The sequence below is a fragment of the Mustelus asterias genome (assembly GCF_964213995.1).
Source record: "Mustelus asterias chromosome 26 unlocalized genomic scaffold, sMusAst1.hap1.1 SUPER_26_unloc_16, whole genome shotgun sequence".
Lineage (NCBI taxonomy): Eukaryota > Metazoa > Chordata > Chondrichthyes > Carcharhiniformes > Triakidae > Mustelus > Mustelus asterias.
The window spans coordinates 202,756-274,844 of NW_027590083.1; the positions used below are offsets into that span (position 1 = coordinate 202,756).

At 44.5% G+C, this 72,089-nt stretch overlaps 1 pseudogene; it reads left to right on the plus strand.

The window, feature by feature from the left end:
* Window positions 1-29,128: 29,128 nt before the first annotated feature.
* Window positions 29,129-56,249, plus strand: LOC144482105 (iron-sulfur cluster assembly factor IBA57, mitochondrial-like; annotated as a pseudogene).
* The last annotated feature ends 15,840 nt before the right edge of the window (window positions 56,250-72,089 follow it).

Genomic DNA, 72,089 nt, shown 5'->3' on the forward strand with positions numbered 1-72,089 from the left:
ATCAGTTGATAAGCGGGCCAGGGTCCAATCCCGTCCGGCGTGGTCCGGTTCGTGGTGGAGTCGGAGTAAATCAGCCTTTATGAATGAAGGGGCAACTACCTGTTGCCCTCTGCGCCATACCCCATTCTGATCAAGGGACGCCCCTGCCTGCTCCCACCTCGTCTGGGTCAGCGCTGCCCTGGAGTTTACAAATGTCCACCTCTTCCATGGGTGGAGTGTTGATGGCGGTTACCTGCGGGAGGGCTTCCCCAGCTGCAGCTTTGGCAGCAGCGTCTGCGAGTTGGTTTCCCTTTTGCTCCGCAGTCCTCGCCTTCTGGAGGGCTTTTATTTTAATTACGGCTGCTTCCGAGGGTAACCTGGATGCCGTTGCCAAGTCTCGGACTATGTTTTCCTGTTTTGCGTGCCCCCCACCGCCTGCGGTGATGAATCCGCGCCTTTTCCATGCCATCATATAGTCATGGACCACCCCGAACGCATATTGGCTGCCTGTATATACATTTATCCGTTTGTCCCTTCCCGCTTTAAGGCCTCTGTGAGGGCTACAAGTTCAGCCACCTGACCGGAGGTATCCCCACTCAGGGTGTCCCTTGCTATCAGTGTCCCTTCCTGATCTATGACTGCCCAGCCTGTGCGGTACTACCCCTCCACTTGTCTTCGGGACCGATCCACATATAAGGTTAAATCGGGGTTGTCCAAGGGCTGATCATTAATCCCATCCTCTGCGTCTGTGTCTGGATTAATTGGACAGTGGTGCGGGCTGCCCTCTGGAAGGAACCCCTCTGCAGGGTTTCTTCTGGTATCTCGTACAATTTTAATGGACTGATCCCGGGGAAGCCTCCCACTTGGCCCTCCGAGCGTCCGAGACAGTTCAGAGTCGACCGGTATTCAGTAGCTCAACTATAGTGTGTTTTGTGTGCAAAATGGTCTGCCCAACATAGTGATGGTTCACGCACCCTGACTGCCCTTGCGGCACAGTCCAGGGCTGCCACACATTTGTGCAGTCCTTTGGCTACCGGGGACAGTCGGGCAGAGTAGTATGCTACGGATCGCATGGTGCCCACCACATTCTTGGGTCACCACGGAGCTGTAATATCCGTCCTCCGAATTGTAAAAGTGGTGGAAGGGCTTCGTTATGTTGGGCAGGCACAAGGCTGGGACTGCTAGTAGTTCTGATTTTAGATGGGTGTCTGCTGCCTCCTGCTCAGGTCCCCATTCAATTGTTTCTGCCCCTGGTCTCCCCCCTTTTACCAGTCGCTGGATTGGTTCCGCCAGGGATGCAAATTGGTCAGTAAAATCTCGACAATAGTTAAAGAGTCCCATAACCCTACATACCCCTCTAACTGTATTAGGACGGGGCATATTGACAATTGTTGTTTTTCAGTCAGTGGGGAGAGTCTTATTTCCCTGGCTTATGTCGTGTCCCAGGTCCCGGACTTCAGATTTGGCGAGTTGCGCCTTGGTTGGGTTGATTTTAAATTCTGCTGTCTGTAAAGCACGCAGGATTAACGACGGGGCTCCGAGATGTCCCGTGGGGTTGATGGAAGCGATCAGAATGTCGTCCACATATTGAAGGTGCTCTTATAGGGAGACAGGTCACAATTTTCGAGGGCTCTGCTAATAACCCGGTGGAATATGTTGGGGCTGCTGTGGAATCCCTGGGGGAGACGAGTCCATGTGTATTGCTTACCTCCACAGGTAAAGGCAAACCTCTCCTGGGAGTCTGGGTGAAGTGGGATTGACCAGAATCCGTTTGCTTTATCTAGCACGGATAATATACAATGTTCAGGTCGCAATCCGTTAAAGATGGTGGCCGGGCTCGGAACAATCGGGTGTTCCTATGCGGTGACCCTATTCAGAGCGGTATAATCTATGGTCAGCCGGTAGCTTCCATCTGGATTACGGACGGGCCACATTGGGGAATTGGTGTCTGATGTCCTGGGTCTCAGGATGCCCTGGGCAACCAAAGCCTGGACGATTGTCTTGGTCGCCTGCAACACTTCGGGTTTATGGGGTATTGGATGTGGGGAGTGTGAACCGGTCCTTGTATCTGTAGGGGAGGGATCCTTACGAGACCGCAGTCCTGCTTGCCCGCCGCCCAGACTCGGGGTAATCATTGGCACAGGAGCCCCACTAGTCCTTCCTTTGCCCAGTCTCGGGTCGTGTGAGTAAGTGCTCCCATACTTATGTCTGCTAAGTTTTTATTGGGGACCCAGTATCCCTGAATCCCGCTTTTATGTTCCTTTCTTCCAGTCCACAGCAGACACCTATTAAAAGCGTCCATCACTGCTCCTAACTCTCCTCGGAGATCCTCCAAGATTGTGCCCTCTTGGTTTGGGCCCACCCAGAAGTGTACAGGGAGTAGGATTCCTTCTATCTCAAGTAGGACTGCTTCACTTTGGTATACGGTCGTCCTATCTCCCCCGACTCCTACCACTACGATGGAACGTGAGTGGTGGGTAGTGCCATGTTAGTGAGGGATATCGAAGCCCCCGTATCTATTAATACTTTGCATCGCCGTCCCCCTAACGATGCATTAACCCAAATACGGGGGTCCGTTCCCAGGGTGGGGGCCGATGCCACTCATTTGGACTTCTGTGCCGCGAGAGTTTGTGTAATGTCCAGCAACTGCTGGTGGCTGAGGTGTGCGGTATTGGAGACGACTTCGTTTTCCCTTCTATCCGGGGCGCTTGCCAGGGGTTGATCATATTTCGGGGGCGCTCCCTCTCTGCTCAGGAACCTTCTGCTTTTGCAGGCTGATTCATTATGTCCAAATTTACCGCAATTGCGGCATGTATGGGAGGGATGGGGCGCCTGAGCTCGGGAATCTATTTTATAATGGCCAGGTGCCCAACACCTGTAGCAGCTCCCACTGTCAGTTCCCAGGTCGGATACCCCTACCCTGGCGCTTTGAATCTTCCTTTGTTGGTTATCCACAGTATTGGCCCAGTTCTCTAGTTCATCAACGGTGTTGAAAGTTACCAACCCGGTTTTCTGAACTGCTTGGTGCGCCGGGCTCAGTCCATCACTTTCTAACAGGAGGAACGCGGGGTTCTGCCTATCTGCATCGGGCATTCCCCCATGGGCCATAAAAGCATCAAATTTCCGTCGTCCATATTCCTGGGCCCCTTCCTCCTTCCCCTGCGCTACCCCTACTATTGCGCCCCAGCTCACGGGGATCTGCCCCATGATCTGGACGATATCATTTTTAAAGTCTGCCAGAGCCTGATCCTGCTCTCGGCGACTCTCATCCAGGTTTGCACACCCGGACACATTCTGGAGCTTTGTCTGAAGCTGGGCCCAATAACTCTCGGGCATCTTGGCTGTCACCCGCGCTGCTATGTCCCGGTTATATAGGTTATGACACAGTTGCATTTCCTCAATCTTCTGCCAGAATATCGCATGACTGTGTCTGGACTGGAGGGTCGGGAGTTTCTCTAATAAGTTCATTGTGTCTCCCGGTGAGAGTGACACATAAATCATTTTAATCTGGTTCTGCCGCCCTCGCCCATTTCTCCCTTGTCCCCCAGGAACGCATTCAATCTTTAAGGGAGCCGCCATAGCGTCCTGGGGCGGGGGGTCGGTGGTCAACGGGAGTTTCCCCCCTTTTGGGCACAGTGAGCCCGTTTCATCCATTAAGCATTCCCAATCGGGACACTCCTCACTTGGAAATTCATGTGAGAAGTCGGACAGTGCTGTCAACACGGGGTTAGCAGCCATCACAGCGGCGCGCTTTCGCTGTGCGGACTGTTCTTGCTTGTTCTGAACATATTTATGAACTCGCCCTGCGAGAGTGATGTGGGATTTCAATATCAGGATCAAAGCCTTATCATCTTTATTCCTCTTTTCTTTCGCCCACCATTCCCGTTGGTTTTCAAGTGGGTCCTGGGGATTCCACCCTGCTTTGATCATGCTTTTAATTAGTGTCCTATTTTTGTCTGCTAGATAGCGGGTGAGGGATCCTTCTGGTCCCCATTCGAAGGTGGTATGATTGCTATCCATGTCGGGTCTCTAAACTAGGACCAGTGGTATACTAATCCTGGCTCTGGTGCTTCTCACGGATACTTGTGTGGGTATCTCTGAGGTTACAGGTTTGGTGTTCCCACTGTCAGTGTTTGGGAACTTTCAGCAGCAACACGCAGAACCCGCCCTGCGTGTATCGGGGGGATTACGGCGCACAGAGGCAGGTGAGCTCTGACTACGACTACAGGGGCCGGGGCCACCCTTTCCTTGCCAACTCCTATCGCTAAGTCAATCCTCAGAGGCTCGCCGTTTTCCCTATCTCCTCGGGATCACCCTGACCTGGATGCGGACAGGAGTGGAATTGACTGCAGATAGGAGTTCCCCCGGCATATAACCGATCTTTTGCGCTACCAGAGGTCTCCTGCTTGTAGTGGTCGAGGCACTCACAGAGGCTCCAGACTTAGTAGCGCCCGAACATGTACCAGACTCCACGCGGAAACTGCCCCCAGTGGCCCGAACCTTTCGCGCCTGCCGAGGTCATACCCGACATGCAGCGCCCGGACTTGTACCAAACTCCGAGAGCCCGATCACAGTGGCCCAAACCTTGACGTCCTCCTGTCTTCTACTATTCTCAAACTCTATCCTGTCAGGTACCTATCGGTCAGTTAGTTTATGTTCGGGTTCACCGTCAGGGGTACACGGAAGGTAATGGCAACACAATCAATCACAGTTCGCGACCCAACTCGACCGCCCAAAAAAAAACTTGAACACTATTTTACCGCTGTACAGCTATCCAACGGAATCTGTTCACAGGTTCAGATCGCGGCTGTCGTGAAACACCGCTCTGTCACTGGGAATGCCCGCGGATTTAAATGAGTAAAGATACTCACCCAATGCCCAGAGACGATGTTCCAGCGACTGTCACGATCCTGGACGAGCCCCCAATTGTTAGCGCGAGTGGGCGAACACGACCACTTCGGACTCAGTGTCAGGTTGAACAGCGGTACACCTTTATTAACGTCGACGGAGGTGCAATCAGGACATACAAACAACACTGTCCCGAAAGCACTCTGAAAGTCTGCCGCAATGGGCTACAGTTATACCCGAACTTTGACACTTTGTATGATTCAAATGTTAATATTTTGTTTACAGTATTTGACTCTGACCATTCTGTGGTTGATGTGTAAATGGTTTGTTTATGGTTTTCTGATATGGCCATCCTGTTTAATGGGTTTTTAGGTGCAGAGTTGATGTGTTAAGTCTGGTGATTGCCCAGTCTAGGGAGGTGATAATTGTCTGAGATCTCCGGAGTTTCTTATACAATAGCTTTTTTATCAGGAAGTCGTTCATGTCTCGAAGACCTTCTGTTTGATAAGGGCTTCCTGATATCATTGGAGCCAATTTAATTCAATGGAAGGTTATGCTAATGTGAGTTCCTGAGTCCCTTTGTCTGCCCTGTTTCTGCGTTTTAAAAGACCTACTTCTCTGTTCACACTTTTGTGCCTGGGTGCTGTTTTGTCCTGTTTCATTTGTTTGATATTATTCTCAGAAATATTTAATCTAAGGAATCACAGAAATTTGTGTCCGCTTACAATGCCTACATGTCGGCCTACTTCTGTGATGTCTAATGATACCTTCATACATATTCATCATAACCTGTACTAATATGCATTATACAACTACCTCCGAACGTATATAAACTGTTGTATGCCAATTAACTGGTTTGTGTGATGGATGGATGGATGGATGGACGGACGGAGGGACGGACGGACGGACGGACGGACGGACGGATTGATGGATGGATGGATGGATGATTGGATGGATGGATGGATGGCTGGCTGGCTGGATGGATGGATGGATGGATGGATGGATGGATGGATGGATGGATGGATGGATGGATGGATGGATGGATGGATGGATGGATGGATGGATGGATGGATGGATGGATGGATGGATGGATGGATGGATGGATGGATGGATGGATGGATGGATGGATGGATGGATGGATGGATGGACGGACGGACGGATGGATGGACGGATGGACGGATGGACGGATGGACGGATAGACGGATGGACGGATGGACGGACGGATGGATGGATGGATGGATGGATGGGATGTCGGGCACAAAATACTGCATCAGATAAAACGGTTTGAAGCGAAGGCACGGTTACCATGATCAATGGAGACTGAAATATGCAGATGGACTGAGGAAATCAGGTTGGCAGTGGAACTCAGGAAAAGGAATTCATGCAATGTCTATGTCATGGTTTTTTGAAACACCCTATGGTGGATCCCACTTGGGAAAAGGCAATTCTAGATTTAGTGATATGTTAGAGACAGGCTTGATCAGGAATGTTCTTGTGAAGGGAGCCTTCGGGAGCTGTGACCATAACATTGTAGAATGCACCCTGCTGTTTGAGCGCGATAAGATACAATGGTATTACGGTTGAATATAGGTATCTACAGAGGCATGATGGGAGAAATTTCCAGTGTTGGTAAGCATTTTAAATATGCTGTAAAAGCCATTCTGGTTCCCTAATAGCTTTTTGTTGTTTCCAGCATGTACTGTGGCCAACGTATATTTATATTTCCATAGCAACGTGGATTTCTGAAAGCGCCTCCCAATGATTCAGCAACAAATAATGTAGGCTCACATCTATTTAATGAATGCTTTTCTACATCACCGACATCTTACGCCCTTTTTGCCAGAAAAGAAAATATATTTATCTCACGGAGAATTGCAAGAGGAAGGTCATTTTCTGTTAGCCAGAATCCCATTCGTGTGGTGCCACAGTACAGTGCCACCTACAGTCATGACTTGGTTGCAAATATATTGATATCATAGACAAATTTGCATATGAAACCAGAACAGGTGGGATAGTAACTTTAAATAAATAGGCAAACATTTTACAAAGAGATGTGGAACGTTTAGGTGAGTGGATCACAGCTTGGTAGATGGAGTTTCAAGTGGATACGTATGATATAATCCAATTTCTAAAAAAATGTTCAAAAAGAAACGAAAGTGAGAGAAGCTTCAGAGTGTTTTGGTGGAGACCGATTTCAGTCTCCTCGTGCATGGATCGCAGATTGCTGTTACAATGGTTAATAAAGAAGACAAATGGATTTTTGGCATGCATTGCATGATGAATAGATAATTTCGGCACAGAAGCGTTGCTGCAACTGTACAGGCATCCTTGAAATTGTACCTGGGATGTAATGTACTTTCCCCCCCGCCCCTTCCTTGAGGAGGGATGTAATTGCATTGGGGGCAGCTCAGGCGAGGTTCACGAGATTGTTTATAGAGATCAAGTGTTTGTTTTCGAAGAAAAATTGTGCAGTTTGGGCATATATCCTCTCGAGGTCAGAAGAATGCTCAGGGAAATCGAATTGAGGTATGTAAGATGCGAAAGAGGATTAACAGTCCAGACTGAGAGACGATTTTTTAAATTTTGATTTGATTTGACTTATTATTGTTACATGGATTAACATACAGGGAAAAGTATTGTTTCTTGCGTGCTATACAGAAAAAGCATACCAGTCATAGACAAGGAAATGAGAGAGTGCAGAATGGAGTGTTACAGTCATAGCTCGGGTGTAGAGAAAGATCAACTTAATGCAAGGTAAGTCAACTCAAACGTCTGACACCAGCAGGGAAGAAGCTGTTCTTGTGTCGATTGGTACGTGACCTTAGACTTTTGCATCTTTTTCCCGACGGAAGAAGGTGGAAGAGAGAATGTCCTGGCTGCTTTGCCGAGGCAGTAGGAAGTGTAGACCGAGTCAATGGATGGGAAGCTCATTTGCTTGTAGGATTCGGCTACAGTTACGACCGTTTGTACCTCCTTGCGGTCTTGGGCAGAGCAGGAGCCATATCAAGCTGTGGTACAACCAGAAATAATGCTTTCTATGGGTTCATGAGTGCCGTAGCTGACATGCCAAATTTCCTGCCTCTTCTGGGAAAGTAGAAGTGATGGTGGAATTTCTTAACTATAGTGTCGGCATGGGGGGACCATGACATGTTGTTGGTGATCTGGACACCTAAGAACTTGAAGCTCTCGAACCTTTCTCCATCTTCCCCACTGATGTATACTGGGGCATGTTCTCCTTTACGCTTCCTGAAGTCGATGACAATCTCCTTCGTTTTGTTGAAATTGAGAGGGATGTTATTGTTGCCGCTTGCGGGGGAATATAGTGCGAGAGGCCATTGTTTAAGGATAAAGGAAAGCAGATTTACAACAGATTAAGTGAAATTATTTCTCCCTCCCGAATCTCAGGAATTTGCTACTTCACATTGCGGAGATGCTGGGATATTGAACGAAATTACGGAGGAGACAGATGCATTTTTAATTAGCAATGGTTTGAAAGATTACAAAAAAAGACAGGAAAGTGATGTTGAGTCTTGATTTCAACCATGATTGCATTGAATGGCGTACGGACGGGCCACATGGGGGAATTCGTGTGTGATGTCGTGGGTCTCAGGATGCCCTGGGCAACGAAAGTCTGGACGATTGTCTTGGTCGCCTGCAATGCTTCTGGTTTTATGGGGTATTGGGTGTGGGGAGTGTGAACCGGTCCTTGTATCTGTAGGGGAGGGATCCTGACGAGACCGCAGTCCTGCTTGCCCGCCGCACAGACTCGGGGTAATGATTGGCACAGGAGCCCCACTAGTCCTTCCTTCCCCTGCGTTACCTCAACTATTGCGCTCCAGCTCACGAGGACCTGCCCCATGGTCTGGACGGTATCATTTTTAAAGACTGCCAGAGCCTGATCCTGCTCTCGGCGACTCTCATCCAGGTTTGCACACCAGGACCCATTCTGGTGCTCTGCCTGAAGCCGGGCCCAATAACTCAGGGGAATCTTGGCTCTTACCAGCCCTGCTCAGTCCCGGTTATGTAGGTTATGACACAATTCCATTTCCTTAATCTTCTGCCAGAAGATCGCATTACTGTGCCTGGGCTGGAGCATCGGGAGTTTCTCTAATAATTTCCTTGTGCCTCCCGGTGAGAGTGACACATAGACCATCTTATTCTGGGTCTGCCGCCCTCGCCCATCTCTCCCTTGTCCCCCAGGAACGCATTCGATCTGTAAGGGAGCGGCCACAGCGTCCTGGGGTGGCACGGGGGTCGGTGGTCAACGGGAGGTTCCCCTCTGTCGGGCACAGTGAGCCCGTTTCATCCATTAAGCATTCACAATCGGGACATTCCTCACTTGGAAATTCATGTGAGAAGTCGGACAGTGTTGGCAGCACGGGGTTAGCAGCCATCACAGCGGTGCTCTTTCACTGTGCGGACTGTTCTTGCTTGTCCTGAACATATTTATGAACTCGCCCTGCTCGAGTGATGTGGGCTTTTAATATCAGGATCCAAGCCTTATCATCTTTTTTCCTCTTTTCTTTCGCCCACCATTCCCGTTGGTTTTCAAGTGGGTCTTGGGGTTTCCACCCTGCTTTGATCATGCTTTTAATTAGTGTCTTATTTTTGTCCGCTAGATACCGGGTGAGGGACCCTTCTGTTCCCCATTCGAAGGTGGTATCATTGCTATGCATGTCGTGTCTCTTAACGAGGACCAGTGGTATGCAAATCCTGGCTCTGGTGCTTCTCAGCGATACTTGTGTGGGTATCTCTGAGGTTACTGGTTTGGTGTTCCCACTGTCAGTGTGTTTAAACTTTCAGCAGCAACATGCAGAGCTCGTCCTGCGTGTAGCGGGAAGATTACCGCGCACAGAGGCAGGTGAGCTGTGATCACGACTACAGGGCCCGGGGCCACCCTTGCCTTGGCAACTCCTATCGCTAAGTCAATCCTCAGAGGCTCGCCGTTTTCCGTATCTCCTCGGGATCACCCTGACCTGGATGCGGACAGGCGTGGAATTGACCACGGATAGGAGTTCCCCCAGCTTATCGCCGTTCTTTTGCGCTACCAGAGGTCTCCTGCTTGTAGTGGTCGAGGCACTCACAGAGGCTCCAGACTTAGTAGCGCACGGACATGAAGCAGACTCCTCGCGGATTCTGCCCCCAGTGGCCCGAACCTTTCGCGCCTGCAGAGGTCCTACCCGACTTGCAGCACCCGGACTTGTACCGAACTCCGAGAGCCCGATCACAGTGGCCCAAACCTAGACGTCCTCCCGGCTTCTACTATTCTCAAACTCTGTCCTGTCAGGTACCTATAGGTCAGTTGGTTTGTGGTTGGGTTCATCGTCAGGGGTACACGGAATGTAATGGAAACACAATCAATCACAGTTCACGACCCCACTCGCCCTCCCATAAAGAACGTACCCTACTGTGCAGTTTCTTGAACAGACTCTCTTCACAAGTTCAGATCGCGGCAGCCGTGAAACACCACTCTGACAATGGGAATGCCCGCGGATTTAAATGAGTAAAGATACTCACCCAGTGCCCAGAGACGATGTTCCAGCGACGGTCACGATCAGGACGAGCCCCCAATTGTTAGCGCGAGTGGGCGACCATGACCACTTCGGACTCAGGCGCAGGTTCAACAGTGGTACAGCTTTATTAACGTCGACGGAGGCGCAATCAGGAAATACAAACAGCACTGTCCCGCAAGCACTCTGAAAGCCTGCCGCAATGGGCTACAGTTATCCTCGAAACTTGACACGTTGTATGATTCAAATGTGAATGTTTTGTTTACAGTATTTGACTCTGACCATTCCGTTTGATGTTTTAAGGACAGTATCAATGTTTAGGTGTGGTAATCGTTTCTGTCTGATGGGTTTATCAATGGACGAGAATCTCCCTGGGATTTCTTGAACAATGGGGGTTAGGCTGATCTCAGGAAGTCTTTTGAGGCTAAGAAGGCTTCCTGATATCACTTGATTAGGTCAGTGTTGCTGATTTGTTAAGATCAGTTCCCTTTGGTGCCAGCCTGTCTGGCCCCCTTTTGTGTGTTGGACCTTGTTTGCATTTTAAAGGCATGCCTTTGCCTATTTGTCTCAATCTGTCCCTTTTATTATGACTGCAGTTTTGCTGTTTCATATTATATACGTAACTTCATAAATTTGTTGTCCGCTAACAGCATCGGGCAAGAACATTCCATCCTCAGAAGGACATGCCGGTAAAGTTATTGAGAAATTCTGATTTTTCGTTTAAAGCTTGGACGCCTCTATGTCTAAAAATCTGTGCAATGAGGCAAACGCCAGTCATGGAAAGAGGTAAGTGCCTGAGCCACAGTGGGCATGGCATTGACCCAACTAGAAACATTTAAGTTGCCAACGAGCAGACATCAGAATTTCCACAGGGCCGCTGACTATGATCATTGACAATGTTCGGACAGAGCACTGAGGAACACCCCCCCCCCCCCCCGCCCCAACAGCCAGTACATTGAAAGGCTGACATCTTGAATAACTGGTTAGGGATCCTGAGAGGCCGCACTCCACCACTTCGGCAGGCAACGTTTTCAGGGCTTTGACCCGGATGATGATAATCATCCGAAACATTTGCTGCAAGGATCACGTCCGTTTGATTTGAAATGAGACAGAGAAAAATGTCCATGCAGGGGAAAATGCCCTATTAAAGGGCGTGTAATTCACCTGCATACCTGCCTTACCTTTCAAATGGGATCCTCCGACTGAATCTCCTTATTCGATGCCAAAAACTAAAATGTGCACAATTATCTGTTGTTCTAAATGCAATAATACCTCGCCCCACTCAGGATCCTGGGAGTCGATTATACAGGGTAGTTCTTGTCAGTCGTAGAGTCTGCAAACACATGTATCAGTGGGTTAGAGTTCCGAAGCTCCTATCATTGATTGGCTTCCAACGACTCACCGAATGTTTGGTGAAGGTGTGGATCTGTCTGATTAAGTGCAGGGAACTGAAGGCACGCTTACTTAAATGCTGGCCTCCGATTTCTGCCACACCGTAAGTTTGGGGAGCAGAAGCATTTGATGGCTCGATGTGTGGGGCAGCACTGTCTGCTGCTTCACTGCGCCAGGGGCCCCGGTCAATTCCGGCCTCGGGTGACTGGAGTTTACACGTTGCCGATGGAGTTTGCACGTTGCCCATGGGTTTCTTGTGGGTGCTCCGGTTTCCTCCCACAGTCCAAAGATGTACCGGTTAGGTTGATTGTCCATGCTGAATTGATCGTTAATATCGCGTGGACTCGCCACGTTAAATGCATGAGGGTATGCGGATAGAGCCTGGGTTGGATTTTGGTCGATGCAGATTCGATGGGATGAATAGTCTCCTTCTGTACTGTACAATGCTATGATACAATGATTACACCCCAATTTGATTTCTGCCCTTGCCAACAACCAGGCACCCAAGCAAGACAATGACAACCGCAGGAAACTGTAAGTTCCTCACAATTGACCGCACCGTGAAGTTGAGAATTGGCATGACTGTGGCAGGGATCTGTTCAGAACAGAGGTGCAGAGATGATGCTACTTTCTCTTCTGACAGTGATAAAAGGCATTAAATTCGTGAAGCTGAAGGTGTTAATTGGCTCTGGTAAGAGTGGCACAATGACCGCTCAAACTCCCATTATTCCTCGAGAGTGGGAAAAACCAAAATCAACTGCACTATGTGGACAAGCACTCTGCACATGCACAGTGTCACAATCCACTTTCTTGATTATTCTCCTTCTCAAAGCTCAGACTTTCAATTCCCTCTGGATTCTGACGAACAGGGTCTTGCATTCGAATCTCCGTTTAATATGATTGGGATGCAGGAATAATGAAGTAATGCCGCGAGGCATGATGGCACAGTGGTTAGCATTGCTGTCTCGCAGCACCACGGACCTGTGTTCGATTCCCGGCTTGGGTCACTGCCTGTGCGGAGCCTGCATGTTCTTCCTTTGCCCGTGTGTATTTCCTCCAGGTGCTCTGATTTTCTCCCACAGTCCCAAAATCATGCTGGTTAGGTGCATTGGCCAGGCTAAATTCTCCCTCCAGACACTCGAACAGGTGCCAGAGGTTGGTGACTCGGGGATTTTCACGGTAACTTCATTGCAGTATTAATGCCAACCTACTTGGTTGGTTAGACTTAAGACACGGCCATCGCCCATGTCCTGGAGGATCGAATACTCTAGGGCCAAAGAGAGTTGGGAGTCTGTGTGGACTCAAATCACCTCATTGCAGACTGAAGTGAGAACCGAACATGCATTGTGGCTTCAGAAGGCACAGCTCAGTTTTTGAAGGCACTGGGATAGTCTGCAAATTTAATCCTCATCTTACAAATTCATCAAGCGCATGAAACTTCAATCGACAGAGTGGTTTCCCTCTCCATCCAGACTCACTCTACTTCAACAATTTTGGAGGGCTCTTCGTCCATTGTCATATTGGCTGAAATGATCATAGGTCAGAAGTTGACTTTGCTATGGGGTCAGACAGCAGTCATATCTGCAATTTGGTGATGCAGGATGGGTGGAAATCTTATCATTACTGGACGAGAAATGCAGCGACCCATGTTGTAACTCAACAGGAAACTAGGTATTAAATCCCACCATGGCAGATGGTAGAAATCAAATTCAATAACAGCAGGGAAGAATGTTTTAATGATGCCCATGATGTTCATGCTAATCCTCGTGAAAACACATCTCGTTCAGTCGATCCTGTCCCAGAAGGGTTACGCCATCCTTCTATGGTCTGTTCCACATTTGACCTCAGATCCACATTAATCTGAATAACTTCTGAATGCCCACAGAAATGACATAGCAACAGAGTCAGATCAACGAAAATTCGGGCGGGAAAAATGAATACGAAATCCCCAATGAACTCCTGTGAAATATTGTTTGATATAATTTCTTGTGATATCATCCATCGATCATGACAATAAAATTAACATGATAAAGTAGCCACACTTCTCAGTTTTGAAACACGTGAATTGTAATCAGGTGTGGGCCATTTACGCTATCTTCGTCACTAGATGAGGTTATTGCTGATATGACTGTGGTCTTCGTTTGAAATCCCACCGACATCCAATAAACGTTCTCTCCAGTATCGTTCACTAACCTATCAAATACTGCACTAATAATATTAATTGACTCATGCTCCATCAGACTTTGGGCATATAAAAAACATGTTTGTATCTCCGTCTCAAAGGCGATACCTGTTATTTTTAAACTTTGCTCAAGATTCGAGTGTCTCCCACAAGTTGAAAAGCCCATTCACTGCCCAACCTATCAAGATATCTCTACATTTCAAACGTTTCAATATGATAACCTGTTATTAATTGATATTTTAATGGAAACTGGACCAAATATCCATTTCCCTTTTTGTTTTCCAGGGTCCAGAAAAATGCACAACTTACAGATGCCCAAACTGCCACCGTAAGAAAAATACTTCTGCAAAAAAAAAAATGCATGATCCCCTCGGAAAATTAATTCCACCCCCCGAAATAAAAAATCCAAATGCTTCTAAAATAATTCTAACTTCGCAACCCATGAACATGTTTGTATGTCCACAAAGTGAATAAAATGTCAGTGAACCCTCCAGTAAACTATGCGCCCTCTGATTTATTTTCAGTTCATCAAATCATACCACCTCCGCACCGCCTGCAGCTTGGTCTGTTGCTCCCCATTCCATGCGCTCGAAAGAGCTGCCTCTTCATAGAGCCCCAGACGTAGACAACAATCTTTCTGTACAAACCAGACCAAAACTGTATTTGTGGCTCTGCAGTCTGCCGCCATGATACAAACTTCATCTATCTGTCTCTGAATAACTCTGCGTTTGTCTCTGTCTTGCACCTTCCATCAACAGTGATACAGTGGTCAGCATTGTTGCTTCACAGCGTCAGGGATCCGGGTTCGATCGCCGGCTTGGGTCACTGTCTGTGCCTAGTTTGCATTTTCTCTCAATGTCTGCATGGGTTTCGCCAGGGAGCACCGGTTTCCTCCCACAGTCTGAAAGATGTGCTGCATTGTTGCATTGATTAGAACAGCCGCTGGAGTCTGGCGACTGGGGGAATTTCACAATAACTTCATTGCAGTGTTAATGTAAACCTGATTTGCGGTTCAAAAATAATATTTGTACCTTCGTGACCATCCCTGTAATTTAACACTCAGCATCCGGCAGCCACTTAACAATTTGCATTCAGGCAAGCGCCCTTCCCCAGACATTGTACTCCATAAAATTCCAACCTCAGAACAGAGCCACTCCTGCACAATTATATTTGCCCTGAATAGCCACATCTTATAATGATTTTCCATCTGTACAGGGCCCCTCTATACAACCCATCTCTCAATCCTGTATATATTTCCTCCATGTGATCAGTGGCCTCGCCCCGAGGACTCCTTACTTATCCTGCCCAAGTATTGTCCCCTCTGCAAAGGCTAAAACAGATGCAACACTGTCATATCCTAGAGGAATTGGAAGAGTATATTCATTTCATCCTCTATAGTTGCCATTCGTTCTACCAGCAAACTTTATTGAAGACTTCAGGCACTCTTCGTTATTGCGATGTGAAAAATACTGGATTGAAATGGGTTGAATCAACATGTTTGTTCAGTGACTGCAAATAATGACATTCTCCACGGACATCCAATACGTCACTGGAGGAGTTTTCTTTTTCTACTAATAATGGACTGCCTTCATGTATTGCTGCATAGTGTCAGTAGGAATTGTGGCACTGTCAGAAATCCGTGGTCACAGAAAGGCGGAGAGAAGCGAACGGAATCTTGGATCATAAGTATGAATGTTACAACAATGGATCAGAATCGGAGAACAATAAGTTAGAATGTACCAACAATTGATCCGAATCTCAGAACAATAGATCTGAACGTTACAACACGAGAGAGAGATTTAAATACCTGGTTGTACTGGTTGCCTCTTGGTTATACTTGGATGACATTAGTTCAGCGAATTCGATACACACTTCTCGTTATTCAACATTTTTACTATCCAATCCTAGCTGCTATCAGCGTCCCCAGTAAGTATTTGTGTCCGCTTTTTGATTCTGTGAAGCATCTTGTTCTGTATTAGTTAAACGCTGCCATTTTCTTATGATGATCTTTCGTTGTTGTGTTTGTTGAATCTTTCTATCAATTCATAAAGCTACGAGCCAATGCAAACTATTTGATTTTTTTAACGCAATGCACGATGAATTTCATTGATCTCTGCTTTGTAACGATGGCGTGTGATCTTCTGTCTTTAAAAACCCGTGAAAAGCATGTTTGTTATCGAAAAACACTCTTATGGTGTCTGAGGTTGGATCGGAGAGCTGATGATTTCAAATAAGTCTTTGCCTCTGATCAGATTACTATGTCCATATTTCTGCTTTTATTTGGTCGTGTGATGTTAACGTCGCTGTCCATACCAATATTTATTGTCCTTCCAAGTTACTCTTGAGATGGTGATGTTTATTTTTCTTTTCGAACTGCTGTTGCCCCTGAGGTGTAACGGACAACGATATATTCCAAGTCAGGATGATGGGTGACTTGGGAAGGAACTTCGCTGTTATGTTTTTGCCAAGAAATACTGCCGCTGCTCTTCCAGATGCTCATAGCTGGGAGTTTGGGAAGAGCTGCCAAAATAACTTTGGTGCATTCCTGCAGTGTATTCCGTGTGTTATTTACACTGCTGCTCCAGTTTGGCGGTGGTGGATAGGTTGGATGTCTGGGGAAGTGCAAATAATCAAATGGGCTGCTATATTCTGAAAGGTACCGAATTTCTTTAGGGTTGTTGAAGCAGCTTCAATCAGGCAAGGGCAGAGTATTCCATCACGCTCCTGATATGCGCTTGTAGATTACGGAATGTCTCTGGGGATGAGGAGGTGAGTCACTCTCCGCAAGCGAGTTTCTCGCAATTAACCGGCACAGCAAGCACAGTGTATATACGACTGGTCCAGTTCATTATTTTGTCAATGAAATCCCCTTGAATTCTGAGAGCGAAGTGACCTCCAGTGGATTGTTGAACGTCGATCACTATTCAAGGAGAGATGTGGCATGACTGCGGAGGAAAGATGCAAGGTTCGCCGTTTGTGGAATTGTTTAGCCTTGTCTCTCATTTCTGGTAATGCTACTTGGCAGATAAACAATCCTGTCTTCCAGCTTCACAAGGTTGTCTCCACATTTTTATGAATGTCGGTTTATGCTTCAGGCATGGTTTCCTGAACACCTCATTGACCAAGTGTTGATCCCCTGACGTGTTGGTCATATTAGAATGGCAGACACGACGGACCGTGAGGTTTCACATGGTTTTTGTGGACAATTCTGTTGCTGCTGATGGCCGCAATAGCTTGTGATTGCCTGGTCTAAAGCTGCGAGATCTGATTGATGTCTCTCCCATTTAGGACTTTGGGATTGACATATGAAAAATTCCGGTCATGTCAATATGCTGTCTCCACAAGGACAGTGCGGTGCTCACTGTTACCAATACTGACAAGTGCAGATGCCACTGAAGAAGACAGGTTTAAAAGTTTTAAAGTTTACGGTCACCAGTAGGCTTACATTAACACTGCAATGCAGTCATTGTGAAAATCCCCGAGTCGCCACACTCTGCCGCTTGTTCTGGTACACTGAGGGGCAATTCAGCACGGCCAATGCACATGAACCAGCACGTATTTCGGACTGTGGGATGAACCAGCGGCACCTGGAGGAAAACCACGCAGTTCTGGGGGAGAACGTGCAAACTCCATACAGACAGTGACACAGCCAGGAATCAATCCCTGGTCCCTGGCGCTGTGAGGCCACCGTAATAAGCATTGTTGGTTCGTGGTCTTAGGTTTGTGAGGATGAGGTGACATATTCGTTGCATCTTGTTGGGTCCCTCACCAACTGCCACAGACCCAGCTGAGCAGCTTTTTCATTTAAGATCCACCGCCACGCCACCAGCCAGCCCCAACCTAACCCCGCCCACTTCGGACTGTGCTGCTACTCTTGGTGATTGTCAATTAATTCCCTTAGCCCGAGTATAAACCCTCACTGTTTCCTCCAGTTTGTGATCAATGTTGAGGTGTGCTATTTCAGTAGGTGAGAGCAATTTGGACATGGCAAACAGCAGAAGGCCTCCCTGTCCTTTCGTGACCTAGTACGATGAGGTTACATGCAGTGCAGTGTGATCAGGTCTCCCAGTTCAACACATTTTGGACTGTATAATTCAACTAAGTTTGCCTTGTCAGTTTAGCAGGACAGAGGAAGGAAATTTTGGAATACTAACTTGGAGATCATATCTATGTATGATCAAATGGGAATGATGATGTCAGGCTATTGCTTGACGAGAAGGCCAGTTTTGTCACCTGTCACCAGGAGCTTGTTCGGGCGTCTTTGTATTGTTTGGTTCACGGTTTTCTCTCTGGTGCCTATGTCGATCCTGGGGGCCCAAACGGTGTCATTTAGTTTTTGTTTCCTTCCTATAGGTTGAATACAATTGAACTTTCGTGGTCATTTTAAAGTCAACCACATTGCTGTACGTCTTGAGTCACACGTATGCCAGAAAAGGTAACGGAGGAAGGTTACCATTGTGACCAAGACGCGTTTTCGAGTTGTAAATATTGCATTGCATTTGTGATCCAACATTTCCCGTTGTGGGATTCGACCCCGAGTTGGCAACGTATTACCCTGGGCGTCTGGAAATACCAGCTCAGCCAAAATACCGTTGCACCAATACATTCTCTGAAGAGAAGCTGGTAGTGAGATGCAATATTGTACTGCTGCAGCCAATGTTCAGTTAGTGCAGCCACTCTGTGTTCAGGGAGCGGATTCCAGGATTTATATCCACCGACAGTGAAGGAAGTGAAACATATTTCCAAGTCAGGACTTTTAGGTGAACATCCTGATGTTGCTTCTCCGAGGTATCTGAATCCGTTTTCATTCTCGATGGTGGAAGGTGGGTGTTTAGAAATTGCTGCCTAAGGATCTTTGGTGGGTTCTTGCACAGGATGACGCCGATGGCATTCTTGGCTCAAACTCCCTCGGTAGCAGACGGATAGAAGATTTGTAGGAGGAGTACCAAGCAAGTGGGTTACTTTGCTCTGGATCTTGTCAAGCTCCTTTCGTGTTTTTCATTTGCAATCCTCGATGCAAGTGGATCTCTCTGTGAAGATTCTACGGATGATCTCCTCCTACATATCATGACCACGTTGAAATTGCTTTTATGTTGTTGAAATTCTTCCTTGCGTTCTCGTTGACTCTGCACCCAAACGTTTCAGTGGTTTGGGAGAAATCTTTATGTACAATTTGGCATGTTTTTTGCGGTGGTTTACCAGAGTCACCTGGCTTCACATTCGTGTGATCTCTGATGTTTGTCCATTGTGAGTAAAACAATGAGGCAAAAGCCTCTCAAGGAGAGTCGATGGCCTAATGCCATTATCACTGGACTATTAATCCAGAAACTCAGCGAATGTTCTGGGGCCCCTGGTCCGAATCCCGTCACGGCAGATGGTGGAATTTGAGATCGATAAAATATGTCTGGAATTAAGAATCTACTGATGAACATGAAACTATTGTCGGGAAAAAAGCCCACCTGGCTCAAACATATCGTTTCGGGATCGAAATCTGCCATCCTTACCTGATCCAGCCTGCACATGACAACAGAACCACAGCAATGTGGTTGACTCTCAACTGTTCTTTGGCAACCACGGATGGGAAATAAATGCTGGCCAGCCAGCGATGCCCATGTCATATGAATGAATACATTAAATTATTCTATCCATCACATGGAACAGCAATAAAATGCCAACAAATCACAAGTCACAACGCTGCAGCAGCAAAGCCCATCCATGAATCCTCTGTCCATAACTGACTTCGCAACAAATTCAATTGATCCATCTGCCTTGTACTTGCCGGCCGCAGTTCGCAGCCCCTCCAACACTTTCTTGATATCAATATATTTGTTCATATCATCTAATCGCTCCATGCAGCCCCTCTGAACTGACCTCTCTGAAACTTGTTTCAAAAAGTATACAGCAGAGAAACTGGTTCTACAGTCATTAATACATTGTTGACAAGATTTTTGCACATTGCACTGGCGTTTTTCTTTTGTAATGTGGATGTTGCAACCACAACATCACCGTACATCAAAGGCAAGGGGAACACCAAACCTTGCCATGATGGCAATATGCACTGTATGGTCTCGCTGGCATAGTTGTAAGATGCTGGGAAAAATTCAGGAACTTAGTAAAACATAAAACATAGATCAGTAAGCACAGTACAGGCCTTTCGGCCCTCGATGCTGTGCCGAGCTTTCTCCGAAACCAGGATCGAGCTATCCCACTCCCTACCATTCTGGTGAGCTCCATGTGCCTATCCAATAACCGCTTGAAAGCTCCTAAAGTGTCCGAATCCACTATAATAGCAGGCAGTCCATTTCACATCCCAAGCACTCTGAGTAAATACGTACCTCGGAGATCCCTCCTATATCTCCCACCATGAACCTTGTAGTTAGGCCTCCAAGTAACAGCTACATCCACCTGAGGGTATAGTCTCTGAACGTCCACTCTATCTATCCCCCTCATCATCTTATCAACCTCTATTAAGTCGCCTCTCATCCTCCACCGCTCGAAAGAGAAAAGCCCCAGCTCCATCACCCTTTTCTCATAAGACCTACCCTCCAAACCAGGCATCATCCTGGAAAATCTCCTTTGCAATCTTTCCAATGCTTCCACGTCCTTCTTGTAGTGAGATGACCAGAACTGTACACAATATTCCAAATGTAGCATCACCAAGGTCCTGTACACTTGCAGCATACCCCACGGCTCTTAAGCTCAAACCCCTGTTCATAAACGCTAACACACTATAGGCCTTTTTCATAGCTCTATCCACTTGAGTGGCAACCTTCTGAGATCTGTCGATATGAACCCCAAGATCTCTCTGTTCCTCCACATTCCTCAGAACTCAGCCATTGACCGTGTAATCCGCATTTAAATTTTTCCTCACAAAATGAATCACCTCGCACTTATCAGGGTTAAACTCTATCTGCCATTATTCGGACCAGCTCTGCATCCTATCAATGTATCTTTGCAGCCTACAGCAGCGCTCCATCTCGTCCACGACTTCACCAATCTTGGTGTCATCAGCAAACTTACTGACCCACCCTTCAGCCCCCTCCTCCAAGTCTTTGATAAAAATCACAATTAGCAGAGGACCCAGCACTGATCCCTGTGGTAGACCACTTGTAAACGGGCTCCAGTCTGAAAAGTTTCCATCCACCACCATCCTCTGTCTTCTATGAGATAGCCAGTTACTTATGCAATCGGCCAAATTTCCCTCTATCCCACACCTCCTTACTTTCTTCATGAGCCCACCATGGGGAACCTTATCAAGCGCCTTACTAAGACTTGACCATAGTCCTATTGATTTGTGGGCACTGTTGTTCGGGGGTAACTATTTCAGTGTCATGACCGAAAACAGGGCAGTTAATGCAGAGAGGAGAAGCTCTATAAAAATGGAAAAGAAGCTGGAATATCTGCTTCCTGAAAGGCTTATTAAAACGAATCCACCAAACCCGGCTCATAACATCTCAGATAATTTCAGCAAGTTTTTAAGGTTGTAATGATTTCCCTTTTGTAAATCCATGCCGATGTTGTTTCATTGTACTATTGCTTTCCAAAGGCTATACTACAAAGTCATGATAATGGACACATCAACCTCCCTACCCGTGACGTTACGCCCACTGGTTGAGAGTTCCCTGTTTACTTTTTACCTCCCCTTTTGAATAACGGGTTTCCAGTAGCTATTCTCCAATATGTAAGAACCTTTCCAGAGTCCGTATAATTTTGGAAAATGACCACAATTAATTTGTTGTTTCTGGAACTACTTCCTTCTGTACTCTGGGATGAAAATATCATGACAGAACGGCACGGTGATAAGTAACAATAGTGGCAGGAGCTGTAAAGGGGACATGAGGAAGAACGTTTTTTATGCAGAGCGTAGTGGGTATCTTGAATTCTCTGTCGAGTTTGTGGTGAAGACAAGGAAACTAAAGCATTGTTAAAAAGTGCATCGAGATTCACCTTAATAACTATAAGGTACAGGGCCATGTGTCGTCTCCGTAAGGTGGAATTCGAAAATATATCTCATTGTCCTCAGTCAGGCATGTGGCCTCCCTCTGTTGTAATTTTTGTTTCTATGTTTCTATGAATGTTTTGATTTATGAAGAAATATTGAAGCAGCTTTTGCCTATACACTCTGGAGTGTAGAAGAACGGGGTGATACCTATTTCAATTATATCAGACGTAGAAGTGGATTGACAGGGTGGAAGAAGCGAGGCTGCTTCCTCTTGGACGGCAATCCAGAACGAGAGATCACAGTTTGAGATTAATCAGTGAAGGATTTTAAACAGTGATGAGTGGATTAGGACTTTTGTCAAAGGGTCCTTGAAGAAGGGTAAGGGTTAATGTTTTTTTGTACTCAATGTATTTTGTGCCTAAAAGGTTGAACTTTGTACCTGGAATGTATCAGAAACATAACTCTTCCTTATGGCTAGCCTCCTTTTTGTTTATATTGCTCTTGGTAGTAGCATAAGCCATTTGTTCATGTCTTTCATCTTTTACTTTTAGTAGTATAAGCCATTTGTTGGTTTCATCTTTTACTTTTAGTATAAGCCATTTGTTCATGGTTCCCTCGCTTGTTTATATCATTCTGATAAAACAGACAGTTGAATATAGATGTTAGTCTTTCTTTCCCGTGGGCTTGTCTATGATTTAAACAGAGGAAGCAGCGAACAAATGGTAGAGTGCGAGAATGGCCGTTTGAAGGAGGACTCCCACTGGGACAGTTGCACTCATACTCAGTCACCTCAAAGGAAAAGCTGCGGGAAAAGCAGGGGGACCAGAGGTGACACCTTGACTGCAACGACCAGGAGAATTGTGCTTTATGACCCAAGGATACAGGATGGTCTCTAACTATGATCCAGAGACTATCAGAAGCTGTTAAAGGAACTATAATTTATAATCAAGGACTGTTAACTGGACTTTGCTTTATGGCTTGTATTGGGAACCCTGATGTATAAATATCCACGCTTCTTGTGTTCAGAGAGACCTTTGGCTTCCGCTTTCAGGGGGTCAAGTTCTCCCATAAGCTTATGAGAATAAAGCATGACTGTATTTTGACTCATACCAGCCTAGAGAGGTATATTTTCCGACTTCAGTCCTGAATTCATGGAAATTAAAATCGGACTGCGATAGATGATGGGACATTGGAAACTAAACGAGGAGGTAGGCAGATTTGTACTTCGTAATGAGTTGAAGTGTGGGTAAAAATGGAGATAAAAGTGGAGCGAAGGCTGAGACAAAATAAAACTTGCTTTGATTGAATGCCGTAGCAGATTGGAGGTGCTCAGTTACCTACACCTGTTCCTAGTTCTTACGTTTGCTAATTCTTATGGGGTTGATGCGTTACTGTCTGGAGAACGGCTTAAATGTTCTCCTCCACTGCCAACATATCAGCGTTGAGAATGGGATGGATGTTCCCATATTCCTGTACAACAGGCAGGACAATCAGCAAAGTGCATCCTTTCCTGTTCCTGTGCAACGGCCTCGAGTCGGGGATGGTTGGCTGCCTGCTGTTTCTCCGTTACTGTCTCAAATTATCAGCAGCTGATCGACAAAGGACAAAATGTTGTCCCACCAGTACTTTCTTATTGCTTCAGGAAGGGACTCTATGTACTACTCCATTTCTTATCGAACAGAGAAAGAGATACACGGCCTTATCCACTTCCTCCTTAAACGTTCAAGCACGGTGTAGGCTTGGCTTCCCGGGCTCATGTGGGCGATGGAGCTGAATGACAAAATAGACTGAATGACTACAGTGCAAAAGATAGTCAGTTGGCCCATCGAGTACATACCGACTATCCGAAACAGCACTTTACTAGATGCACACCCCTCCAGGTTTGGGCTGGTTGATTCCCCTCCTCTTCCTGTGCAGCGGACTCCAAGAAGCGCTGAATGATCTCCTCTCCCTATGTTCCATGGGCAAGACAAGCCTTGATGCCATGCTTCATCTCCCTCGAGGAGGATCTGAATACGTTCTGCGTCTCCAAACGAAAGGAAAGAAAAAACGAGCTAGAATTGCCATTATATTGTTAGGGGTTGGACACAGTCACTTCATATTCCAGTGCAACCTGGTGGGGTGATGGTGATTTGGAGCTTGTTCATGATCGGAATGTATTTCTGCGGACAATGGGGAATTGACGCTATGGTCACAAGGATGGAGCTTTTGACCACAACATGTAGGTTATAACCAACATTTGAGAATAGAAAATTATTGTAAAAGGAAAAAGTGTCATCCTTTTTACCGGAATTAGTGTAGCAAATCAAATAATAAGATGCTGAGTGCTGATAAAGAAGAAGAAGTACTCAATTTCGAAGCCACATCCAACAGTAAAGAGGACGCCGGTGTATAACTGTCGTTTGCATTTTTTAGACCATAATCAATGATGTATTCTTCAAGAAAGTGGGAGAATACTTCAGGCATGATATATTTATAATGATTGTCCGAAGGATTTGGAATTAATGTTTTACTCTCAGTACTGCACGTTTAATAAGCAAGTTAAATTTCTATCAAGTACCCATTCTCATGTGGGTATCTTTGATTGAGAAGTGTGCTTTTGTCAGGTTTTGCATTTTGGGTCTGGAAGGCATTGCAATCATGAGGCGTGTTGTAGAAGAGTCCAACTTGTGAATTAAAAGAAGCAGCACCGGACATCTCCAAGTCTTCAGTCTGTTATGACCCCACTTGATGTGAATTCAGGACAGGTGAGATTTCAACGTTCAATCTGGATTAATGGGCCGGCACATTCCCTAATAAAGCAAAGGAAAATTAGTCAGCAGATTCACATTTGCTTGTTCAGGACCGTTCACAAACCATCTGATACGTATATAAATCAAGGAAAAAAAAACAATAACTGCATTAGACCAGTGCAAATTGTTGGCAAATTCTCAATACCATAGAATGTTTCAAACAATCACGATTACTGCATTCAGCTATAGATTTACATACATGATTACGCACAGAAAAATGAAAAGTGTATATTATCTAATTTACATTCTAACATTCGAGGAAAATATAAGGTATATGCTAAGAAATAGGCGTACTGTCCACAGCAACATCACAGTTTTGATTAGTCATGAATGTGTACCAAGATGATTCCATGGCCCACTAGAAGCCTCATCCCTCTCCAACCACTCCTTCCCCCAGACATTTAATACGCTGTGAGCGAACAGTTCTGTTGGTACTCTGCTGTCCATACGATGGCTTGCAATCTCCAAATTTGAAGAGCTCGCCTTGGAATTATCTCCAATTCTCGCTCCCACTCCAAAGTCTTCAAACTCGATCAGAATCCAGGGATGCAATCTCTGCGCAAACTCCGCTTCTCTCAGTCCTTTCCAAAGGACCTCCGATTGCACTCAAGCTTGCTTTTCCAAGATAATTTCCGAAATTCAGACATATCTTGCAGAACATCCCTGGTCCAAATGCCCCCACTAAATAGTCACCAATTGTTGCTTTCGCCTCCGATTTTAGGGTTTCTCTCAAAAGAACTTCAGTGTAAAGCTGGTGCCAGCAACACTCCTTTTACAAAAGATTATTGCTGATCCTTTGTGTAACCTTTCTTCAGGGATCTCCTTCTCAGTCCCTTCCTTTCGGTGCTTTCTTCCGGGATCTCTCTCTGATCCCATACTTTGCCATAGAGTAAATTAGTCATAGTGGTTTACAACATTGAAGCAGGCCCTTCTGCCCAACCAGTCGATGTCGGCCCTTTTTAACCCCTAAGCTCGTCCTAATTGCCCCTGTTTGGCCCATATCTCTCTCTCTCCCCATCTTGCCCATGTAACTGTCTAGGCGCTTTTTAAAAGACAAAATTTTAGCCGCCTCCACAAGTACCCGTGGCAGCTTGTTCCAGACACTCACCACCATCTGGGTGAACAAAATGCCCCTTTGGACCCTTTTACATCCCTCCCCTCTTATGTTAATCCTATGCCCTCTCGTTTTACACTCCTCTACATTTGGGAAAAGATATTGACTATCTCGCTGATCTTTGACCTTCATTATTCTATTGACCTCTATATGATCACCCTGCCCCTCCTACGCTCCAGAGGAAAAAATTCCCAGTCTATGCAGCCTCTCCTTATAACACCAATCATCAATTCCTGGTAGCATCCCAGTAAATCTAAATTATCCGAGTAAATCGTTTCTGCACTTTTTGTAGTTTCATAAAATTCTTTTGATAACAGCGTGACCACAACTGTACACAGCATTCCAAGTATGGCCTTACAAATGTCTTGTACAATTTGCACAAGACGTCCCAACTCCTGTATTCCATGCTCTGACCAGTGAAACCAAGCATGCCAAAAGCCTTCTTCACCACTCTGTCCATATGTCATTCCACTTTCAAGGAGCTATGTAAGACAGTAAATTGCTGCATTTTTCAGTTGGTGTTTATTACTGACTTGGAAAAGTTAAATAACCTGACACACTTGTTTTCAAGCAAAGCAATGAAACGACATGAGAAGAGTGAAAGCTGACCTGAACATTAGCACCATGAGAGAGAAAGCGCCCATGTAGCAGGGTTCAGTGTAGGGGACAGATGATGCTACAGGAACAGAGATAGTGACATAAGGAGGTCCCAGAAGAAAGTCCCATGTCAAGAGCAAGTAAGGACCTGGGAGACCCAGGAAGAAAGCTCAGAAAGGGCAGAATTGTGAAAGAGGTCCCAGAAGAATGTCCCATGTAAGGACATTTTTCAGCAAATGGTAGAGCTTTGGGGAGTGTTATAAAGAAAAGAGATTGAGGGGTACCTGTACCGGTGCGGAAGGGTATTTAACTGTTTCAAGTCAGTAATAAACACCAGCTGAAAAATGCATCAATTTCCTGTCTTACAAATGAGCAAACTGCTCAAATGAAAAAAAGAAACACTCAGTGACACATGTGCAGCCATCGCCTGTCAGTCAGATGGACACAATTCCAAAGCTCTTGGAAGGTAAGTGTTAAATTTTATCATCAATGAAACTGGTAACTCCGCCACTGGCCTGCTGTATGGCCATTTGTCCTTTCCATTCAATGCAGTTAACATATTGACGATTACCATCCTTGCCCTCAAAGACTGTGGTCTCTCGAAATGTGTCACTCGGTACCTGACGGCCATGGCAGGGGCCGATCTCTTGGTTGTTATTCTCGACCTGATTTTGAGACGCATCCCGATCGTTTATCCTGAACAGTTTATTTTCCTGAAGTCCATCCCCGTGTGCAATATCCACGCTGTCTTGCTTTATGCAGCCACAGATTGTTCTGTCTGGTTCACCATCAATTTCACATATCATCGAGCTGTGGCTATTTGTTCCACAAAGCTGAAAAGTAAATATTGCACTGAAAGAACGGCGGCTCTGGTACTCGCAACAGTGACTGTGCTGAGCTGCTTGAAGAATATTTTCTTGTTCTTTATGTTCACACCTCGGTACAGTCTTTGGATGAATACGTGGTTTTGTGTGCCGACATATGCTGGTATACACTCTCCAATCTGGGCAACAATCGAGTTCCTCCATCACATTATAACACATTTTGTTCCATTTGTCTTGACCCTGCTCCTCAACGTTCTCACGGTCAGACACATTTTAATGACTAACAGAGCCCGCAGGAGACTCCGAGCTCAAAGCAGTGGGGAGAGTCCAAGAGATCCGGAGCTGGAGAGTAGAAGGAAAGCTATCATTTTGCTGTTTGTTATCTCGGCTAATTTTATAATTTTATGGTCGCTAATTATGTTTTATTCTCTATGGAACAGGTTTTATTTTTTGGGACAACAGTCAATAATGCTGGAAGATTATGTAATGGAATTGGGCTTTATGCTGCAGGTGCTGAGTTGCTGCACAGACACTGTTATTTACAGCGTGAGGCAAACTAAGTTTCGAGATCACATGAAAAATGTGCTGAAGTATCCCTTCATCCCAGTTCTTCAATTGATTCAATAATGAACAATAAATAGCTCATAATTGCTCAGAGTTTGCAGAATTTCGCCAGTTGCTGAGAATTTATAAGGGGTAGCGTGCATTTTTCAGTTGTAACGGGAGACAGGAAACATATTATGATCAGCGTTGGGAATCGGAAGTGCAATTTGCAACCACTGAATGGACATGTCAATCTATTGAATCACCATGCCTCGAGATTCAAGTGGACTCCCAATGACTGAGCAACCTGGGCAGCATTTGTGTTCCTCTCAACATTTGGATAAGCACCAGTATGCTATAAGCTCATCCTCCAAGACAGATGGCGCGTTTGTGTGTGCAAACAACTTGTCGATCAAGCATTGTACATTTCTCAATGAGCAGGTTCCCTAATAAAGTTTGGAACAACTGGATAACATAAGCTAAATTCAAAGCTAACCGTCGAAGTTGCAGAGACCATTGCCACTGCCAATGTTAAAATCATAGCTATCAGTTCCACAGTTGATCAAAGGAATGACTGGTTCGTTCAGAAATAGGGATCACACACAGCGCGCTAATGATGAAACTGGGGAACATGCACACGGTTCTCTTCAGGAAACGATTGAAACAAAAACATCGAGTTATTTAGCAATGCGGGAACAACACACCGATCTCTTTGCAAGGGTTGGGATCATTAATTAATCGGGGAATATGCAGATCACACTCATTTGGTCCATCAGAAAGAAGTTGTGTCCCATGCATTTAGCCCATCAAGACACGGGTGTACCTTCATAATTAGCACATTAGAACGCGGGTGTATCCCACAAATTTAACACATCAGGGCGCGAGCGTATACCACATATTTTGCACATCCAGGCACGAGTGTATCCCACACATTTAGCTCACCAAGTACCGAGTGCATCACACACACACCCAGCTCATCAGGAACCGGGTGCATTCCACAAACAAAGCTCACCAGGAAACTTGGAAATTACATCCACTTTGCTCCAGAGAAAGGGGACATCACACACACACACACACAGATCTCATCAGGAAATGGAGAAAACTCGAAAACCAAACTGATACTTTCTGAGAGAAATATATGTCAAACTCATCGACAGTGGAGAGCCATGCATTACTCAGGAATCGCACAAGCATAACTAATAAGCAAATGGATGGACCACATGCAATGAACTCAATGGGAATGGCAGAGAAATGCGAGCCAAACGCATCAGCATTCGAGCGAATCAAAAACACCAAACTCATCATCAAAATGCACACACACACAAGGAGCTGATCAAGAAAGCGGCGGCGGTGGGGGTGGGAGTGCGGAAGGATAACTCTCAAATTATCGGGATATGGGGGAAGCATGGACATGAAACTCGTGAACAAATTTGAAATAGCAGAACCTCAGCTCATCATCATTGCGGTGAAGAAAAGAGAAGCAGCACATCATGTCAGGGTAAAATTACACAAGCCAAGATGTTCTTAACAAGGGGAATCATATCAAATTCATGAGAAATGGTTCAATCACATACAAGAAGCGTGGCTTCAATACTGTAGTAAGGGGGAGCACTCACACCAAGCTTATCAGCAAACATCGAGGTCGTTAACAAATGGAAATAACGCACACAAGACTCAGCAGCATTCCGGCGAATTAAACATATCGAGCTCATGAACATTGGAGCGAATCAAACACATGAAATTCATCTGGATGCAGGTGTACCACACTCCGATCTCAGCAGCAAAAGGAAGTCACACCGATCGAGGTTCGGCACACTTGTGGTAGAGAGAATGCAGTTGGAGTGAGATGCAGTCAGTGAGAGGGTAACTGAAATGTTGAGCTGAGACTGAATTCGGTGCCGAGTGGAAAGACATCCTCACCTTTCGGTGGAGCGGACAGGACGAACTGCGAGGGAGACTTGAAGGCAAATGAGTAGTACAACAAAACGGACTGTTCCATCACAGCCAGAAGGTAAGTGATTGGCTAGTGACTGATCAGTAGTTTTAATTTACTTTTAATTTCTTCTTTAAATACTCTTGGCATTGTAGTTTTAGTTCATTTATATTGAGTGTTACGTCATTGCCGGAGATCCAAGACATTTGTCATGCTCCTCTTGTGCGAAGCGGGAATTCATGGACACTTCCGGTGCCCCAGGCTTTTCAGTTGCAGGACGTGTTTCCAACAACTGCTCCTGTTAGACAGCTTGACGACACTGGAGCTGCGGATGGATTCTCTTTGGTGCATCCACGTTTGCTGAGGAAGTCATGGATAGTACGTTCAGTGCGTTGCTTGCACCGCAGATAAGCATTACTCAGGGAGATGGGGTTGGGACCTTCAGTCAGAGGAAGCGTAGGAAGGCAGTGCAGGAGTCCCCTGCTGTCATCTCCTTCCAAAGCAGAAATACCGTTTTGGGTATCATTGAGGGATACCTTTCACGAGGGCACGTGGCAGCAGCCAGGGCCATGGCACCATGGCTGGCACTGCTACAGAGGAGTGCAGGAAAAGGCATGGAATATCTACAGTGATAATAGGTTCAATTGTAAGGGGAACAGACTCTGTGGACGCAAACGTGATTGAAGGATTGAAAGGGGCCTCCCTGGGGCAACGGTCAAGGATGTCTCGGAGTGGCGACAGGGCATTCTGGAGGGGGAGGGTGAATGTTGAGCTGTCCTGGTGCATAGAGGCACCAACGATATCGGTAAAAGTGGGATTAGGTGCAACAGTCTGGATTGAGTGAGCTCGCAGTTAAACTAAAATGTGAAACTTCAAAGGTGGTTATCTTCGGAGTGCTACCAATGCCACGTGCCAGTCAGAGTATGAATGTCAGCATTCCTAACATGAATACGTTGCTTGTGAGGGGGTGCAAGAGGGAGCCACACAAATTCCTGGGACGTTGGAGCCGTTGCTCAGGGAGGTGGGACCAGTGCAAATCGGACAGTGGGAACGTGTGCAGGACTGGATCCAATGTCCTCGGCGGAGTGTTTGCTCGTGCTGTTGGGGAGGGTTTAAGCTAATGTGGTAGACGGATGGAAACGATGCAGGATGTCAGCAGGAAGTCAAGTGGGGACAAAAACAACAGGAAGGAAAGGGACACATGGAAGGCAGAGAAACTAAAGCCAAAATCACAGAGGGCCACACTGCATCATAATTCTAAGAGCACAATGAATACCAAAAAAAAGGGAAGAGCTGTGTCTCAATGCAAAGAACATTTGTCGTAAGGTGGATGGATTAAGAAGGAAATGAAAGGGGATTGGCAGAGCATTGCTGGTTACAGAGGATAGTAATGCTATAGAAGAGAAGACCATTAGTCTGGATGATGTTGGATGGGGCTGCGGAGCCTCAAAGGACAAGAATCGGTAATAGGAGTTGTGTGCAGACCATCAAACTGTCGTAGTGAGGTTGGGATTGCGTCTGCCGGAAATTAGGGATGTGCGCAGTAAGGGTACAGCAGTGATCATGGGTGACTTCAATCTGCATATTGATTGGGCTCAGCAAACTGTTAGCAATGCGATGGAGGAGGCGAATGTCAATGGAATGGTCCTCTGGGCCAATATGTCGAGGAACCAACGAGAGAGCAGGCTTTCATAGATTGGGGTTCGGGTAATGAGGGGGGATGAATTAGGAATGTTGTGGTGCGAGAACCTTTGTGGAAGAAAGAACATAATATGACAGAATGCTTTATTAAGATGGAGAGTGACACATTAAAATTTGTGACTGGTATCCTGAATTTGAGGGAAGCTAACTTTGAAGGTATGAGTCGTGCATTGGCTAGGATAAACTGACACATGACACTGAAGGAGTCAACAGTGGATAGGCAATGACAAACATTTAAATCGCACATGTATAAATTTCAACAACTATGCATCCCTGTCTCGTATAAGAGTAAAATGTAGAAGGTGGCTCATCCATGGCTGAGAATGGAAATCTCGGATCGTGTTAAAGCCAAGAGGAGGCATATAAATTGGCCCAAAAAGAAGCAAATCGGAGGACTGGCATAAATTTAAAATCCAGCAAACGTAGGCAAAGGGTTTAATTCTGAAGCGGAAAATAGATTACGGGAATAAGCTCGCAGAACATTTAAAAAATGACTGCAAAAGTTTCAATTGAAATTTGAAGAGAAAAAGACTGGTGAAGACACATGGTTCCTTAGCGTTGGAATCAGTTGAATTCAGAATGGGCAACAATGGTGGCACAGTGCTGAACAATGTTACCTCACAGCGCCAGGTACCTGGGTTAGATTCCTGGCTCGGTCACTGTCTGTGTGGAGTTTGCATGTTCTCCCCATGTCTGTGTGGATTTCCTTCGGGTGCTCCCGTTTCCCTCCTACAGTCTGAAAGACGTGCTCGTTAGGTACATTGACACGAATATGTGCCGGACTGTGGCGACGAGGGGAATTTCACCATAATATCATAGCAGTGTCAAGCCTTGTTCTGCCTAACGAATCGACTTGAAACAAATAAATAAACTTTAAACTTGAAGCAAATACATGGCAGACAAGCCAAAGAAATGCTTTGGATTTGCCTCCGCGGAAGAGGAACAAATAACCTTCCAGAAATACTCGGGGACAAAGGATCAAACATGAAGGAGGAACTGAAGGCAATCCTTATTGATCAGGAAGTTATAACCTGATAATTTCCCAGGTCTCTGCATCCCACAGTACTCGAGGAAGTAGGCCGAGATGTAATGGACGCATTGGTGATAATTCTCCTGCATTCTAAACAGACCTCTGCAAGATTTCCAGTGGATAGGAGGGTGACGAATGTAACCCCACTTCAAGCAAAAGGAGGGAGGGGGCTAACAGGGAATTCAAGACCGTTTAGACTGATATCAGTTGTTGGTAAAATGCTGGAGTCAATTCTTAAGCATATAATAACTAAGAATTTGGAAAGCGGTGACAGGATTTGACCAAGTCATCATGGATTCAGTAGAGGGTATTGGTGCTTGACAAAGCTTGTGGAATTTTTTTTTTGAGGATGTGACCAGCAGAGTAGACAAGGGTGAACCGGTGGATATTGTCTATCTGCGGTTTCAAATGACTTTTGACTCGGACCCACATACGAGATTCGGGAGCCAAATCAACGTGGATATGTGTACAGACGACCAAACCAGTAGTAGTGAGGTTAGGGCTGGCATCAAACAGGAAATTAATGATGCATGCAGTAAGGGTAAAGCTGTCGTCATGGGTGATTTCAATTTGCATATTGATTAGGCTCACTAAACTGGTAGCAATGCGATAGAGGAGGATTTATTGGAATGTATTAGGGATGGTTTTCTCGACCAATATGGTGAGGAACCAACGAGCGAGAAGGCCAACGTGGACTGGGTTTGGGGTAATGAGAGTGGATTAATTAGCAACCATGTAGTGCGAGATCCTTTGGGGAAGAGTGACAATGATATGGCAGAATGCTGCATTAAGTTGGAAAGTGAAACAATTAAGTTTGAGACTTGGTTCTTCAGCTTGACGAAAGCTGATTTTAAGATATGAGTCGTGCATTGGCTAGGATAAACTGGCAAAGTTTGTGAAGGATTTAACTGTGGATAGGTATGGCAGTCAAGCAAAAAACACATGGATGAACTGCAATAACTGTGCATCACTGTCTGGCGCAAGAATAAAATGGGCAGGTGGCTCATGCATTACAAAAAAGGAAGATCAGGGATACTGTTAAAGCCAAAGAGAAGGCATACAATTTGGCCCCAAAAAACAGAAAAACCTGAGGACTGGGGGAAATTTAGAATCCAGCAATTCAGAAGGCAAAGGGGTTAACACGGAAGCGGAAAATTTATTACGGCAATAGGCTTGCAGAAAACTCAAAAAAATACTGACTGCGAAAAGCTTCTACAGATATTTGAAGAGAAAACGACAGGTGAAGACGAATGGTCACTTACAGGTAAAATCAAATCAATCCATAATGGAAAACAAAAAGATGGAAGACAAGCCAGGGAAATAGTTTCGATTTGCCTTCGCGAAGGAGGACCCAAATAACATTGAAAAATACTCGGGGACGATGAACTAGCATGAAGGTTGAACTGAAGGAAATCCTCATGAGTCAGGAAATTGTATTGGCGATAATACTGGGATTAAAAGCAGATAACTCCACAAAGACTGATGCTCTGCATCCCACAGTACTCAAATAATTAAGCATAGATATAGTGGACGCAATTGTGATCGTTTTCCAACATTCAGTAGACTCCGGAAGACTTCCAGTGGGTTGGATTGTAGCTAATGTAACCCCACTTTTTAAAAATGGATACAGAGAAATAATAGAAATTATAGACCGTTCAGCCTGACATCGGTGTTGGGCAAAATGCTGCAGTTAATTATTAAGTATAGGACAAGTAAGAATTTGAAAGTTGTGACATGATCGATCCGAGTCCACATGGATTCACGAAAGGGAATTCATACTTGACAAAGCTGCTGGAACTTTTTCGAGGATGTAACCAGTCGAGTGGACAAGGATGAACCACTGGATGGTGTCGATCTGGATTCCAAAAGGCTTTTGTCGAGGTCAAAGGCAAGAGACTCGTGAGCAAAGTTAAAGCACATGATATTGGGGGTAATGCATTGACGTGTTTAGAGAACTTGTTGGCAGACAGGCAGCAGAGAGTGGGAATAAACAGATCATATTCAGACTGGCAGGCAGTGGCTACTGCGGTACGCATGGTTCAGTACTGGGAACACAGCGATTCACAAAATATAATTTTGATTTGGACAACTGAATGCAATATCTCCAACTTTGCAAACGACACTGAGCTGCGTGGCACTGCGTTCTGTGAGGAGAACCCCAAGAGGCTGAATAGTGCCTTGGACACGCTGGCTGAGTGGGGAAATACTTGTCAAATGCGACATAATGTGGATAAGTGTGAGGTTGTCCACTCTGGTGGGCAACACAGGAGGGAAGAATATTATCTGAATGGGGGCAGTTTAGGAAAACATCAAGTGCAACCTGACCTGGTTGTCATGGTGGACCAGGCGTGAAGAGTGGCATGCGGTTGAAGCAGGACGTGAGGAAAAATAATGCCATGCTGGCCTTCATAACAAGTGGATCAGAGTATCGGTGTCAGAATGTTTTGCTTGTGTTATACAGGACCTTGCTGAGGCCACACCTTGAGCGTTGTGTGCAGTTTTGGTCGCCTGGTCTGAGGAAGGACATCCTTGCCATTTATAGACTCCAGCGAAGTTTCAACAGACTAATTCCTGGAAGGGCAGGACTCACATATGAAGCGGAGATAGTTCGACTGGGCTTGTACACACTGGAATGCAGGAGAATGAGAGGAGATTTCAAAGAAGCACGGGATTGGACAGCGTAGATGCAGAAAAAATGTTCCTGATGCTGGGACAATGCAGAACATGAGGTCACAGTCTAAGAATAATGGTTAAGTCATTCGGGATTGAGATGAAGAAGAACTTCTTCACTCAGAGAGTTGTAAACCTGTGGAATTAGCTACTCCTAACCATTTCATTCAAGAGGGAACTGGAAGTGACCCTTGTGGCTCAAGTAATCAAGAGCTATGAAGAAGAAGCGGGAGTGGGAAATGTTTCCTATGAAGTTTATTTATTCGTGTCTCACGTCTGCTTACATTGACGCTGCAATGTAGTAACTGTGAAAGTCCCTAGTCGCCACACTCCGGAGATTGCTCGGGCACACTGAGGGAGAATTTAGCACTGCCATTGCGCCCAGCCAGCACGTGTTTCGGGGACTGTGGTCGGAAACCGAAACGAAACGCGCATGATCAACCATGATCATATTGAATGGTGGTGCAGTCTCGAATGGACTAATGACCAACTCCTGCGACTTTGTGCTATGTTTCTATGTTTCTAAGCTTCTAAGAGCACGAGAAGCATGAGGATCGCAGAGACAGACCTTCTCATGGTATTGTGAGCAACACACACAAAACCCAGGATAAATGGCGAAGTCTCAGTCGCCAAGCACCTCTGCAATGAAGGCAACATACATAGCCCGCCCTCAGCATGAAATGGGACAATCACACGAAGCAAGTGGAAGAGTGTGTGTGTGTCTGTGTGTGTGTGCGTGTGTGTGTTTATTTGGTGGGCGGGGTCGGGGCGGGTGGAGTTGTGCATCAAAGGCAGCAAGCTCATCGACAACAGGGAGAATCACACAGACATTGTTCATCAGATAACACAGAGATCACACAGGCCAAGCTCATCAGTAATAGAAGGAAAATAACTCAGTGAGTCTGGCTGTAACGAGAGAATAACAAATACCGATTTGATGAGCAACAGGTGAGATCACACATCCAGCTCATCAGAAAGGAAGGAATGATACACGCTGCGTTTATCAGTATGTTGGGGTATCACACTTATCAACATGGGTAGAAAGCACGCAAACGGAGCAAATGAGAGAAAAAGGGATCACAGGCACAGAATCGGGTAGGATATTGGCTTATTATACCCACAGGTTTAATCAGCAATTGAAAAAAAAACACAAACACATCTCAGGAGCCACGGATGGAATCGCAAACACCGATCTTATCAACAAAGCGGTGATGGGGGGAAAACGCAAACCAAGGTCATCAGGAAAAAGTGGGACACGAACAAACACCTAAGGTCAAAATGACAGGTCTCAAGCTGAGCCGCAAAGGGGGAATCACACACATCGAGATAAACAGAAAAGGGGAATTGTGGGGATTGATAGCAGCCTTTGTGAACACGATTTTGAGACCCGCATGATGTACTGCCTGCCTGATGCCAGCGTGAGAGAAATCTGTGATTGGGTTGAGGAGATATTGGAGTGGGAGGGGGGAGGATCCAATTGTTTTGGGTCACGTTGGCACAAACAGCATAGGCAAGACCCGGAAAGAGGATCTGTTTGGGATTATCAGGAGCTCGGATCTAAATCAAAGAACAAGTGCAGGTGACGGCAGCAGAGCGGCGAAGGTGATTGGCGGTTCAGGGTAAATTTTCATAGGTGCAGTCACTGCAACCAGAAGGTGGGTTTCCGGAAGACACCTTCCCACTTCGAGCGAATGCAAGTGTCCTGGTGGGGGCAGCAGAGTGGCGAAGGTGATTGGCGGTTGCAGGTAACATTTGCACAGGTGCAGTCACTGCGACCAGAAGATCGTTTATGGAGGAGCTGTTGTGAAGGGACAGTTAAACCCCAAAAACTGCTTCAGCGTTTCTCTTCCTACCTCCTCCTGTAATCAAACAAAAGTCGCCGGGAGGACCACAAGCAACGGAGAGGTGAGCTGAGATTATGTTATCCTCTTACCTGTGTAAAGACAGTATGGCAGCTCGGACAGTGGTATGATCCTCCTGACAGATGTGGGAAATTAGGGCGCAATCTCGTCTCCCTGACAACTTTGTCTGGAGGAAGTGTGTCCAGTTGCAGCTCCTCACACGCCACATTGTTCGGTTAGAACGGCAGGTGGATGTACTGCAGAGCATGCAGGAGACAGAGAGTGTGCTCGACATAGTTACAGGAGGTTGTCACATCACAGGTTCAAACAGGTAGATGGGTGATCGCCAGGAGCGGCAGGCAGGTACTGCAGGAATCTCCTGTGGCTATTCCCCTTTCAAACAGGTATACCGTCTTGGATACTTTTGAGGGGGATAGCCTCAGGGGGAGATGCCAGCAGCAGCCAGGCCTGTGGCACCACAGCTCTTTCTGCAGTAGAGCAGGGTCGGGCAGAGAGCAAGCGAGCTGTTGTCATAGGGAACTGCATAGTTAGAGGCACAGACAGGCGTTTCTGTGGCCGCAATCAAGACTCCAGGATAGTGTGTTGCCTCCCTGATGCCAGGGTCAAGGGCGTCTCTGAGCGATTGCAGGACAATCTGAAGGGGGATTGTGAGCAGCCAAAGGTCGTTGTAAATATTGGTACCAACGACGTAGGTAGCAAAAGGGATGAGGTCCTCAAGGGTGAATTAAGAGAGTTAGCCAGAAGGTTAAAGTGCAGGACATCGAAGGTAGTAATTTCTGGACTACTACCAGTGCCACATGCTAGTGAGAGTAGGAATAGGAACATTAGGCAGATGAATGCCTGGCTTGAGAGCTGGTGCAGGGGCCAGGGGTTTAGATTTATTTATCACTGGGATATTTTCTGGGGAAGGTCTGACCTGTTCAAGAGGGATGTGTTAGACCTGAACTGGCGGGCGTCTACCATCCTGGCGGGAGATTTGTCAGTGCCACTCAGGAGGGTTTAAACTAGATTGGCAGGGTGTCGGACCAAAGCGTTAGGGAGACTGAAGAGAAATTTGAGGACAGCGCAGAAATAACAAGAGCCCATTAAGATGTAAAGGCAGTAATCCTAGTACCAGACAGATCAGGCAAAAGCAAGACAGAGAGCAAGGAAAGTTCAGATTAGACTGCATTTATTTCAATGCAAGAGGCCTGACCGGCAAGGCAGATGAACTCAGGGCACGGTTAGTTACGTGGGAATGGGATGTTATAGCTATGACTGAAACATGGCTCAGGGAGGGATAGGACTGGCAGCTCAATTTCCCAGGGTACACATGCTATAGGAAAGATAGAACAGGAGGTAAGAGGGGAGGAGGAGTTGCACTTTTGATGAGAGAAAACATCACGGCTGTACCGAAAGGGGATATATCCGAGGGTTCAGCCACGGAGTCCTCTATGGGGAGAACTTAGAAATAGGAAGGGGGAAATGACTTTGATAAGGTTGTACAATAGGCTTCCAAATAGTAAGCGGAAAATTGAGGAGCAAACATGTAGGTAGATTACAGATAGCTCCGAAAACATTGTCAGAAATTTTAACGCTCCCAACATTGACTGGGAAAGCCACGGGATTAGAGGATTGGGTGGAGATAAATTTATTGAGAGTATTCAGGAGGAATTTCTCATTCAGTATGTAGATGGCCAGGCGAGAGAGGGGATAAAACTTGACCTCCTCTTCAGAAATAGGGAAGGGCAGGTGACGGAAGTATTAATGAGGGATCACTTTGGGACCATCGACCATAATTCTATTAGTTTTAAGATAGCTATGGAGAATGATAGGTCTGGCTCAAAAGTTGAAATTCTAAATTGCGGCAATGACAATTTTGACGGTATCATGCAAGAACTTTTAAAACTTAATTGGACGAGCCTGTGGGAAGGCAAAGGGACGTCTGGTAAGTGGCATGCTTTGAAAAGTGTGTTAACCAGGGTTCAGGGTAAGCACATTCTTCTTAGAGTGAAGGGCAAGGCTGGCAGAAGTAGGGAACCCTGGTTGACTCGGGATATTGAGGCCCTGGTCAAGAAGAAGAAAGAGGCACATGACATGCATAGGCAGCTGGGATAAAGTGAATCCCTTGAAGAATATAGAGGGTGTAGGAGTAGAGTTAAGGGAGAAATCCGGAGGGCATAAAGGGGACACGATATTGTTTTGGCAGATAAGGAAAAGGAGAATCCAAAGAGCTTCTACAAATACATAAAGGAAAAAAGAGTAAGAAGGGAGAGAATAGGGTCTCTTAAGGATCAACAAGGTCATCTATGTGCGGATCCACAAGGGATGGGTGAGATCCTAAATGTATATTTCTTATCCATATTTACTGTCGAGAAAAGCATAAATGTTAAGGAACTTGGGGAAATAAATGTCTTGATGAGTGTAACAGAGAAAGAGAAGCAGGAAGTCTTAAAGCGCACCAAGATAAATAAATCTCTGGGACCTGATTAAGTGTATCCCAGGACATTGCGGGAGGCGAGGGAGAAAATTGCAGCTCCCCTCGCCGAGATATTTGAATCATCGATAGTCACGAGTGAGGTGCTTGAAGATTGGAGAGTGGCAAATGTTGTGCCTTTGCATAAAACGGGCTGCACTGAAAAGCCTTGGAACGGGAGACCAGTGAACCTCATATCTGTGGTGGGTAACTTGTTGGAAGGTATTTTCAGAGACAGGATCTACAGGCATTTAGAGATGCAAGGACTGATTAGGAACAGTCAGCATGGCTTTGTGAGTGGAAAATCGTGTCTGACAAATTTGATTCAGTTTTTTGTAATGGTAACCAAGAAAGTAGATGAGGACAGTGCAGTTGATGTTGTCGACGTGGACTTTAGCAAGGCCTTTGACAAGGGAACGCATGGCAGATTGTTTCCTAAGGTTAAATCACACGGGATCCAGGGTGAGGTTTCTAAATTAATACAAAATTGGCTTATTGACAGAAGCCAGAGGTTCGTTGTAGAGGGTTGTTCTTTTTTTCAAATTGGACGCCTGTGGCCAGAGATGTGCCTCAGGGATCACTGCTGGGTCCACTGTTATTTGTCATTCATATTAATGATTTTGATGAGAATATAGGAGGCATGGTTAGTAAGTTCGCAGGTGATACAAAGATTGGTGGCATCGTGGACAGTAAAGAAAGTTATCTCCAATTGCAACAGGAACTTGATGAATCGGGCCAGTGGGCTGCCGAATGGCAAATGGAGGTTCATTTAGTTAAATGCGAGGTGATGCATTTTGTTAGATTGAACCAGGGCAGGACTTACTCAGTTAATGGTAGGGCGTTGGGGAGAGTTACAGAACAAAGAGATCCAGGGGTAAATGTTCATAGATTCTTCAAAGTGGAGTCACAGGTGTACAGACTGGTAAATAAGGCAATCAGCATGCTTGGTTTCAATCCGTCAGAACATTGAATGCAGGAGTTGGGACGTCTTGTTGTAGTTGTGCAAGACGTTGGTCAAGCCACAGTTGGAATACTGTGTCCAGTTCTGGTCACCCTATTATAGAAAGGATATTATTAAACTAGAAAGAGTGCAGAAAATATTTACAGGTATGCTATGTGGACTTGATGATTTGGTTTACAAGGAGAGGCTGGATAGACTGGGACTTTATTCACGAGAGTGCAGAAGGCTGAGGGGTGTTCTTATAGAGATTGATTAAATAATGAGGGGTACAGATCAGCTAAATAGTCAAAATCTTTTCCCAAAGGTAGGGCAGACTTTTAAGCTGAAAGAGGAGAGATACAAAAGTGTCCAGAGTGGCATACACAGAGGGTGGTGAGTGCCTGGGACAATCTGCCAGAGGTCGTAGTGGAGTCGGGTACAATTTTGTCTTTTAAAAAGCATTTAGACAGTTACATGGGTAAGATGGATATCGAGGGAAATGAGTCAAATGCGGGCAATTTGGATGAGCTTAGGGGTTGAAAAAAAAAGGGCGCATGGACAAGTTGGACCGAGGGGCCTTTTTCCATGCTCTACAACTCTATGACTCTATGACTTTCAGTCCTCAAGTGTTCTCATCTCTGGATTACTACCCAAGCCACTTGCAATGGCTGAGAAAGATAGGGAAGTAACAACGTGGCTAAAGGAGCAGTGGGGGAAAGTTCGGCTGCATGTCATGGGGCATTGGCGATAATATTGGAATCGGAGTGATCTGTACCTTTGGGGAAGTCTCCATCTGCAGGGTTCCAGTGGAAATAATAATTAGATTGGTCACAAGGACTTTAAAATCCCAAGTATGTAGGGGGTGGGGGAGATGGAAGGGTAAAACTACAAGAATCATCGTGGTTCCTGGGAACCAAAACTGCAGGTAAGCATCTGTGGAGAAGATAGAAGTCAATTGGACGAAAAATGAGTTCAGTTTAACGACCAGGGTTTCAGAAAGGAGGTCACAACGTGGGAAAAACGGAGTGCACAGGAAAACTCGGCAAATGAAAGACAAATCAGTGGGACATATTTAAATACCTTGTAAGTAAATGCACGCAGTATTCGTGATGCTGTCAATGAGTTGACGGCACAAAGAGAAATAAATATGGGGATTGATGAAGCATGGCTACAGAAGTACCAGGACTCGGTTTTGAATGTCCAAGGGTTATCAGAAATTCAGAAGCATAGCCAAGATGGAATACGAGGTAGAGTTGCTCTGTTGGTTAAAGATGATATCAAGGGTCTATTAAGAAATTACATTGACACTAAAGAGTAACATGTTCAATGGATCTGGGTGGAAAATTTAAAAAAGCACAACAAATTGGCAGGAACAATTCACAAGACTCCGAACACTGCTTCCAAATTGGGATATAGTATCATTCAAGAAATAATGAGGGCTTGTGAGAAAAGAGGCACGGTAATATGGGTGAGTTGACCTTTCATAATGACTCGATTAATACAATTCATAGAAGAATCATAGAAACCCTACAGTACAGAAATAGGCCATTTGGCCCATCGAGTCTGCACCAACCACACTCCCACGCAGGCCCTACCCCCATACCCCTACACATTTTATCCACTAAACCCTCAAATCTAAACATCCCTGGACACTAAGGGGCAATTTTAGCATGGCCAATCAAAATAATCCGCACATCTTTGGCCTGTGGGAGGAAATCGGAGCACCCGGAGGAAACCCACGCAGAAACGAGAAGAATGTGCAAACTCCACACAGACAGTGACCCAAGCTGGGAATCGAACCCAGGTCCCTGGAGCTGTCAAGCAGCAGTGCTAACCACTGTACTACCGTGCCGCCCTATTGTCATCGGTCGCCTCCAGGAAGATTTCACAGAATGCATAAGGGACTGTGTCCAAGAAAAAACATGTCCCAGGGATGTTTTCAGAAATAAAATTTCAGGCAATGGATCAACCGAGCAGGGCGTGGGCAGCAGTAGGTGAACGTGAAAGAGAAGGTATTCGATTTGATTTGATTTGATTAATTATTGTCACGCATTAGAATACAGTGAAAATTATTGTTTCTTGCGCGCCATGCAGACAAAGCATGCCGTTCATAGAGGAGGAGTCGAGAGAGTGCAGAATGTAGTGTTACAGGCATAGCGAGGGTGGAGTGAAAGATCACCTTAATGCAAGGTAAGTCCATTCAGAAGTCTGACAACAGCAAAGAAGAAGCTCATTTGTTCGACTGGAGCAGGACAGAGGGAGAGATTCTCAGAGGGTGAGTAAAGTGCTGTGATTTATTTAGTTATTTAATCCGTTTTTTCGCGGGCTTTTTTTTTCAAGGGTTTAAACTAAGGGAAGTGGGAGTAGGCCGCAGGGGATTCTGGGAGATTGTGTGCTTTTTTTTCGTATAAACGTCACTCGATACAGCGGGCAGCGTCGGGAGCGGGCAGCGGAGTGAGTGGGGAGCAGAGTGTAAACTGTAAGGGCTTTGGCACACAGGGCTTCGGCGAGGACAGACAGAGGCACGGTAGGGTTCCACTTTTAAATTACACCGACTTATACAAGGTAAATTGTTATGGAGGGAAATGAAATGTGCTATTTCTGCATGATGTGGGAGCAAGTGCTCCCCAAGGTGGACCCCAGGGACCATGTCCGCAGTAAGTGCTGGTTGCTGGAGCATTTCCAGCTCAAATAGATGAACTGGACTCTGAGCTACAGCCACTGAGGCTTATCAGGGAAGGGGAGAGCTATCTGGATAATCTGTACAACGAGAAAGTCACACCCTTTAGACTGACTAACTTAGCTGGGGTCAGGGACAACAGGGAGTGGCTGCGGGTGAGGCGGCCAGTGGGGGGAAGAAGGCGGGCAGTGGGGGGAAGAAGGCGGGCAGTGGGGGAAGAAAGGAAGTAGTATGAGGGAGGTAAAGTCCCATGAACATCAGCCCTTAAATCTGTGCAAAAGATTTGAGGTTCTTGCCACCAGTGTAGATGGGAAAAATGGCTGCGAGAAGGACGAGCAAACTGTCGGCAGTACCAGGGTGCAGGGTGCTGCTGCAACGGAGAAATCAAAGAGTAATGTAGTAGTAATTGGGGATAGTGTTGTTAAGGGCATACACACTGTTCTCTGTGACCAGGATAAGGAACACCGGAAGTTGTATTGCCTGCCTGGTGCTCGGGTCCAGGATGTATCATCTGGGCTGCAGAGGAATTTGGAATGGGAGGGCGAAAATCCAGTTGTCGTGGTCCATGTAGGTGCCAATGACATAGAAAAAACAGGAACTAAGGATCTGCAGCGGGAGTACGAAGAGCTCGGGAACAAATTAAAATGCAGAACCAACAAGGTGGTAATCTCTGGATTACTACCTGAGCCACGCGCGAATTGGCGCAGGGTTAATAAGATTAAGGAGAGGAATGCGTGGCTCAAGCATTGGTGTGGGAGGAATGGGTTCGAATTCGTGGGGCATTGGCACCAGTATTTGGGTAGATGGGACCTCTATAGATGGGATCGTCTCCGTTTGAACCGTGCTGGGACCAGTGTCCTAGCGAATCGTATCACTAGGGTTGTAGATAGGGTTTTAAAACTAATTTATGGGGAGGAGGGTGCAGAGATCAGAGGAATTACGAAATCAATGGTAGAGGAGAGGGAGCGAGTGCAAGTGAATGAGGGCTTTCAAGTAGTTAAAGGAGTAGAGGGCGAGCGAGAGGCTGATAGCGTTTCATCAAATCGGGTCCAGATAAAAGCTGGAATAAAGGCACTTTTCCTGAATGCACGAAGCATTCGGAACAAAGTTAATGTGTTGATGGTGCAAATCAGCACAAATGGGTATGATCTCGTGGCCATTACAGAAACGTGGCTGCAGGAAGACCAGGACTGGGAGATGAATATCCAGGGGTGTCAGGCATTTAGGCAGGAAGGAAAATGTGATCGGGTAGCTCTGTTAATAAAAGATAATATCAGGGTAGGAGTGAGGGATGACATCGGCTCGAAGGAACAAAACGTGGAATCGTTACGGCTTGAGATAAATAATAGGAGGGGGAGAAAGACACTAGTCGGCGTTTTCTATAGGCCCCCAAATAATAATGTTGAGGTGGGGAGGGCAATAAATAAGGAAATAATGGATGCGTGCAAAAACGGAACGACAATAATCATGGGGCACTTCAACTTGCATATTGATTGGCTGACTCAAGTTGGAAGGGGTGGGATGGAGGAAGAGTTCTTAGAATGCTGTCCGGATAGTTACCTTGAACAGTATGTTACAGAACCGACGAAGGAACGAGTTATCTTAGATCTGGTAACGTGTAACGAGGTAGGCAGAATTAAGGATGATCTTGTGAAGGATCCTCTTGGGTCACGTGATAACAATATGGTCGAATTTCTGATTCAAATGGAAGAGGAGAAAGTAGGGTTCCATACCAGTGTCCTCTGTTTGAACAGTGGGAAGTACGATCGGATGAGAGCGGAATTGGCTCAGGTGGACTGGGAGAGCAGACTGGTAGGTAGGACAGCTGAGGAACAGTGGAAGATTTTTAAGGAGACCCTTTTCAGTACTCAGCAACAATATATTCCGGTGATAAAGAAGGACTGTAAGAAAAGGGATAACCAGCCGTGGAGAACGAAGGAAATTAAGAAGAGTATTAAATTAAAGACCGATGTGTACAGAGTGGCCAAAAATAGTGGAGAATCGGAAGATTGGGAAAACTTTAAGAAACAACAAAGAACGGCTAAGAAAGCGATAAAGAAAGGAAAGATAGGCCATGAAGCTAGGCTCGCTCTAAATATAAAATAAATGATAGTAAAAGCTTTTACAAATATATAAAAAGGAATAGAGTGGCAAGAGTGAATGTTGGACCCTTGGAGGATGAGAGCGGGGATTTAATTGTGGGAAATGAGGAAATGGCTGAATCTTTAAATAAGTTTTTTGTCGGTCTTCACGGTGGAAGACACAAATAGTTTACCAAATATTAACGATAGAGGGCTGGGAGGAGGAGAGTTACACGATACAATTAATGTTACCAGGGAGGCAGTGCTTGGTAGACTAACGGGACTGAAGGTGGACAAGTCCCCGGGCCCGGATGGAATGCATCCCAGGTAACATAAAGAAATGTCAGAGGTAATAGTGGATGCGTTAGTGGTAATTTATCAAAATTCGTTCGATTCTGGGGTCGTGCCGGTGGATTGGAAAACGGCTAATGTTACGCCGCTGTTTAAAAAAGGAAATAGACAAAAGGCGGGTAACTACAAGCTGGTTTGCTTAACGTCTGTAGTTGGGAAAATGCTGGAATCCATCTTTAAAGAAGAAATAGCAGGTCATCTGGATAAGAATGGTTCGATGAAGCAGACGCAGCATGGATTCATGAGTGGAAAGTCGTGCTTGACGAACTTGTTGGATTTTTATGAAGATGTGACGAGTGTGGCTGACGGAGGGGAACGGGTAGATGCAGTGTTTTTGGATTTCCAAAAGGGGTTTGATAAGGTGCCTCACAAAAGGTTGCTGAAGAAGATTAGGTCACACGGAGTTGGGGGTAGGGTGTTCGCGTGGATTGGGGATTGGCTATCCGACAGGAAGCAGAGAGTCGGAATAAATGGGTGCTTTTCTTGTTGGCATATGGTAACTAGTGGCGTGCCTCAGGGATCGGTACTGGGGCCTCAACTATTTACCATTAATATAGACGATCTGGAGGAGGGGACTGAGTGTAGGGTAACAAAGTTTGCAGACGACACAAAGATAAGTCGAAAAGTGAATCGTGTGGAGGGCGTAGAAGGTCTGCAGAGTGATTTGGACAGGCTGAGTGAGTGGGAGAGTATCTGGCAGATGGAGAATAACGTTTACAAATCCGAGGTTATTCACTTTGGAGGAAATAATAGCAAATTGGATTATTATCGAAATGGAAAAAAAATACAACATGCGATTGTGCAAATGGACCTGGGGGTCCTTGTGCATGAGACGCGAAAACCCAGTCTGCAGGTGCAACAGGTGATCAAGTTGGCAAATGGGATGTTGGCCTATATCGCAAGGGGGATTGAATATAAAAGCAGAGATCTCTTGCTGCATCTGTACAGAATATTGGTGAGGCCGCAGCTGGAATACTGTGTGCAGTATTGTTCCACTTATTTGCGGAAGGATATATTGGCCTTGGAGGGAGTGCAGAGTACGTTCACCAGGTTGATACCGGAGATGAGGGGTGTTGATTATGAGGAGAGACTGTGCAGATTGGGTTTGTACTCGTTGGAATTTAGAAGGCTGAGGGGGGATCTTTTAGAGACCGATAAGATAATGAAATTGTTGGATAGGGTAGAGGTGGAGAGATTATTTCCACTTAGAAAGGAAACTAGAACTAGAGGGCACAGCGTCAAAATAAAGGGGGGGTCCGTTTAGGACAGAGTTGAGGAGAAACTTCTTCTCTCAGAGGGTGGTGAATCTCTGGAATTCTCTGCCCACTGAAGTGGTGAAGGCTACCTCATTGAATATGTTTAAATCAGGGATAGATGGATTCCTGATCGGCAAGGGAATTAGGGGTTATAGGGATCAGACGGTAAGTGGAACTGATCTTATTGAATGGCGGGGCAGGCTCGAGGGGCTAGATGGCCTACTCTTGATCCTATTTCTTATGTTCTTATATAAGCTGTTCTTGAGTCGGTTGGTACGAGACTTCAGACTTCTGTGTCTTTTTCCCGACGTTAGAAGGTGGCATAGTGAATGTCCGGGGTGCGTGGGTTCCTTAATTACGCTGGCTGCTTTGCCGAGGCAATGGGAAGTGTAGACAGAATCAATGGATGGGAGTCTGGTTTGCGTGATGGATTGGGCTACATTCACGACCTTTTGTAGTTCCTTGCGGTCTTGGGCAGAACAGGAAGCATACCAAGCTGCGATACAACCAGAAAGAATGCCTTCTATGGTGCATCTGTAAACATTGATGAGAGTCGGCGCAGACATGCCAAATTTAATTCGTCTTATGAGAAAGTAGAGGGGATGGTGGGCTTTTGTAACTATAGCGTCGGCAAGGGGGACGGGTGTGGGGGGGGGGGGGGACGAGGACAGGTTGTTGGTGATCTGGACACCTAAAAACGTGAACCTCTCGATCTTTCCATTTGTCCTCAGGTAGGTAGAGAATCAGAGGGGCACACAGAGGCTATGACCCAAAGGAGCCAGAGAGTGGGTATAGATGGGTCTTTTTCTGAATGGAGGTCGGTCACCAGTGGTGTGCCCCAGCGATCTGTCCTGGGACCCTTACTGTTTGTCATTTTCATAAATGAACTGGATGAGGAAGCGGAGGGATGGGTTCGTAACTTTGCCAACGACACAAAGTTTGATGGGGTTTTGGATAGTCTGGAGGGATGTCAAAAGTTACAGAGGGACATAGATAGGATGCAAGACTGAGCGGACAAGTGGCAGATGGACTTCAACCCAGATAAATGCGTCGTGGTCCATTTTGGTAGGTCAAATGGGATGAAGGAGTACAATATAAAGGGAAAGACTCTTAGTACTGTAGAGGATCAGAAGGACCTTGGGGTCCGGGTCCATAGGACTCTGAAGTCGGCCCCGCAGGTGGAGTAGGTGGTTAAGAAGGCATATGGTGTGCTGACCTTGATCAATCGAGGTATTGAGTTGAGGAGTATGGGGATAATGATGCAGCTGTATATAACCCTCGTCAGACCCCACTTGGAGTACTGTGCACAGTTCTGGTCGCCTCACTATAGGAAGGATGTGGAAAAGATTGAAAGGGTGCAGAGGAGATTTCCAAGGATGTTGCCTGGATTGAGGGGCATGCCTTATGAGGATAGGCTGAGGGAGCTCGGTCTTTTCTCCTTGGAGAGACGAAGGATGAGAGGAGACCTAATAGAGGTGTATAAGATGTTGAGAGGTATAGATCGGGTGGACTCTCAGAGGGTTTTTCCCAGGGTGGAAATGTCTGCTACGAGTGGACACAGGTTTAAGGTGCTTGGGGGTAGGTACAGGTGAGATGTTAGGGTAAGTTTTTCACACAGAGGGTGGTGGGCGAGTGGAATCGGCTGCCGTCAGTGGTGTTGGAGTCGAACTCAATAGGGTCTTTTAAGAGACTCCTGAATGAGTACATGGAGCTTAATAGGATGGAGGGTTATAGGTAGGTCTGGAAGGTAGGGATGTGTTCGGCACAACTTGTGGGCCGAACGGCCTGCTTGTGCTGTAGTTTTTCTGTGTTTCATTTTCACATCTTTCAATTTGATCCATTGCATTCACTACCTCCTGTACGGTCTATGCAGTATCGGAGAGGCAAAACCTAGACTGGTTGATCGCTTTGCTGAGCATTTTGGAGAGGAAATTTATCCGGGCAGAATAACCCCAGGAATTCAACGTGTCGCACTTTCAAATGACTCGAGGTAATATTCATTTCTGTGTTTATTTCATTGATTGATTCCATTGTTGTAAAATCTGCAGATTTCTTATCTCTCCCCAAATTTCTTGTCTCTTCCCGCACCCGCTCCCCTCACCCCTGCCCTTCCAGAGACTGTGTCTAAGACATCACCCAAAACTCCACAGGTCTGAGTTTGATGGAGATTCGCCTTCATTTGTAATAATGAGCAGAGTTTGGTGTGTATTACTTCCAACATTCCAATCCCATCCTCTACCTATCATTTGTGATGTTCTATGGCAGACATCCATCTGTTTCCAGAACTGTTTGTACCTGGAACAGGTTCCTACTCTGCCACCAGAGGATTATAGTATGAGGGTCACTCCATAATCAAGCCTGATGTGTCTCTCCCACATTTAATGGCCCGTTTAAAAGATTTTCCTGTTTGGCACTCAGCCTGTTCGGCCGAATTATGGAAACAGTTTCATTGGCCATCAATTCCTGGGGTAAGACTCGAAGTACGCCGGCATCTCCACATCGTAGGACTCGAACAAAGACCTTCTGATGTTGAGAATATAACAAAGATAACTTGTCTCCCTTCTGCCGGCGACAGGATGTGTACAAAAATGATGTCCACTTGAAAGAAAGAAAATATTTGGAATCGCCAAACAAACAGTTGAGGAACAGCAATAAAAGTAATTGATAGAGATATTATGAAAGAAATTCAATAAATAGGCATGTGACCTTCCAGGACAGGATCGGCCCAACAGAACGGTAATAAGAGATGTTACAACATGACAGTGCGTTCAACTTTCCCAAAGAGACACACGGACAGGAAGAACAACCCGTGATAACTTCGCTCGAATAAAACTGAAAAATAATGTCAATTCAAACGTTAAGAAATCCGACATTCATGCAGGGAAATATTTAATCTTCAGCTTGTTTCTATAATATTGCAAAATAATTTTACTGTTTCATTTACTGATTAATATGTTAAACCAAATTTTCGGAGAACGTCTATCAAACAGGGAAATTTTAACAATATCCCTGAGTACCAATGTGTCAATGTCAATTTTTTTTTGGATATTGCATTGAAGTTATCGAGTGAAAAAGTGAAGAAATGCTGAAAATAACTATTAGGAAATAATGCAGCAAGGCAAATAGACTTGGAATTTTTTATTTTATTTTGTTAACGAAAAGCTGTACAGGAAATTTGGTTAAATATCATCAGCGATTTTCAGGTGAATTTCAATTACACATCTTTCAATTTGATCTATTGCATTCGCTGCTCCTGTGCAGGAGAAACCAAACCGAGACTGGTTGATCGCTTTGCAAAGCACTTTGGAGAAGAAATGTATCCGTGCAGAATAACCCGAGGAACTCGACTTCTCACACTTTGAAGATTATTGGGATTGTGAATTTAGCATTTCTTTTTTCTCATGTTCAGATTCCTATTTTGCCAATCGTGTCCATAAATATTGATGTCCACAAACTTTATTTGCCAGTACTTTTGGACGGTAAAGGAATTGCCAGAGTCCGGTATCTATCTGGGGAGAAACTCGCATGAAGTAGGGGAAGAATTGGTAAATTTATGTCACTGATAAGACATTTTGAATGTGGCACATTTTCCCCTCTGACATCAAATCTTTGGATAAGGCCTTTTCCTGTGATAAGCTGACCACCTTCACTGCAACTTGTGCTTCTTTTGGCGTAATAAAAGAAAACTCTCAACTGCAGGCTAAGCTGCATAATCTAACTTGTCGCTGGTCACACTATGCAAAGGAATATGAGCAGGGCGCTGCCAGTCTGCCGCTCTCGCCAGCACAATCATTCGAACAGATCGTTACTGATCATTTTGTAACATTAGCTCCAAATTCCTGCTTGTTTCCCAAAATCATTAACCTCCTTGACAAATACATCAATCAATCTCGTTTCCTCAAATTCTGTTGACATTCCTGTCAGAGCACCCTTGCATTTTCCACCATTATGTGATTGATAGATGTCACAACATATTCCAGACCCACTGAAACATTTGAAAGGTCACATCTAATCCCGTGACACATCAACAAAAACGCCCTCCCCAAAATTTCAGTCACCTCCCCGATCAAATTCCTCTCTGCGCCAGTCACTTAAATCACCTCTTCAACCACTTCACCTTTCACGTATGTGTTTTCCATTTCTCCCAATCTTCATTAACTCTCTGTACAGCTCCATGTGTCCAACGTAGTGCTTCCAACAATTCCGAGCACCTCCGTTTCTGCACCGTGAACGGGAACGTCTCACATTGCCGCCACTTTCCTGGTCCTCAAAAACACTTCCAGACAAGTACCATCGCCCAACCCAACTCCAGTTCAGGGCTGCTTATTTCCCCATGTGCATCTGCACGCTCCTGCTCCAAAACATTTTCAATCATTTCAGTACCATCTCCGTGCTTCCATGTCCAATACTCCCGTCCCTTCCATCGCCTTTAGTCCCTTCTCCATAAGTCCACTATCACCCAGTCATTCCCAAGTTTAATCCTTCAGATCTGTCCCAGCACGCCTCCTTCTCAGTGACCTCACAATTCTCGACCTCTCTATTAAAATATCTTCCCGCCTATTTTTTACGCCAATGACTGTGTGGCCAGTTTCCCCTCCAACTTAATTTTCAAAATTTCTGACGACACCGCCGGAGTGAGTCGGATCTGAAACAGTAATGAGGTCTAGTACAAGAATGAGATAAAGAATCTGGTGAACCTTTGCGACAGAAATAAATCTCTCCCTCAATGTCAACAAAACGAAGGAGATATTAATCGACTTCACGGAGCATCGTGGGAACATGCCCCTTTTTACATGAATGGGGACAACGTTCAAATGGTCGAGAGCTTCAAGTTTTCAGTTTCCATGCCACCAACAGCATGTTCTGCTCCCATCCCCTTTGCCAACACTGTAGTTAAGCAAACACAGCAAAGCCTCCACTCCGTCAGAACACGAAGGAAGTTTGGCTTGTCCGCTATGACTTTCACTAAAGTTTACAGATGCACCATAGCAAGCATTATTTCCAGTTGTATCACGGCTTGATATGGCTCCTGCCCTGCCCAAGACCGCAACAAACTGCAAAGCGCCGTGAACGAAGCCCAGTCCATCACACAAAACAGCCTCCCACCCCTTGCTACCTTCTGCATTTCCTGCTACCTCCGCAAAGCAAAGAGCATGATTAAGGACCACACGCACCCTGGACGTAATCTCTTCCAGTTTCTTCCATCAGAAGAAAGACACAGCATTCTGAGGTGGCGTAGCAACCTAATCAAGAACAGCATCTTCGGATTTTTAATGTACGGACCTCGCACGAAGTTGATATTCCTCTACACCTTAGCTATGGCTGTAACACTACATTTTCCTTCTCTATGAACTTGTATACTTCTCTGTATAGCTTTCAAGAGGCAACGCTTTTCACTGTATGATCATATATGTGACAATAATAAATCTAATCAAATGAAAGCCTGCAGCCAGCACATTTATCAGCCCTGTCAGACGCCATGCCTACCTGTTCACATTGCCTCTATAATTTTAAATGTTTCCATTAACTCCTCCATACAATCACACGTATCCACCACACCATTGAGCACACCCTAACCATCTCCTCAACAGCAAACTTTCACTCAAAGCTACGCTTGTCACTCTCCTCTCCTCATTCATTCCTGCACCACTTCAATCCATCACATCTTTAAGCATCTCCCTTCGCACTAATAAATACTCGAGTCCGATACATTTTCCATCGTGTCAGAAACATTTCAATGACTTTATTGTTCACTTTCCCGCCTCTGGAGCCAGCTCCAATCAGCTCTCCAACCAAAACCCATCCGGTTTCCAACTCTCTGTGATACCCTTTCTCAAACTTTCCAATCAAACCTCATCAAACAGTTAACACCTCGCAATTATGTACCACGCCAGAATTCTCTTTTCTTTTGGGGCACTCCCACCTTTCCACTTCACTATCTCGTAGCCCTCTAGCTCATTTATATCCCGTATTGCAGATGATGATCTCCACTCTTTGCCATGTGAAAGTTCAGCACCCTCCCACATTTTGATTTCCCTCATGCTTTCCTCCTCCAGTCCTCATCAATTCATGATTCTCTCTCTCTCTCTGCGGCCAAGTTTCCAGCCAAGCTGGCCTTACACTGTTCGAGTTGTACGCATTGTGTTTCCTCGACTCATGTTGAAAATAAACACACACACACTGCCGCATTCCAGTTGGAACACCTCCTCCAAAACTCCTCCTTCCACTCCTTGCCTCTGTCATTTAAATGAACTTCAACTGTAATTAATGATTATCACTACCGAAATAACATTGTGCTGAAAGTGGTAGTCTGTTCTCAGTGTGATTAACATCATACATTTCATGTTTACAGTGGACTAGCGATTGTTACATTATCATGGGCACCGAATTATGTGTTAAGGAGGCCTCACATAAATGAAGAGGATGAAGGAACAACGTGATGGAAGCTGGGTTATACGATTAGACAGGTTTTCTGGAGATTAACATCCTGTCTCTATGCGGCAGTCCATGCGGACGATTAAATTTCCCTCAGTGTTTTAATCTCTTATTTGAAAAACGATCAGAATAAATTACTCTGTATTTATAATTTCATAGAACCTGATTTCCAGCTATATAATTGTTGGTACCAATGAACTTCATACTGAACGAACTTTTGACAGCCAATGAATTTTAATCATGCATTACAAATATTTAGATCCTCTGCTGTTTCGATGTGTTGAAATGAGGAGTTGATTTTAATTGTGTTGAATCATGTCCCTGAGATTGGGAGTTTCATCTTCACTGCTGTTTGATCCCACTTTTCACTAATTTCCCAATTATTGTAAGGGGATACTTGACCACCCCGATCAGCTGATTTCTGAATTGTCGCTGGGTTATTGTGTAAATGGCTGTGTTGGTGCAGGAGCTCAGAAGCTGCAGCATAATTCCAGCCTCTTGGAAAACAGGGTAGCTGTTAAATTTAGATCTGCGTTTGAAAACCTCCATAATTCTGTAATACAAGAAATAAATCACTGATGTCACCCAGAGCAGTATAAAACTAGCTGATATTGTAAATAGCAACACAATCGATCTTCTGCGGTTCATCAGCTCAGTATCCTTTTTCTTCCCATCATTGCTGTGCTGCCGGAGTCTCATTCTACCGCGATTGGCTATAAAAATGCGTTTTATCGTAACAAGGTTACAAAGTAAAATCAGAAAGAATGGAATCACGGGGGTGAACAGCTGTTCAATCCAAGAAAATGCTATCCAAGTGGGTAAAATATAAAAATATATTGATAACACACAACCAAACTGTGCATTGTTGTAATAAGACGAATACAGAAAGGGCCAGGGAATGTTCTTCAAACAGAACAGTGAGCTCACAATGATGATTACCACAGCAGCACCTTTCTCGGTGCAGTATTTTCTTTTCATCTTCGGACAGCAAATGGCCACCAGGCGATCAAAGGTAAAAGAGACCGTCAACCAAACAGAAATGTCGATGGCAGCCGGCGACATATAGAGGATGAATCTGCACACGGGAGTGTAGAGCGCAAACGTGTCAGACCAATAGATTATAGCAATGCGATGTAAGATTACATTAAATACAATTACCAGGAGATCCACTATGGCCATAGCCAACAGGTAACGGGTGACAGATTTGGAGAGGCCACAATCTTTGAAAGACATGATTGCGATTGTCAGGATGTTCACTGTGAGCAATAGAATAAAATAGTGTGAATTAATCAGGCGATAAAAATGCTGAAACAATAGTGCAATAACTGGTCAAAACTAAAAGGAGAGGGTCATTTTATACGCTGTTTAAAATACTGAAATTCACATCCCTGGCATTCAGCATAAATCTCCTGAATATGCAGTACACACTGTTGGTGATACGATGTGGTGTCTCAACATGCAGCTGTCATGTTATTTGTGTGCTTTCAGATGGTGCGATTTGTAAATGTGAAATGAATAAATGAAAATTGAGCATAAAGCAGAGCAGAAGAGGAGAGAATGTCGGCAGCGTCCTCGGCTCTCTAAGCAACAGTTGGAGTGAACTTTGGGTCAAATGCTATGCTGCTGCCGCTCAGGCTTCCACCCGGTTGTCACTTAACACTGGGTCTCTATCTCTGGCCATAGCTGGCCGGTCCTTGGCTCCCTGCCACAGGGACGTGTCGGCATGGTGGCAGCACTGATGCTGCTGGTGGGTACCGCTGCTACGGGATGAGGCAATGGCCTCTTCTGCATCTCCACGGCGCGACAGCAGCGCCTTTCTCCGGTATCTGGTCATTAGCCACGTGGAGGTTGGGTTGAGCGCACATCTGGATTTGATTTGCTGTCACCTGCTCAAGTTGCAGTCGAGAACCATGTTCGATGTGATAGAAACATAGAAACGTAGAAAGCTATAGCACAAAACAGGCCCTTCGGCCCCACAAGTTGTGCCGAACATATCCCTACCTTTTAGGCCTACCTATTACCCACCATCCTATTAAGTAGCATGTACTCATCCAGGAGTCTCTTAAAAAACCCTATTGAGTTTGCCTCCACAATCACTGACGGCAGTCGATTCCACTCGCCCACCACCCTCTGTGTGACAAACTTCCCCCTAACATTTCCCCTGTACCTACCCCCCAGCACCTTAAATCTGTGTCCTCTCGTCGCAGCCATTTCCACTCTGGGAAAAAGCCTCTGAAAGTCCACCCGATCTCTGCCTCACAATAACTTATATACCTCAATTAGGTCTCCTCTTTTCAATTAGGTCTCCTCTCATCCTACGTCTCTCCAAGAGAGGTGGCAATAAAGCCAAGACGAATAGCCAAACATTCTGCAGAAATGTTACGCCACGCTGCTGGATGCTGTACAGAAGCACTTGGAAGTTTATGAAATCAGAATGAAAGTCGACATATCACCTTCTCCAGAACTCCCGCTATGGTCAATACACCCACTCATGCAGTCTACCAAACTTGACAGTGTCTTCGAAGTAAACGCAAATGATCTGGCGGTGCACTCCCGGGACACGTGAGTGATGTTACGGGATGGCGCCTGGTGTTGAACGCGATTTACAACACATTAAAATATTGTCCCAGCTGGTCATCTAGGAGTTATCCAAGACTATCTTAGATATCGGTATAAGGTAGAAATTGCGGATTGTATGAAGGGCCTTCCACCCGGACAAGCAATACCTTTGGAATCCATCCTGGCCTTCATGAATAGGTTCGGATTAACCACAGGCTATTGCATTCGACAAGACATAACGGTTCGGACTCACTACATAGGTTTGATTAATAAAAGGCTGATACCAACCCAATTGGACACCATTTGGCGGCTGGCAATGTTTCCGGAAAGACACAATTATGTCTGAATCCAGAAAATGAGTTCGAAGGCTCAGACCCCATAAAGGTCGAATGACTTGCATCGGCTGACCCAGTCCTTCCTTAAACGGAAATCTGTCCATACGCCAAACGATGGACAGCCATTGATCGAATGGCCATTGCAAATGAACCACTTCTTCTGAGCACAACAGATGATGCTCGTATGCAGTTCAAGGTATCTGTCCCAGATTGGTGTCCAAGTGATGAGAATAAATAAGTGAAATTATATTTTGTGACAAGCACAGCATTTTGTGGAAACATGAATATTTTTCGAAATGGAGAATTGGATTTGCGAAGAAATGTCCAGGACTTTCGGCTAAAGAGAGAGCAGGCAATACCAATGATGAACGTAACTCTACAGAACAACACAAGAATGATACAAGCAGCAGGAAAGCACGGAGATATCAGGATAAATGGCCCTGGAGGTACGATAAAAAATGAGGTAAAAGGGGCAGAACGAATAAGCATTTCTACATAAAACACAATATATGATGAAAAATGAATTTTTTTAGGTGATAGGAAAATGAGAAGTGAGGCGCAAGTAATGTTTCAAATAATATTAAAAAAATAGAAATTGTCAGAAGCAAACGTCAATGTCAATGTGTTAAAGTGTAAGGATCGAGGACAACATCAGAACGATAATGCAGTCACAACCGACAAGTTTAGATTATAATCGAGACCAGATGAATACGTGATATTCAATTGTAGAAGGTAAAAGAACGACTTTTCACTCAAAATTGGGGCCAATGTAATATTCAGCCAGCAGAGAAAGTAAACCAGGAAGTCCAAAGTTCGAGACATCAAGGTGACTTACCAGGTACTCCGACGAGTGCGAGTGTTGGATAATAGACAGCCGCTTTCTGGGTGATTGAGGAACGACGCATCTTCTGAGTGTTGAGAACAAGTGGTGGTGTTGAAGAAGATCTATCCCACTGCACTCTGAGACAGTGAATCAAAATAAGTGGTGTTTTATATTTATGTAGATGGTCTTTCGTGTTAAATATGTGCATCCCAAATGCTATTACTTACACGTTGATTCACAAACACACTGGTGACACCACCTGCTCTCTCACCGTAGATCTCATCAGAGATTGTAAGACAATAGATAAAGCTTTTGGGATTAGATTGCATGCTGACTCTGTATTAACTGTATGATGTTGATCATTTCAAATCCTAGCCTATCAACACTGCTTTATGCATTTGAGAAATGTACACTGCTTTCGTTTGCATCGTCCCTTCTCTCACAATCTCCATGTCATATTCGGTATTCAAATTAAAGTTCCCTTCTGTCGAATTATTCAATTTTCCCAATTACCCTTTCTCCTTTCCACCTCCATCCTTGTTTCCCAAATAATGTTTCCTCTTATTCTGCCTCGCTTCCACGTTTGGGAAACTTGCAGTTGCCGCAAAGATTGGCTGAGCAGTGGATAGTGTAAAGGATCATGTTGGAATTACATAAAACACTGGCTATGAAATAACTGGAGTGTTGTGTGCAGTTATGATCACCACATTACAGGAACAAAGAACAAAGAAAATAGCAGCACAGGAAGAGGCCCTTTGGACCTGCAACGAACATGCTCTCCGTTTGAACAAAACATCCCCAGTCTTCCGGAGAGCATATTCTTCTATTCCCATCCTATTCATGCATTGTTCCAGGCGCCCCTTAAAAAACATTATCGTATGTGCTTCCACTATCTCCCCAGGCAGCGAGTTCCAGGCATCCACCACCCTCTATGTGAAAATTTTGTCTCCTTTAAACATTTCCCCTCGCACCATAAATCTATGTCCCCTCCTAATTGACTCTTCCAACCTGGGGGCAAAAAAAACTTCTTACTATCCACTCTGTCCATGCCCCTCATAACCTTGGAAACTTCTTTCAGTTCGACCCTCAACCTCCATCGTTCCAGTGAGAACAGACAAAATCTCTCTAATCTCTCCTCGTAGCGAATGCCCTCCATACCAGGAAAGTTCCTGGTGAATATTTTTGTACCCTCTGGAAAGCCTCCAAATTGTTCTGGCAGTGTGGCGACCAGAATTGAACACTATACTTCAAGTGCAGCCGAACCAAGTTCCTATAATGTACAAATTGGGCAGCACAGTGGAAGAGTGATTAGCACTGCTGCCTCACAGCGCCAGGGTCTCGGGTTCAACTCATGCCTCGGGTCACTGTCTGTGTAGAGTTTGCACGTTCTCCCTTGTCTGCCTGGGTTTCCTCCGGGTGCTCCGGTTTCCTCCCACAGTCCAAAGGTGTGAGTATTAGGTTGATTGGCCATGCTAAATTAATGATAGTATCAGGGGATTAGCAGTGCAAACATGTTGGTTTACGGAGAAAAACCCTGGGTGGGTCATGGGCGGTGCCGTCTCGACGGGCCAAATGGCCTCGTTCTGCCCTCCATTGAGTCATAGAGTTTACAGCATGGAAAAAGGCCCTTCGGCACAACTTCTCCATGCCGCCCTTATTTTGAACCCCCTAAACTCATCCCAATTGCCCGCATTTGGTCCATATCCCTCTGTACCCATCGTACTCATTTAACTGTCTAAATGCTTTCGAAAGGACAAAATTGTCCCGCCTCTGCTACTGTCTCTGGCAGCTTGTTCCAGACACTCACCACCCTCTGTGTGAACAAATTGCCCCTCTGGATACTTTTGTATCTCTCCCCTCTCACCTGAAACCTATGTCCTCTACTTTTAGACTCCTCAACCTGTGGGAAAATATATTGACTATCTCGCTGATCTATGCCCCTCATTATTTTATGGACCTCTACAAAATCCCCCCTCAGCCTTCTACGCCCCAGAGAAAAAAAGTCCTCGTCGATCCAACCACTCCTTAGAACTCAATCCATCAAGTCCCGGTAGCATCCTAGTAAACCTTTTCTGCACTCTTTCTAGTTTAATAATATCCTTTCTATAATAGGGTGACCAGAATTGCACACAGTATTCCAAGTGTGGCCTTACCAATGTGTTGTACAACTTCACCATGATATTGCATGATTGATAACTTGCCCATATTTAAACTCCATGCCCGGGAAGATGAAGGGAAGCATGCATACGTCTTCTCGCTGCCTTCTTCGCCTGCGTTGCCACTTTCAGTAACATGTGCACCTGAACACCCAGATCCCTCTGCCTATCAATACTCTTGAGAAGGACGTAATTGCTCTGGAGAGATTTCAGAAGAGTTTTACAACAGCATTGCCTGGCCTGTAAAAGTGTAGTTATGAGGAGAGTTTGGATAGGATGAGGTTATTAGTCTTGGAACAACGAAGGCTGAGGGTGAAATGATACATATGTACATATTCATATTTATGAGGGGAAGAAATCGAGTGGTGGGAATAAAATTGTTTCCCTGTTGGAGAATTCTAGATTAAAAGGGCATAGATTCAAGACAATGGGCAAAAGGAGTGGAAGAGACATGATGATTTTTTTTTTTATGACGGGAGTTGTGCGCGTTTGGAATTTGCTGCCACAGTTGGTGCTGGAGACAGCGGCCCCAAACTCGAGGTTTTTTTTAAAGTCTTGTGATGTGCACCTTCGGCTCTGAAGGATACGGAGCTCTGCGACAGGCACATAAATGTTGCACTGGAACGAGAACCTTATTGTCCTTGGTCTGGCAGGGATTGGTGGGCCGATTGGCCTCATTCTGCACTCTATTTTTTCGATTGTTCTCCATTTCTATATGAAACCAATGTCATCCCTGCTTTCTTGAATTTTCCTCCACTCTTCACGTCTCTGCGGTTTGTCTGTGGTTCTGACTCTCCATATCCCTTTACTGCTCTGCCCTGCTGACTTCACAATAGCTGGAAAGTCAAGTGGTGAGGATGCCGCCAAGTGTTCACGCAGGGACATATACAGGTTAATTGAGGAGATAAAACCTTGGTATTTGGAATGTAAAACTGGAGAAGTCTGTTGGAATATTGGCAGTTGGTATAATAAAATGGAGAACCGTGCAGGAAGCTGCGGCAAAGAGAGATTTAGAGTGCTCACGTCAGAATCACAAAAAGCTAACATACAAGTTCAACAAGTAATAGGGAAGTCAACAGTTGACCTTTGTTTCACAAGGAACGAATTATAAAAAAAGAAGCCTTCTCAAAGCAATCGAAGATACTATTAGAGAACATCAGGAATAGTGTTTGTGGCTGATGACACTGGATGAAGTGAAGTGTTAGATGGAGTGAGGTCATAAAGAAACTGAAAAACACATGGTGGGATGTTACTGCATTAAGTCAGCAACCTCCAGTTTCACGCCACCAACACGCTTTATTGTGCACTGAACGAAAAGGCCCCTCCTGTGGATTATTTTCAGGTCGCCTTCATCGTGGCACTGGCAACTCCGGTAAAAGTAACGATATAGGTTTAACAACGTCCGCTGGCTGTGTCACATTGCGGGAGCCTCTCCAAAGTCCACGATGTTCCTCGTGGTTTCGGTGGTTGTTAGAAACACAGAAACATAGAAAATAGCTGCAGGAGTAAATTAATCGTGCCTTCGAGCCTGCACTAACATTCAGTATGATCCTGGCAGATTACACACTTTCAGGAAACCACTCCTTCTTTCTCTCCATACACCTTGATAACTTAACTGCTTGGACCACGTCCATCTCCCTCTTGAACATATGTAACAAAGTGGTTATTAATGCTGTAACACCCCTTTCCCTTCATTCGTGTCGCTTTCAGCACCCCCATTGGGAGGTGGTCACGTCCGTCATTTGCCGCTTGGAAAGAGGTCCAGTTAAGGAGGGGCTGGGTAAGGCAGTGCTAAGCAAAGAGCCGACATTCTCTTATTGAGGCCGCATCGCAGATTTACCAAGGCATGTCCTGCCTCAGGTTCCACTTCCGCCTTGGTGTCCGTACCTTCAATATCGGAACACACAAATTGGATCAGCTTCAAGTTGAGGGCTGGCACTGGCAGCGGCTCCCTATGTGGCGGGTAGGTGGGAGTGTTCATGCAGGCACTCCCGTTAGTTAGTTTTATCCTTAACTTTGACCTTGTAAGATATTGGTCCTCTCTTCTTAGTAACAGTAAATATCAGGGAGCATCCCTGAAGTTGCTTCTATGGATCAAATGGCCCATTGCAAAAGTTTATTTTCTGCCCTTGGAGAATCGACGTATATTTCTGGAATTCCTTTCGAGACTCCACTCTCTCTTCTAAGTTCTGGAACAGTCGGTTCTGTCAGGTACTAAGTCAAATTCCCATTAACAATTCTGCTGGAGCCACACTTGTTGTGGCCTGCGGTGTGGTCTTGGAAGCAAACAGAAGTCACGCCAGATTAGCCTCCAAGAATGGCGCTGGTTGCTTCTTAATACCATTGTTGATGGTGTGAACTGACCGTCCATTTGTCATCCTGTCTTTCGAGTGATGTGACAGCGCTCGACCATCTCAAGTTGAAATAAAATATTTCAAACGATCGAGAAAATGTCAGAAATTGCTGCCAGGAACTCACTTTTACCATTAGAAACATCCTCTACCTCCGAAGATTCTCAGGACCACCTTTGTTTTTTTCCGTAATCTAGTGTGCAAAGGGACCAACATGGAAGTCATCTTTGGGACACATTTTCCGTATTTATTGCCTAACCCCTGGAAGGATTTTAACTCCGTGCTATTCTTTGGGGTAAGTCCTTCCTTAACAATCATTATTTCATCTTCTACTGGATATATCCACTTATCATCTACTTAGTAGCCTAAATGTGCTGTTTTGGCCGCTTACAAAATACATGTCTCCCTCATCAAGTGTCCTCCCGCTCTGGACAATCTCTGGCGGACTTCATTTTTTTAGCCAGATGTTCCTGTTCAGAAGCTCCCTTGGCCAAGGCGTCATCTACTGGTGTGCCGCTACTTTCGTAGCCCTTGATAGGTGTTCTTCATAACTTGTTGGAAAATGGCACATGCTGATGAGTCCGATGGCATACACTGATGAGACCCCGAAGGGCAGACACATATAGTCGTAAAGTCCCTTATGTGTGCTGATTGTCACATATATGATTGTCACATATATTTGGACATGTCCAATTCAAGCTGACGTTAGGCGTGATTCATCTACAAATTCGACAAAGTTCTGACGCTTGTTCACTTAGCGTACAAATCTCCAAACATGGGCATCTTTACCTATTGAGTTTGGAGACCGGATTGACTGTCAGTTTCCAGTTCTCACAAGGAAAAGCTGATTTTTCAGGCATAAGAACAGGGACTACGGCGGCGGATTCTGCAAACGACACAGGCCCGAGGATACCCAAGCTATCAATGCGCCTTGTTCCGATCTCACCTTCTCCAGCATGGAATAAGGGACTAGTCTGGCTTTGAAGTACTCAGATGTCGCATCATTGTTAAATACACACACACACATATATATATATATATATATATATATATATCTTGGACCTAGCTCCTTCTACTTTAACGAGGCTCTCTTGGAAACCTTAAGGAAATCTACTGATCACCTTTCATAGTCTCCCCATGCCGAGCCTGAAGATCTCCAACCAGTTGAGCAGGATCTGTTGGTGCCAATCCATAAGGTTTTTTTTCCACACACCCCTGCAACAATTCGTGCGAGACGAGCTGATTGCTGCCTGGAAATACGGGGGGTTACTTTGGTGCCATTGATTTGTAATGTTTCCCTCTGTCGGGATGACTTTTTTGTCTTCCAACATCTGGAGTTTGATGTGCGGTTGGATATGTTTGTCGGTGCATTCTCCAATAACGGAGTGTTCGGTTATTGTGTCCACTTCCGTCTTCAAGGCACGAATGGTGCCCATCCTTTTCACCATTATTTGAGCAGCATGCTTTGACAGTGCTTGCAATGATCTGGCATCAGGCAACGACAATGCTTTTCTGGAGAATTTTACGAAGGATGTTGGAGCCGGCATTACCAATTCATGATGCTGATATGAGAGTTTTAACATCGAATGGAGCCCTTTGCCACCTGACTGACACGAGCACTCTGCATTAAGGACTCATACATCGCAGCCGGATGCCGTTATAGCTGCTGAACCTTTTTTTTCTGCGTTCTCAACTGATAAGACGAACTCAACGACTTTTCGAAGTCTACATTGGGTTTTTCCAACAGCTTTATGTGAATTGCTAAGTCATTTAAACCACATACCAATCTCTCCCACGACAGTTCATGCAGAGGTGTTCCAAATTCGCAGTAAGTTTCCGCAACCCAGTCAAGAGCTCAGTGATAACTTCCTCAGGACGCTCTCCCAAACATGTTGAAGCAATATCTCCGGCGAATTAGTGAGGCGTCGGGTCAATTTCGAAAACAATTAGAAAATACTGCATTTGTGAATTAAATTGTTTGTTATTACAGGAGTCGGAATTACAGGCGGTTCTGGGTGCCCTGATACAAGAATCAGCCAAACGTAATTTGATAGTACAACAACTGATTAGATAAACACATATCATGTCGGTAAAAGGATATCATATTGTTAACGTCGGCTTGATTAACAGAAAAGCAAACAGAACATAATCTGTCTCTATCTGAACCCCTAGACCATACACTTGATCAGATGAAAGATTGCAAAGGACAGCACTTGCACTTTGTGGCACTAATTTCGTGCGTTTGTTAAAACCTATTAAGATGCTGTTTTGGGGAAGGTGTATTCTTAAAGTTTCACGCAGTGGATAGATTCATAATTCGGAGTGTGGGGCGGAAGTAACTTAAATATAATGACTGGGCAAACATTATTGTGCTATGGAGTAAGTGGCGTTGCGTATTGTGAATTGAAATGGCGTTCTTTACTGTTAAATGTAACTGTTCACTTTCTTTGGGAATTGTAAGTGTTGCTTTTTGCCATAATTGTAAACGCTGTTCATTATTAATTGTAATGTTGTTATTTGCTGTTAATTGTAAATGCTGTCTTCGAAATGGCATGATCAGATAAAGTCAGCATGCATTCCAGGAGAAAATTATGTTTGACGAATCGATTCGAATTCTTGGAGGATGTAATTACTATCAGAGTTGACCAGGGATAACGGATGGATGTACTTTATTTTGACTTTCAGAAGACTTTGAACAACGTCTTACATAAGAGAGTACTGTGTAAAGTTAAAGCACATGGGATTGTGAGTCGGCTCTTGAGATGGATAGAAAGCTGGATAGCATATATGAAGCACATGTTTGGCATGAATGGGATATTTTATGATTGGCAGGCAGAAGAGCAAAACTAATGTACCATCTCCAAATATTGCAGATGGTACAAAGATGAGTGGGAGGGAGGGCTGTGAAGTACATGCACATCCCTCCCTGTGAAGGCCCCATCATCAATGATGTTTAATTTATAACAACCTCTGATAATATTAATTCACAAAGCCCTGTTGTACAGGGCTTCAATTGTACAGGACTTTGATGAGACCACAGCTGGTATATTGTGTGCAGGTTTGGTGTCCGTGATTGATAAAGTCCTTCTTTAAAATAGAGGAAGTGCCGAAAATGTTTATCAAGCTGGTTATTGGGAAGGCAGCTCTGGCATATAAGGAGAGACTAAGTCCATTGGGATTATAATCATTGCATTTTAGAAGAATAGAGGGGTCCTCAAAGAAGCTAATACAATTCTAAAATATTTTGAAAGTTTAAATTCACAAATAACGTATCAGATGGTGGGGCTACCAATAACTTGGGGTCATAGTTTGAGGTTAAGGGGTTTTTTTTCGGACTGAGATAAGGAGAAATTTCTTCACCTCGAGAGTGGTCAATTTGTGGAATTCAATACGACAGAAAGTAGTTGAGGCCAACACATCAATTAGGCATTAGATTGTAGCTCTTGCAGCTAAACGGATCAAGGGATACAGACGGAAGAGGGGTCAGACTATTGAATGTGGTGATCAGCCATGATGAAATTGAATGGTGGAGAAGGCTCGAAGGGCACTGAAAACAGTCTCTGCCTGGTCCAGTGTCCGTAACTTAATTAATTCGCTTTTTCCCCTGACAGTCAGGGGCAAAATTATTATGGGCATTGCACCTTACTCGCGCATGTTTAGGCTGTGGAGCGGAAAGTGGGGCACCCAGAGGAATCCCATGCACATCCGGGGAGAATGTGTAATCTCCAAACAGAGAGTCAACTGAGACCGGAAGTGGACCCTTTTCTCTGATGCTGTGTGGCAGCATTGCTATCCATTGTGCCATCTTGCCGCCCTTTATTGCGAATAGTAAATGTAAGTAACTGTTAATTGTAAATGTTGATCATTACTGTGTCATTCCTGTTGTTTGTTTTAAAGCTCAATATCATTGGGTTATTTGAATAACTTACAAAAGGTCCGTTCTCTTTTCCTCACCAGGTGTGATGTGCTTTGTCACATTTCTGCCAATTCGCAATCAGAAAGTTTTGTACCTGTGTTCCAAGTTTCCCCAAACCAATTTAGGATGTTCTCCCATTGAACATCAGCGGTCTCATAGCAATAGCTGTAAGTAATGGGAAAATTGTTCAGCAAATATGCTCAATGTAATTGGACAGCAATGGAGAGGAAAATCAAAGAGGAGAATATTAAAAAGAGAGACGATAGACTGTGGTGTGTGCTGCGAGATCTCAAACAAGGCAGCGTGTGTGGAAGCCAGATCTGTGAAGACACGTTTTTCCTGTCTTGGTCAGGACGGAAAAGTTGTGTGAGATATTCCTTTGGAGCAACAGGGCTTTGCGAGTTAATACCATCAGAGTTTGTTGAAGATTAAACATCATTGATGATGGGGCCTTCAAGAACTGTTTTATCTCTGAGAATATTATCATGAAGTTATTCAAGAAAGGTTTGTACTATTAACTGCTTAGACTTGTTCCTGTGATTAAATGTTACTTTTTTCATGATTTTGATCGGCTGCAAAAAAAACATCATTAATGGCCCGAGTTTTTTTCTTGTCTTGACGAGCCTTGACCGTGTCTTTGAACAACTCATCAATACATGCAGATTGCAAAAGATCTGTGACAGCTAATTCACATTTCAATTTGGTATTTAGGTAGTCTGACATTTATCAGCTGCGGCGTCATGAAGCATTCAGTGCGGTGGAAGAGTAGTTAGCACTGCTGCCTCACAGAGCCAGGAATTCTGGCCTCGGACAATTGTCTGTGTGGAATTTTCATTTTATCCCCGTGTCTGCTTGGATTTCTATCGGTTGTTGCTGTTTCCTCCCACAGTCCAAAGATGCACAGGTTATGCTGATTCGCCATGCTAAATTGCCCCTTCCTGTCAGAGTGACGACCTGGGGTAAGAAGGTAATGTTATGGGGATCGGGCCCGGGTGCGATTCTGGTTGGTGCTGACTCGACGGGATGAATGACCTCCTTCTGCACTGTAGGGATAATATCTTACGATGAATATCATTGTTTATTTTGGTTATGACAGCAAATTCAAATATTAATCAGGTTTTATATTACAAATGTTAATAAGTACACTGTGAGATAATTGGAATGGACAGAGAGTTGTTAATTTAAACAACACTGATTTCATCCCAACTGCCCATCAGTTAAAGAAAGGTGACTTTGATTTTAATTTGATTTACATTGAAAAACAGGGTAAAGTATTTTATTGTTCGCTCTGGATACTCAAACATGCCATTCATAGTGTACTTCGGGGAAAACAAAAGCATAGGATGCCGAATATAGTCTTGATATTAAAGACATGGCGTAGAGGAAGATCAACTTAAAATATGGTCGGTACATGCAAAAGTCCGATGGCAGAAGAGAAGTGTATGTTCTTGAGTCGGTTGGCACATGACATCAGAATTTCGCAGATTGTTTATGACCGGAGGGAGAAGGTGGAACGGAGTACGTGCGGATGGGGTGGAGTCTTTCATTTTGCAGGCTGGTTTTCCAAGTCAGCGGGAAGTGCAGACAAAGTCAATGGATGGGAGGCTGGTTGGCGTGATGGGCGGGGTTTCGTTCACAACACTTGGTAGTTCCTTGCAGGCTTGGTTCGAGCAGCAGCCAGATCAAGCTGTGAGACATCCCAAACAGGTGCATTACATTCTACATCTATAAAAATTGGTGAGGATCGTAGCGGACATACCAGTTTTTCTTGGACCCCTGAGAATGCAGAGGCATCTGTGAGCTTTGTGAACTATAGCATCAGCGTGCAGTGACCAGGACAGGTTGTTGATGATCTGGAGACCTAGAAACGTGAAGGTCTAGACCATTTCCACTTTAGCCGAGTTGGCACAGATAGGATCCTGTCCTCCACTCCGCTTCCTGAAGTCGATGACTATCTCCGTCATTTTACTAACATTGAGGGAGAGATTATTGTGTCGCATCATTTCACCAGACGATCTGTTTCCTTTACTCTTTGCATTCTCTCTGTATATTTTGTTGCGTATTACCCAGAAACAATCAGTTTGCAGTGATCTAATTTTCTATGATAAACCTCACAGCGAACTCCACATAAGAGAAAATAAGAAGATTTGTTCATTTTTCAAGATCAGGAAACGCCGGAATAATTATGAAAACACCCACTATTTCTGCCCACATCCAATATAAAGATGGATCAGTGAAAGACAGGGGTCCTGGGCAAGAATGAAATAACGAAAACAAAAAGAAGTTCTGGTTTCCCGTGATTCTTGGGACAGAATCATAGATCCAATGTTGTATTCTTTCCGATGGAAGGAGACTGAAATTGTGGAATGGTGATCTTCCTGACAGGCATGCATTTCAGTTAATTCACGTAGTGTTCAGAGAACTCATTCTGAGATCAATTTGCAATTCATTGTAACATTGGATATGATAACAGATAAACTCGGCTTGGGCGTATGTGCGAATCCTAAGTTGTGTAACACTGCGTTATTTGTTTTTCTTTATTTGCAGTTAATTTCAAACCAGCTTGAATAGACAACATATAGGTGGAAGCAGTTGCATTCCAAAGATGACATGGGAATGCAAAATTCTCCACGGGATAATGAACTGATAATTAACGCGATAGAATAAACTTGCTAAGTATACACAGTTGAATAAACTTTCAGTTTATTGTTACATTGTGCATGATTAATAACATACTTGAGGTTAACGTAGCGATTAATTGTTGTATTGGGACTCATATTAATGCTTTAGACATTCCATTAGTTTTTGATTGATATAGTGCATGATAATACGCAAAGTGATAAATGTGCATTGAATTGCTTGGGTGTTCTCATGTAAATTCAGGGGGGAATATATTATAAGCAAAATACTATCGTACTCATAAGAAATTGCACAAGAAATATACATATTGTTACGCTGAAGTGTAAAATTGAAATGGCAACAAATGTCCAATATTACGAAGCTATATGTATTTGTTAAATCGGGGATTGCAATTAATAATTTGTTGCATGCAATGAGAGGTACTTGCTATTATTTTCTGCTTAGCCAATGCTACCCAACATAAAGTTACAGTTGATTAATGAACGACACTTCATGATTCATGAGTAAATACAGATATTTGCCTTGAAACCTAAAACAGTGGTTGATATGCACTGTTTATTCTTCATCCATGTTGGCAAAAATGACCACTAAATGTACAGTCAACTTTTGAAATTAAGCATGTTTAAACTGGATATTTTTCAAGTTGGACCTCATGAACTATACATAGGTAAATAATTTGAATAGTAATTGCTCTGTGCAGGTGACAAATGCAACTGTTGATGCAATTATTGAATTATAAAATACACGTTGACAAGTGAGCCATAGACAAATTACTTTTCAGGTTATTCTTAGTTTGAAACAAACTAATATACACGATGTAATGCAGTACATAATTCCCATATGTCTTTATTACTGACATGGAGGTAATGAATTAGATGTAATTGTGATACTAGCATTTTTTGACGAGGAAAGGACAGGTAAATCGACATATGGATCGATGCGAAGATTTTTTTTTCACAATTAAGCAAATGGTTATGACTTCTATTCGGTCTAGAATCAAAGACCGAGTGGTGTATTCCGTCAGAAGACTGCAGGTTGAAATTGCCTGGGAGTTGTCCTCACTTCCAGACGCACAGCTTTTCAGTTAATTTGTGTAATTCTATGGCAGAAAATTACAACATCAAGTTGCAATTAATTGTAAAATTGCCTACGGTGAAGGACACATGGGTGCGGACATTTGTTTTTAGTTGCAATGAATTCCAAACAAGGTTCATAGCCAATTTACAGTTCAGGAGGTTTGTATTTCAATGTTAACTTGGAGATGTGAAATTCTACACGGGTCAATGAAGTGATAATGACCTTGCTCAGCACACTGTTGAATGTACTTTCAGTTTCTTGTTACATTGAGCATGCTTAATAAGACAAAGTGTATAAAGTAAAAAGTAGTTGCGTAAATAAGCTTTACATTAATGTCTGGGGCATAATGTTCGTGGTTATTTTGATATTACGCGACGTAAAAATGTACAGCGGGATAAATTTTCATTCCTTTATTCGGTTGTGCTCATAAAACTGCAAAGTGGAATACATTAATCTTGGATTTCCCCTGCTCAAAAAATTACAAGAACATATATAATTCCCTTTCGTGAAATAGTAAATTGAAATGACAACAGCTGTCCAATATTATGAAGCTAACTTTAACTGCTAAACTGGAGAATAGGTCCATGTGCTGTTACATATAAATACCGGTGTGAGTTAACATTGTCTGCTTAACCATTATATTGACAATAACGTCACAGTAAATTGATAAACTGCACAAAATCTGAGTAATAACTATAAATTCAATTTATAAATTAATATTATTTAAATTCTGATTTTTTTTCAAAATTGACTACATAAACTACACACAGATGAGTCATTTGACGAGTAATTTCAGATAAAGCTCGGCTTTTCAGATAAAGCTCGGCACAACATCGTGGGCCGAAGGGCCTGTTCTGTGCTGGACTGTTCTGTGTTCTATGTTCTCTGTTCTAATTATTCAATTTCAAGGGTAAAAAAATGAACTGTTGAACAATAGAATGATTATAGACGTGGTCCCATACACAGATTCTCACAGTTGTGAGAAACATCTCAGAGCCATTATATTAACTGTTTTAATTTTTCCATAGAGCTCTAAAGAAGCCAATCTGAAGAAAACTATGACTCTATTGATCTCTCCACATATGCTGCCAGAACTGTTGAGTTTCCAGCACTTTCTGTTCTGGAATCTACCCTGGAACAGGCTGTTTTTGAATTCAGTGGGAATGTGCAATTGCCCACCTGAGTAATTACTGATCTCACAGTGAAAAATACTCTGGTGAATTGTGAGTGTCATATGGAACAAATCGGAGCTAAACCTGTCCTGGGCATGAATTTAGGCACTCATGTAAAGCAATGTCAATGGTGGACAGTGGTATGAATGAAGAGACGGCTAAACCAAACTGGGAAAATTGGTCACATAGCAGACCCTTGTCAGATTTAACAAATAGGCTGACCCTGCTACAAAGATTAATCTAAGGTCAGAAGATTATATATACTTCAGAAACCTCTAAATGTTATATTAGGCTGTGCAGAATTCGACTATGAGAGCTAAACAAAAAAAAGAGTAGAAGTAAATGTAACACATTCCATTAGCGTGTGATGAAGTGGAGGGAAGATGGTAAAATTATTTTTTCTCGGTTCCAGGTTCAGATTGGAAATTAATAATCTGACAAATTGCAATGTAAAGACTTGAGAAATAATAATAAATCTTTTTCACTGTTGAATGAACGTGCTTCTTGTCATGAATGATAGAAACGTCAATGCATAAGCGAAACAGAACGGTCACCACGAAATATGTACTTGCGAAAATGGGATTCATGGATGAAGATATCTGAGAACCAGAATGATTCTTCAACAAAGACACAAAGTAGTGGCTCCAAAAATACTGAAAATTTGGATTTCAGAATGGTAGCTTTCCGACAGAATTGTACGTTTATTCTGGGAAATAACCAGCGATGGGGAAATTTCAAATATGAATCATTCCATGAGGAAAGAAAAATGTGGAAGCAGGAATCCACAGGCTAGCTCGATTATTATCTTACACTCAGGCACCTCTGGAATGGATCACCACGGAAGCAATGACAGGATATTCAGAACATCACAATAATATACTACTTAGTCAATATTGTTATCTTAAAATGGCGTGTTGTGTGAAAAAAAGTGTGTTGAATACGGAACAGGGAAGGACAGATAAAGGGAAACCAATATATGTACTGCAATTTGATCTCTCAAATGATTCAAATTAGTTTCTAAATAAAAGGCAGAGTTACTGCAGAAGAGAACATCTCATCGTCTCTCTGAGGAATGAGTGATAACAGATTGGAATAAAACAAAATGAGGCGGAAATGGGTCACTCTTCCAATCTCGAAAATAACTTACGGGAGTGCATATGGATCAGTACGTTTATTTTTATGTATTTTATTTTTACGTATATTTCAAACTATATGTAAGAAATAATTGGCGAAAGTGAGTATACATGATCTGTTGCTGACAGTACAAAATTGCTCAGAAGGAAATCGTGCGAATGACACAGAATTTCTGGGAACATACAAAGGGACATTAAGTGCATGGATAAAAATAGGAAGACAGAGTTTCAGGTATCAAATTGTGCCTGGTTAAAAGGCATCTGGGCCTGAATGTAGAACATTTTGCATTGGAACTGAGTAGTTGTCAATAAAAGTAAAGTTAAGTTTAAAATAAAATTGATTTATTAGTCACAAGTAAGCTCACATTAACACTGTGAAAATTGCATAATTGTTAGACTCCGGCACCTGCTCGGGTACACCGAGGAAGATTTTTGCGTGACCAATACACCTAACCAGCATATCCTTTGGACTGCGAGAGGAAACCTGAGCACCCAGAGGAAACCCATCCAGACATGGTGAGAAAGTGCAGACTCCTCCACAGACAGTGACCGAAGCCGGCAATCAAACTGAGATCCCTCGCCCTGTGAGAGAGCAGTGCCAAGGACTATGACACCGTGCCTAAATCCAAGTCACCCGGTGACAGCAAGGAGATAAAAGCTTTACAGAGTGAAGCGATATATCCGGAATTTCCAAACCAAAGTTGGAAGTTATGCCGCGCGTCCTGGATATCACATCTAATATTTAATATGATTTGATTTATTATTATCACTTATGTCAGTATGCAATCAAAAGTATTGTTTCTTGCGTGT